Source organism: Diadema antillarum, unplaced genomic scaffold (assembly GCF_040938485.1).
Source record: "Diadema antillarum isolate AM-2024a unplaced genomic scaffold, OU_Dant_1.0 seq00001060_RagTag, whole genome shotgun sequence".
Classification (NCBI taxonomy): domain Eukaryota; kingdom Metazoa; phylum Echinodermata; class Echinoidea; order Diadematoida; family Diadematidae; genus Diadema; species Diadema antillarum.
In genome coordinates this window covers 346,551-405,892 of record NW_027271887.1, presented here as the reverse complement: position 1 = coordinate 405,892, position 59,342 = coordinate 346,551, and the positions used below count along the sequence as shown (strand labels likewise).

The window sequence follows — 59,342 nt, the reverse complement described above, 5'->3', positions numbered from 1 at the left end:
GGGGCTTCACAGCATACGTAGCAGACGACCGAATGTATAATCGCAGAAGTGACGGTCGAACCGAGTGGGCGAAAAATAAAGAAAGCATGTGGACGGATGACAGTCCACGTCAGGTCGTACATTGACGATTAGAATGAATGAAAGAGAAAAACACCTGCCACCAGCAATCACAGCTCAATCTTGATTGGGTCTGAAAGACGAAACACTCCAGCGATGTCCACGTCATAAGCCTGGGCTTTGAGAAGCGACGAGATTTCTTCACTATTGGCGCGTTTTTAGGGAACGAGAACCTACGCGCCAGAAATGGGATTAGCAGCTGCTGTACCTCGTATCATGTCAATGAGGTCGATACACCTAGATGACTGCTAAAATACCTGGATTCAACTCGACAGGCTTCCCTTCTCTCGCTGCGCAGGAAATATGTTGTCTGAAATCCTGTTCCTCAGCAAAAGTTTAACAATCTCTGACAGAATAACTATCAAGTATCATGAAAGGCGAGTGATACACCATGAGCCCCAGTCAAGTCGATCCTGGTACAGATTCGATGCGAAAGAAAGTGACCAAAAACCGCAAGAAATCGTTCGCTGATATATGCTTGTCATTTTCTTAAATCCAGTTATGATTTTCATGTTATGCAACACAGCAACCAATAAGAGGTGGCTGAAGGTGAACAGTATTCCCCTAATTGGCTACTTACCGAAAATGTAGCGATTATCACAGAGAGTGACAGGACGGTCGGCCGTCAGGCGACACGCGCTCGGTCGTCTACTGTTGGGGTAGGAGTTGACAAGCGAGCGAACAACGAATTTCTCCACATCTACTCGCGATCGCCGACTCGCCGGTGCGAATACTGTACACGATCGTAGACTGCAAGTCTTCGGGTGCATTCACCTCTTGCGCGTGCGCACAAGCGGAGCCATAAACGCGAATCTTTACTGAAATCGACGTGGTGTTTTTGTTAGCCTTTAGCAAACGGTGTACAAGCACAAAATTGACATCGCTGTGAGTTTGTTTGGTACTTACAATCAGCGTATATTGATATAATTTTCCTCTCTTTGACTGGTTTTTCCACACTGGCACACAGAAATTGTATTTGCATGTACTTAACTATGAACAAATAACTCTAGAAGGCATAATACAGTCTGAAAATAGACGAGACTTAAAACCAACTAAAACGATGTTTTCATGTAGATCTTACTGTGGACTATATATACGTGTATATCTAAATCAAAATTCGCATTGTGATATGTTGAATATCAAACACGTTGAATTATCATCGAAATATCAAAACGGCATATATAAATCGACGAAATATGAAAACTTACATCAGAACAATCAAAGGATGTTATACTTATCAGATCTCGTGCAGAATAAAAATCTCATCAAAAGCCTATTGAGTAAAGGTTCGAAGCAATACAGAAGGAAAATAGTGTAATGACAAAAACAAAGATAATTGATATCTGAAATAAAATCCAGAATAGATAAATACGTAGTCGTTTTATCATAGACACTGAAGGAAATCCTACAATTTACTTTCTTCAGATTGGATGTTGATGAGAGCCAGTGGAGTGTGCATGTATCGGGTTTCCGTTCGTTTGGATGTAGCTTTATCTGTTTAGGCCTACAATGTATATTGACTTGTTGATGCAAGATAAAAGTATGTTATGGGATTCAGCAGAATTTTTACAAACACCATTTTGTCAACCCTAATCAATTTGCATACGGACATGTGACAGTAACTGGCTGGTATAAGTGTTTCATCAACCTATATCACGGCTGCACGCAAATCCTGCATGTGTAAAACGGTATCAAGGACACACACACACAAAAAAAAAATTAAAGTGAGAGAGAAAAAACCGTTCGACTTTGATATAGAAAAACATAAGATAGATGTGATTGAGTTCTTTTAGAAGCTATGACTTTTTATTCTATGACATATACTATATGTATATATATATATATATATATATATATAGAGAGAGAGAGAGAGAGAGAGAGAGATTTGATATTATTTATTTATTCATTAATTCATTTATTTATTTATTTATTTATTCCAATATATCAGGGCAGTGTAATAACTCAGAAATAGATGGACGTGTATTTTTGGTTGCAATCATGTGCAATTGAATTTGTACATGCCATTATTACCATAATACTATAAGAATAACTATCTTCCTAAATTAAGATGTAAAATCATTTTTCGATGTCAATGGCCGTCAGTCTTGTAAACACAGAAACAAGCAGGATGTGACGTCATGAAATGCGTCAGCAGCAGTGATGGCTTCATAATTGAGGTTAATTGACGTGCTCAACGCACAGAGTTCTGTGGCTCAACGCAAAAAAACAGTGATCACGTGACTGCACGTGCGTCGATATAGATTTCGCGTAGTAGTGTAAGCCATGCAGCTGACTACTGCCCTACCTTATTAGAGCCACGCAAATTTTCGATTGTTATTGAATCAAGGGTGTGCCAATCATGGAAATTGTTTATACATTTCTTCATCAAAAAAATCTGATGTATAGGCAATATCTGAACATTAAACAATAATCATACCAAGGACCATGAACACTGGTTCCGCATTTGATAATAGCGAGCTTTAAATCTGCAAACGCGAATGCTGAGACGACGTTAATTAGGCTTAAAAAAAAAAAGAAGGTATTTTGCACATACGCATGACGGCAGTTTCCATTGTCTAACCCAGGAGGCTGCGTCGTGTCAGCGTTCGCGTCGCATATCTAAACCTCGCTGATATATCTCTAGATGCTCGAAATTTCGTGCAAAAAAAAAGATAAAGCAATTCTTTTCTTTTCATCTGAGACCTGGTCCTTGTATCAAAACGTATATAACCATAAAATTGATTGAAACAAAAAGCATACTGAACATGAGTCTTTACTCCTTCGCTAAAATTTCATGAGCAAGTAAAATTTTTCGATTGAGTCTATAGTACATCCAGATGCACAGAGCGGATGATTCATTCCCAAAATACACGCAAGATGCATTCATAAACGCGGAAATGCATCTGTTGCGACTCTTCAAGCATTGATTCGTGGATAATATCACAAAGAGCTTTGCCATTTTTAGACAGTGCCTTCTCTGATGGCATGGTCTCGACTTTGTAACGTTTACTTTTTTCGCTTTCTTTCACTTTGTTGGATTCAATTTTAGAACATTTTTTTTCTTTTTTTCTTTTTTGCGGGGGGGGGGGGGGGATCTTCGCGAGCCTCGTTCCTCAGTAAAATGTCATCGAAGCAACAGCTCATAAAGTTCACTGCGGTTGTTTTGTATTCTATACCCTAACTGCGGCTTGCGAGAATATAATTATATAGCTCCATGGTAGATAGGGCTGCGATGGCACAGACAAAGAAAGATAAGTATAAAAAAGGGCCTGTGGCCTTTATAGACATAAAAGAAATGTACTAGACAGATGTAATAAGTTTATAGGATTTTGATCTATGACAAATTTCTGGTAATGTTTAAACACAAGACGCATGTAAAGTTCTGTACCTGTCAGTATATAGAATTCAATTATTTCTTTCCAATCTTCACTTGCATGACGAGTTGTCGTCTATTCATTTTGAAGAGATGAAAGCAACAAATAAGTTCGTTTTCAAATACTTTTCTGAAGTTGACTATCAAGTAATATGTAGAAGAAAGTGATATCTCGAAGTATGAGAAAGAAGAATTATGGCGGGGGAAATACGAAGTTGACACAACAAATGCGGATGCCTGTTCGTGAGTTTTACAATATCGCTTTAAGTAGAAACGCAAAGCAATGCTACCGACACTTTGTATAACAGAACGTATTGATAACTATTATGAATTAGGCCTATACTGTGCCAACATCTACAGAAGAACGGTAAATTCTTGAATTCCCAAAATAGTGGCCTGCAAATCACAATTCCTTGGGCAATTGCCTACACCATATTTGGTCAGTGGTATCTTTATAACTATAATATCGTAATAGTAATGTAAGATTAGTCATTGTTCGCTCGTTTCACAGCATTTCCTGTTTTTGTCATTACCATGATTATCATCCAATGTCAGATGTCAGAATACGAGCATGACTGTATGTTCATTTTCTGCAATTAATTTGTGTGTGGTGAAGACACACATACACACATACACACACACACACACACACACACTGAGTGTCGTAATAACAGCTGTGGTGTGGGTTGTCTAATCAGGTCATCTCGTCATGATAAAAAGAAAAAGAGAATTCTTTCAAAGACCTGGTAACGTAGCTCAGTAACTCAATTCCAATTCATTTTATGTTTTTGATATTGCTTGTTTTGTTACTTTATTGTTGTCAGTATCAGTTTTTGTTTTGTTTTGGTGTTGGTTTTTGTGTGTGTGTGTGTGTGTGTGTTTAGGGGAAGGGGGCAACTCTACCATATTTTGGAAAAAACCTGGAGTGCGCAAAAGTCTATACCATAAACAAAGTACATGTGACTTCTGAAATAATTTTTCAAGACTCAGAGAATAATATGAATGCAAGCAGTACAGTAACTATCTCTTAGCTTTCAGAATGTTGAGACGGTGATTTGGATCTCTTATCTGCATAAAAATTATTTCTTCGTTGAATAGCTATCTACTAACCGACATACAGCCATACTAGCCGTGTGTCTTTAACACCCCATGCCCTAAAAATAATAACAGTTCTCCAAGTAGGGCCTACATTACATCAAAATTAAAACCCCAAAAGCTCTCTGCAGATCTTACAAATGATGAAACACCACACAATGCACATACTGAATTCGTACAATATAGACTTTAATTAAGCACAGTATTATACAGAAGCATCCTCATTCATACATAGTCATACCATGCCATGTCACATGGAATGCTTCATAAATAAGTTATGTACAAACTGAACTTTCGTCGCATTGAATTGCATGGAAAAGATCTCTTTACAAAGGGGGAAAAACACTTGAAGACCATAAAATTCATCAATATAATTGTCTTTACAGAAACTGGAGAAAAAGGCTTCAAATATATGAGACTTTTGTTCAGTATTCCTAGGTCTCTTTTAGGATACAATGTACCTAAATATCGAATAGAATCGGGGATGACTTTTGACTTTCAAAACAAATTATTCAGTGATGTCAAGCATTAAAACTTGCAATCATGAATAAAATCATACATTTAATAATACCTTATAAAATAAGGCTTTGAGAAAAATCACACAAAGGATGTTTATTTATATGCCATTTCATTACTCCAAACAATATTTCCCATTTCGTTATGTGGTGAAAATGCTAACTAACCTGCAAAGTTACATTAGATTTGTTTATCATCCAAAGAGAAAATGTTATATAGACCGATTGTGTAGATTTTACAAGATCAAGTATAGATCACAAGGTCAGACATTCTACCACACTGTGGACTCCATGAACCTTCTCTATCCATGCTTGTGGATCCATACTTTGTGTGATTTACACCAAACAGCAATTGAGAATGTTAATAATCAGCATTTGGTAACTAATAGCTGGTGTATAATCCTGAAATGACTCCTATTTTAACTTGATTTAATTTGATTTCTGCATTTTCATCAAACAAACATCAAAAAACATTTTCAACACACAATGAATAAGGAAAGCATTTTTAGGCGTAAAGCATTTTGAGGCATCAACACAAACATTTTAGACACACACACTTACTTCCATGCACACACACACACACACACACACACACACACACTTGACACACACACACACACACACACACTTCCACCCTCTGGTTCCAAGTCAACCAGACCTAAGCCAGAGAAAGGCTAACATATTATGCCAGTACAGAAAACACATCTCGAATGAGTTCCTTAGTGCTGGTAAACAGATAAGGTGATTTTGAAGTCTCTCTAACATTTGGGTAGGTATAAATCTGTTTACATAGTCAACTCTTCTCCCTGTATGTACAAGTCCTTCTTTGCAAACACGACAGATAGAAATAAGGCATGACATGGTATACCTGCAATCTATCAATGAACTCCAAAGAAAGCAGTTATACATTATATTGACCTTTTTAATCACACTTTCTGCTTTCTATCATAGAAGCGACAAGGAAAACGAAGCAGAGATTGTATAGTCAGATCTAAATGAATGTCCGATTCTGCAACACTACAAAATGATTGAAGAGCAATAGGAATAAATACATTCAAATTTGACCAGTCAACAAAAACATGAATTGTTTCACCAATTATGGATGATGAAATGCAAGCAGATTTTTACAAGGGGAAATTGTGCCCTTATAATAGCAGATCAAATTGAAATTCATCACAGTATGATTTACCCTCCCTCCCACCACTTAAATTCATGAATATTCTCCTTTTACTTCCCTCTGGCATGTTACAGTGGAACCTTGTCAGAAAGAGGTTGGATATAACAAAACCCTTTAATAACAAAGTGACTTTGCAGGTCCCAGCTCTTTATATTTCCTTATTTTTGTACCCTGATGTAGTGAGAAACCTGATATAACAAGATAATTGTTATGGTTTTTAGATCTCCGTCATAACCCGGATTCCCTTGCACTAGATAGAACTTCTAGAACAACTATATTGATGCTGAGTGCAACAATGCAAAAGCAGAGACACTTCAACATACAACTTGTACCTTTGCCCCTTCCCCCGACAGAAAGACTTCAATATGGAACATTCAATGAGATAGTAAGGCAGTTTTATCAATTTGTTGTCTAACATCACAAACATGGTGGACTTTAGAGAACAAATGGAAGTAGCATCAATACACTGTGATCAATCACTTGGGTACAACAAACTATTTCTGACAAGTGTTCAGATATGAATACATGCATCAGCAAAGAGGTCCCTGAAAGAAACCAATCTCTTCCAACAAGACTGTTCATGTTGTGCAGCGACATGGTCCACGCTGCAGTGATTGTCCCTGTATTGCTCATGGCTCAATTGATGGGAAAGTTCTTTGTTGGCAGTGGCCACACAAGCTCTGAAATAGAAAACATAGAAAGCAAAAATGAATGCACTTATGACTTTTATGTTCAATTCTAAATGGGGAAAATTCACAACAGCACATACGAGAAAGGTGTTACAATAGTTTGTTACTAATACAATCAGGATGGTAACATAAAATAGAAGATTCTTTCACTGGCACACTTGAAATGCTTAACTCCAAAAGATTCTTGACTAGACCATAAACTGGTCTGAGATTTGCCTGATGTGAAGCAACATCTACCACAGGATAACTGGAAGCTAAGTATTGACACATAAATGTATTATACGTAGAAACCAGAATAGCTCATTCCTGGGTCCTCAGGAGTAGAGCATCCACTATGTCACACACATCAGTAAATTGATTTATTGTTGCCATCATAAAATCCTGTGTATTCAAATGATGACGCCAAAATAGCTTCTAATCAATGTCATGCAAATCACAAAGACCAAGTTGTCATTTTCGAAGCCACATTGCAAACTGTAGTGTACAATAACTCATTGCATACATAAAACTTGCAATGATTTCCAATCATTTTCATCATAATTATCATATTGGATGAAGCTTTAAGCATTACTAACTTTTCTAAGTGTTCATTCTACCCCAACCCCCATTTTCTGTTCTTGCTCACTGAAAATCCCTACCAAAATGATAGGTAACATCCATACATTAAGAAAGAAAGGGTCACATTGAGTTTAGCATAAAAATTAACTGATGCATCAAAAAGTTCGTATCTGACAGCACTTGAATAGAGCTCGTATTGGGTTTTATATTTCTGTTGTTTTTCTGACACAGAGGATAAAAAATCTTTAGCACAAACAAGAGACAGTGATTGGTGGAAAGAAAGAGCCATCTATTTGTAGAAGGAAAAAAAACCTTCACACAAGGATTCAGCACACACAAATGGATACACACTCTAGTGACTCAAGAATACAGCTGCTACGTATTGCATTTCTCTTCAACTTTTACTTTTGTTCAGTACTAAAGGATCTATGTAATGCAAATTTATGTTGGCTTGTATCGATATATTATATGCCGATCATCACTTATGTGGCCAAAAGAATATCTAAATATGTGCCATATATTTTTTTGAAATAATTTTTCTACTTTTTGTCTTCAGATTATCTGGATTATAGATATGCCCACAAAAACCTTCCAAACCAAGATTCTGTTGATAACATCATTTGTCAATCACCACTAAAGTACTGATATGATTAATAAAAGGCAATGGAATAAATCTTCCCAATAGCCTATGTTTCTCAATCTTTTCCAGCTTGAGGTCCACTTTGGCTCCTACAAATTCTTTTGAGGACCGGTGAGATCACATCTAATCTTTTTTATTTCATTTTTCAGGCCGACATCACAACACACCTGCGAGAGCTTTGTGGCCCACTGGTTGAAAAGCATGGTCCTAGACTGAGCATAAATTGCATGCTTCCATGCAATGTCTTTCGTTAATTACATTAGTTCTGTAGCAGTGCCTGACAGATGATGTCATCAACAAAACCCTGGTTGGGAAGTTTTTAAGTTTTTAAGTTTTTTAAATTTTTTTTATGGCCATTTCTAAGTGGCCTGAAGAAACACAATTGACAAATTATTGTAAATATATGGTACATATTTTATTCCTTTTAATAGACATACAAGTGATGTTCAGGGCATCATAAATCAACACAAGTCGACATGTATCTGTATTGCATAAGTCCTTTAATACACAGGTGTGTATGTAAGCTGATCATTCTCAGAAAATTTCTTAAAGGACTAAAACCTTATACACTGTTCGGCCCAAATGTGAAATAACAACTTCAAAACAAGCATCACAAAGAGAGCATGCCATCCGGACGTTGTCATGGCAACAATTGCACTGTCGAATAAAGAGAGACTGCCCCGTGATGACACACAAGACGGGAATTTCAAATGTTGCCGTCTCGGAGGGTGCTTACGGAGACAGAACGTGTACAGGAAGCAAACTGTCCACACTCGAGCTGGCATCACATGACAGTTGCCTAGCAACGTGGTACATATGAGACGGATGATGAGGCCTCCAAGAAAACACTCCAAGAAGTCCATTATCTATGTCACGTTTCCCTCCCTCAAGTGGCAAATTAGGCAGGGACCGCATGTCATTACCAGGGTGTCACAAGGGGACAAGTTAACTGTACACCCAGGCTTGTCTCAAACCAACTTCAGTTTCAGGCTGACATGGAAGATATGCCATTACAAAGTCTGTACATCAATGTTTCTTGCTTGCAGTTTGCAGATATTTTACAAGACCTTGATTTAAGATAAAAATTGCCTCAACAGAAGCCATGACATACATCAGCATCTCTTATTGCATTACAATTTTCCCTAATAATTGGTACTTGGGTCTTCTTGTTTCCTTTCACAGATGACTCAATTTAATTCGCAAATGTAATTTCATTTTCTAATTCACAAGTGTACTTTCATTTAGTCAAAACCCCCTAATTCATCTATGATGAGATGCAACAATGCCAATGGCAATCTACCAATGACTTGTCTTCAGTAGATATGAACTCTAGAGCCAAATCTTAACATTCACAGAGAATCTTTCACATCCTGCATTTCATAGAAAACAATGTTTCTGCATGATTGCATTGCAGGCACAGCATGTCAGAACAAAGAATAACATACACCCTGGGTAAGCCACAGCTGTAAATACTTCAGACAAGAGTACTTTCCAGCTACATACAGCAGTAGGTAAAACAATACATCCGCACTCGAATATGTTACAGGCATCTCCAAACTTGAGCATCAATACTTACTAACCACAGGCTACATCAAGTTTCCGACTACAGAGCAAAGCTCGGGTACACTTATGAAATACACTGTATGTGAAGATGCCCTAATTGTAAAATCATAAAATCAAATTTCCTGCCTTGAATTAATTTTCCTTGGCTTTCACAAGGCACCACAGCCTTGAGAACATCACAGGCATTTAAAACTCAGTTGTTGTTGTTGTTGTTTTATTACTGAGATATGCCAGAAATAATCAAAGTAGTAAAAACAATTTCACCCAAAAGAAACTCGCAAAAATGTACAAAGCCTGCAATCTGCAAAGTACACATTTATGAATAGAAAAATGTGTGCCTGATTTGCATAGCTATGCATATAACCATTTTTTTTTGTCCATGCAAGGGTCAGTACTAGCCATGCAGCACAACACTACTGTAGTAAATGATATTCCAGTCACTGTAGTGTAACATTTGTTTTTATCACCCATATAAAAAAAACCCAAACATTTAAGGAGAAATGCACACAAGTTTAAGCTTTGGACAGTCATTACTATTACACATTAAAAGATAAATGAACTTACAAATCTATGCTGATATCATATGTGGTAAAAAAGAAAACAATCAAAACTGTGTGCAGAAAATGTCTAAGTTCTCAATTAAATAAAAAAATTCTTGGTGCCATGATGATTTCTACTGAAAGACTTCTGGTCTACAAGTCTTCGTAATCACATTAATGGCAAAGAATATGTACGTGAATTGTCAAACTTTAGCCACAAGTGCTGCTAATAATCATAATAGCCAATAAGAATTATATTTCATTCTCTGAATAACAATGGCATTGTAATGTTGAAGCGATAGTTCTTGAACTCCAATTGGTAGCAACTGGAAAATCTGTTTCTGCTTTACTTTTCTGTCTATTTGAATTTTGATCAGACTGGCAATGCTAGAAATAAAAAAAAAGAGGCTGCAAAAGAATATATTGTTATCATGTCAAACAACAACACCCAGCAAATCTTATCCCCTCCCCATACCATCTCCATAAGTTTTATTGCTTGCACACTGGTTTGCATTGCAACACATCAAAGATGGACATCTTTAAGGGGAGAAGGGGAGTTGAGGGGAGGGGTGAGGTAGGTGGGTGGGATATGAGACCCACTGCAATGCACTGCTGGCCGAGTGAAAGGAAAAAACAAATAGAGAGACATGGACTTTGGGATGCAGCAACAGTAACATGCAGGCTGAAATATTCAGCTGTCATCCGAAAGTGGCAGGTATGTTTACAGGAGGAGAGAGATGGAGAGATAGAGCTTTAATGGCTGGCTTGAAATGATGCACATGTCAAACAGTGGGCTGTAATCTATCTATCACAGGGCCCTACCCCAGTCCATTCTATGCCAAGATGAGGGGGATATACTAAGCATGCACTTTTTTTATGGAGACCTAAAGTAAATGTTGTGGCAAGATTCCATAAATGCTATGGTCATTCACTCAGTCACTCACAGCTGAAGCGCGACCAGCTGGTGCAATTTTTAAACATCAAAAATCTACTCAACTTGTGCAAGGTGAGGTTAAGGTTCACTAGCGATCATCATGGACATATACAGTGGACCCTCATTATAATGAAGTCCTCTGGACTTGCAGTTTTCTTTCGTTATATCAAAATTTTGTTATGACCGAACAAATAAACAATACAAAACATAGCGGATAATGTTGCGGCCTGAACTTTTACTTCGTTGTAACTGGAATTTTGTTATAACCGTGTTTGTTATAACGGGAGTGCACTGTAGAAAAAAAAAATTCAGAGAAGCATTAAAAGGATGAAATTTTCCATGTTTGTCAAGTGACTAATATGCATAAATCCCCATAGAGTGTAGACACTACGAAAAGGAAATTTCATATGAAGACAGCTTGACTGAAATCTACAAGTAATGGCATTGTTCAGAGATGTTGCTCTCTTTTTCATGCTAACATGGCACATATTTTTGCCAAGCAGTACATCCTGTTCACCTTCACAGATCCAGCACATTGGCATTCAGATTGTGAGATGGAGGATGGAGGAATGCTCCAACTCACAGCTTACAGGGACCTTGGTACACCAAGTACTTAACCTGAGAAGAATTACAGTGACTCGGTACTAGCAGCATGTGAATATTATGAGCACCCACGTGCTTTGCTCTTATACTTGCAAAACCATTTTTTGTGGAACACATTTTGATTTCCTATTTACTTGGCCACAGTGAAATTCAGAAATCCACCATGCAGAAACAGAATGGGACAGTTTCAAGACAAGGGTTAATAAGATATAGAATTAGGTAATATCCCCACTTATTGAGAGTCACAATCACGACAGCCGGTGCTGGTTGGCAAAACCAAAACTAAACAAACCAACACAAACCATGCCAAACCAAACCACAATGAACCAAAACAAAAATGACAAACATGCAGCAGACATTCCCATTGGCGAGCAAGCCAAGGTAAGGGGTTTCCCTACATTGCATTATTACGTTACGTTATTTTCAATCCACAATCACAAATGTCAATGCTATTTGTGCTAATGAGCGTCTTTATTCTCTGTTCATTATTGCCGTAATCTGGGATTGATTCAGTTTCCTCAGGCCGTTTTTTGTGTAAATATTCACACACACACCTGTCTGTAAAAGCTGTTATTTTTGTATACAGATATTTTTGCAAATGAGGAGGTCACAAACATTTTCACGAGATGTCATTTTCAAAATTTGACTTTGAGGCTATTGTAAATTCACTAATGCCTGTCTGTAAACAGGTAGCAATATTTTTGCATGTTGTTACATTCCCTGCCCAAGAGTAATTCATGAAATTTGTGGAAATTAAACTCTCATGAAAATAACAGCTTTCACAGTAATCCCTGCTCATGGAGAGCAACAAGTAGGGAGCAAAGTCAAAAATCCAACATAAAAAAGAAAGAAACAGAAAACAACAACAAGAAGGGAGCTATTTCCACATGATCAAAACTACTTTGTATACTGACAATGAGACTATAAAGCACTGGCAGTTAAATATATTACACCATGCATTTGCAGTTATAGAGTACTCCAAAAAAAAAAACTTTTCCCCTAGAGATAAAGGTGTAAGACTCACCATTATCCAGGACGACATCCATTGGACTATCGTACCTCTGGAGGAATTCTGCGGGTGTGCACAGGTCAGGGGTGAACAGTAGGTAACCAATCAGATCTGTGGTGGGGAAGGGTGTTAAAAAAGGAAACCAAAGTTCAACTATAAATGTGAACTGCTGTCTGCTAAAGCAGAAACCTGTTGCAAGTATTGCTTGAAGGCATTTTTCATGCCCGAGCTGTCAATGAAGTTTAGCATACAAATCAACGGGTTACCGGTATCTTGCAACGATACTGTACCCACTTCTTTAATGCTTGCAATAATTTGTACAAACTGTACACATTTTCCTTTTATCATACACTAAAAAAATATACATGTATGCATAATATAAACACTAGTGATGTATGTATATATATATATATATATATATATATATATATATATATACACGCTTGTGTATATGATAAATACAAATATACATGTATACATATATATGATATATATGGAGAAAAAAGAGACAGACAGACAGACACAGACAGAAATAGATACAGACAAAAATTAATGTACACAGATGATCAGAGGAACAGACTTGGACATAACAAAGTACATGAGTTAAAAAAAAAAAAAAAGCCATGGGAAATTAAGAAATGACACCCCAGCTTGAAAATCTCTGGCATGTTCAATTGCGAACAGCTGGTGTATACAATACTGCATAAATCTGTGAATCTTTTCCTGTAGAATACCATGTTATGGCAATGTGAAAGATTTAGGGAGGAACATTTATTGGAGGTCTTTGGTGTTGCCTAGTGATGGCTGTGTGTTTACTTCTCGACTTTGAAGCATCAAAATGCTGAGCAGCTGATGTACATTTGAGAGCAGGGTCATTAAATTCATTTCCTTCGAATTTGAATGTCTTCGTGATCTCCTAGCAACGGTCCAAGTTGCATTTGTCAGTCTTTGAAAAGTTACTTGGATATGGTTCTGAGCGAGGATGTTTAATGTACACATATTTGACCCCTTTCAACACATATTGTAATGCATTTGATGTCCATGACCAAGCGTGAGTTTCAAATATAATCAAGATACATTTATGCTTACTTTTATTGACACATATTTATGAATCTAGAGAAATACAAATATGTAAGAACAAGTGTATAGTTGAATGGAACAGAGACTACTGTCATGGTGAAAGTGAGCTCTCGTTAAAAGATGAAATTTGCAAACAAAGTAATGACTGTGATCTAAAATTGAAGATCAGCACTTGACTACACTAAGCATAAATTACAATCCCAATTCTTAATGAGAGGCATTTACTTCAGTGTCTCTGAAACATATAAAGGGAACACCAAAAAGCAAACCCAAAACAAAAGAAAAATGTAGGAAGTTTGATTTGATTTCAAGAGACCTAAAAAAGAAATGTCACAATTAAAAAAAAAACACACCTAACACAAACAAAATGAAATAAAACATAAGAAACAACAACAATTTATGGCTTTTACTTCTAAATCTGACAAACATATGAAAGAAAGCCAAAATTGTATTGGCATCTATTATTCTTCCCCCCCCCCCCCCCCATGATATTGTCAACTTCAGAAAACTTGGCAATTTGTGGTATCACATACATGATGAAAGAAGAATACACCCTATATATTCAAAGCAACAAGCCATGGATATGATACTATGGAATGTGCTAAACTCTCTCACACAACTCTCTGTACATACTTAGTCTTACCTGGGACTCGCGTGTAAGCGCTTACAATGTTCCCCTTGTGTCGTGAATTTGTTGAATTATGCATGAATGCTTCTACATTGGCAGTCACTTGTTAAATTGTTGCCCCTTTTTTTACATGCAACTGCACAGAGCAACTCTTCCTTGAATTAAATCAAATCATAAGATACGCAAAAATACACGCAGCCCAATAGTATTTCTAGTCTAGTGGATAATATTCCAAGAAAAATAGTGAAGACAGAATTACATCTAGCATGATGCAAACGTGTGTGTGTGTATGCATATTTTCTTTGTTGTTGCTTATAGTCAGTCAGTAATGATTATGATTGTTTCTGGTATGGTGTATAAGGATTTACATTTTTGTCTTCTCAGAATTATGAAGTTTAGAATATTGAAAAAATACTGGTATCAAAGAAAGATAATCATTTCAGTGAAATACAATGCTTTTTCTTATAAAGATATTAAATAATGATCTTTAAAGGTGTGTTCTGATCAAGACACATGATAGATTGTATGTCTGTTAAAGATTAAATCATGCCAAAAAAACATTGATACTTAGACTTTATTATCATTCAAGTAAGAGATACTCCCAGTAAACATACATCAATGAATATGTCATTTACAAATGCCAAATCATAATCATAAAGACTGAAGGGTCAATAAGTCTTATAAATGATGTTTTTTAATTTTGTTTTTTGTTTTTGTTTGTTTGTTTGTTGTTGTTTTTCTGCTCTTTACGTCAAAAGGATGAAAAGTATATTTTATCAGTCTTTACTATAGTATCCATCAAGTATTCACCTGCCATAACTCACTGCTCTGGTTTTGTTTTGTTTTGTTTTATGTTTTTGCTCACCTTGTGGTATCAGTAGCTCCGGGACTTTTTCATGAAGCTGGTCCATCACAGTCTTGAGGGTAATCTGGAATTGAGTTAGGAAGGAAGAAAAAGAAAAGATAACAATTCTTGGTGCATTTTCTAAAAAAACAACCCATTTCCAAGCATTATCATGGCTGATTTGTCTGGGCTTCTTTCCTTTTCATTACACTTTGTAATGCTTTCCGAGAGTACAGCAAAACATGTCATAGAGGGGTATCAATTTCCTATTCTGTTTTGAAAAGAAAGCAAGTCATAGAGAGAATCAATTTCTTACTGTTTCAAAAAACAGGGCAATTGCCCAGGTTTGTCAACTCCCTCAATCTTTCTCTACTGTCTGTTTTTCTTTCGTTCTCTCTCTCAATCTCTCTCTCTCTCTCTCAATCTCTCTCTCTATTTCAAAATGCAACAAGCTTTGAAAGTGGATAGGAAGATACAATCAAAGCTTTGGCTCTTTGAGCAATACAGACGCTTGCACACGTAGATATCTGTCCATAGTGCAATTACTAGATTCTCTTTTTTCTTCGAGTAACTGCACCACCTGAGACGATTTCCTTACATGGTCTTTGGAAGGTTGCATGTTAGTGTTGTACAATATTGTGGCATCCCTAACTGGGCCAGGTAAGTGCTGAACAGGTATCATCTTACTCTCCAGACTGTCGGATCTCTTTGTTGTTTGTTTTCCCCGTTGCCACGTCTAATCACAGTAGTCTAGAGTTTTCACAATTAACACACTGCTCAGTGCTTTGAGATGCAAGCAGAGTACCAAAACAGCCAGCCAACCAGGGCAAACCAGGGTATCAATAGCACTAGCTGTAGTACTTGTGCCAGTAGCTGATCTTATTGTTTATATTTAGTGCATTTACATGTGTGTTCACTTGTGTATTGCATGTGTGTGAATTATTATTTTTTTTAACAGGAAAACATGCAAATTTATGAATATTGTGCAGAAATTGAGTGGAGAGCTGCTCAACACCAAGATAACACACAGTAGCCAATTTGCTTTAATCTCTACATTTTTAATTCATTCTATTTATTTATTCACCCTCTACTCATGGAAGGATTGCCCTTCCAGTCATAGTTAGGGCTGACTTTCACAGGGGTTCTTACTATTAGTAACAAAAAAATGTGTCCTATTTTTTCTATAATCAACACAAACACTGATCTTCTTCCATGATTTTTTCTGTTTTCCTGCAAACCCCATACCATCAGGATAGAGTTTCCCTTTAAGTATTTCAGAACGGACGGTAGAATCAGCCATGTTGAGGAGGCTACTGTGTGAATGGAAAGTGATTTATGGGTCTATTTCGAGTTTGCTACGCCTCGGCTGATTAGAGAGAACTGCTATGTTTACAATCAGGGACCCCTCAGTATACCACGACAGGGGCCGTATTTGCCATCCAGGGGCTGTGCAGCTCTCGTGCCGACAACAGAGATACAAATTTGTGATCATCACATTGTCCTCCTCCTCCTCCTCCTTTCCTTTTTATCTCCTTTTCTGGCACTTTGATATCCCCTACGCTCCAGCGTCCTCCTTTTCCGACATGTATATCCACAATCTACTTATTCTTCTTGGTTTTGTCGTGTGTGTTGGTTTTGTGTGTGTGTGTGTGTGTGTGTGTGTGTGTGTGTCATTTAACAGTATATTTGCCTTGGTTTTGCTCTTCTTACAATATCTAACAAACCTGCACAATTGCTTTCCATTTTCTTTGTAGGACCTACTGTTTCACTTTCAGTTCGACATGATAGTTACCTTTTGTCTTGTTGATTAATCAACCAATGCCTTTCTTAGAACTTATCTTTCCTATCTATTTGCATGCCCCATCTTTGATGAATTGGCTATTAAACCCTTCTGATCTCTGAAAGAATATGAAACTGTTAGAAAATTATTGGCTACCACAATTTATTCCCTTTATTTTTTTCCCCCATATTTCAACTGTTTCATGAAAGTTGTCAGCCCTAACAAGTTGTCAGTCTTTGACAATTTCAGTAAAATCCTTGGTTTATGATTGGCTGAGAAGCTCTGGTCACTGACTGTTCCTTGGGTAATTGTCAAAGACTGACAACTTGTTAGGGCTGTCAACTTTAATGAAACAGTGCCCAGGAGCAATGATGGCTCACACAATAATCTAAATGTCATTACAATCAAATTCAATACTTGGCAAAAAACAGAAGTCTAAGTTGTATTATCATGTCTGGAGTTTGATATCTTGAAGTGACATGGTCGGTTTTAAAAGGTGTGAAGCTCACAAGGATTGTACTTTTTGATACTATAGTACCATAACTATCATTGTGATTTGTAAACTTTTAGAATTGTGCAATGCAAGGCATTATTGGCAGGTGATGACTATATAATTTGAGTGTTTTGTCCTTTATTTCATTTTTTGACTGACAGGCAAAGCTAGTGTAAAAGACGCAAATACCATGTTACCAAAGACAATGTGCCAATTATGCGGTCATTATAGAAAGAAAAAAAATGCACAATCACCTCCGAGGTGATAGACGGGCAAGGCATGGTTGTCAATTAGTAACGGTCGTGTCTTCCATAACATGTTATAATTCCATCTGTCAGAAATTTAGACAAGAACAGGAAACAGGTCTGTAACCTCGAAAGTGCTGCAACAGATTTCCTAGCACAGTTTGAAGAATGCACAGAGTAAACAATAACATAATTTTTATTTTTCCTCACTATCTCTCTATGAGCTCTCTCTTAATAAGTTTCATAACTTGAACTTTTGAAGGAAAAAGTGATACCTAACAGTTTGAAGAAAGTACAGAGCAAACAATGACACAATTCTTATTTTTTCCTATTTCTCTCTCTCATTCTTGTAAGTTTCATAACTTTAACTTTTGAGGAAATTGTTACTAACCAGCCTCACTAACTTAAACAGCGACAGTACCCCCGAATACTGAAGATTTGAATTTCCACAGAATGCTAATCTCATTTACAACAGTCCCACATATCTAAAGCTATGCTGGCAGCATATAAAGAGCTTTCTAAAGAGGCAGCTAGGTATTGTCAAGAGAACAGATGTGCTTTAATCCGCTCTAGGGAGTCTCAGCCATCCTTTGCAGAGTCCACCTTTGAATGGGAACTGACGTTCACTGCACAATTAATCATTTGGTTTCATGGCAATTGCTCCTGCGACAATTGCTCCCATGAAATATCTGCACACTGAGCCAAACATAAATTCTACCTACAAACATAACCCTAACCCTAATCCTAACCTCACATCAAACTATTTACTTAAAATCCTTTCACAACCCTAACCCTAGCCAGAAGTTCCCAAAGAAAATAGGACTGGAGCAATTGTCGCAGGAGCAACTGTTATGTCACCTAATCACTCACAAGGTTTAGAAACTTTCTCTTGAGGCTCATCTCTTAACTTTTTCATTTTTTCTTAATTCATAACAAATACTTTGCTGCAGCTTCAAACAATCGTCAAACTTGCAGACATCTATGTCATCAAGAAGAGGAGCTACGACAACAGAGAAGAGACACACAGGTGGCAAACAGTGCACAGGGTCACTACCATTCTCTAAATTGGTGACAGGAACAAAGAAGTGACATTAATTATCCATATGACGAGACCAAAACAGAGGACCATTGTGCTGAGCAGACATGTGACCAGACAAAGCAAAGAATAGGTGACATTTCCTAATGGCTGGTACAGACAAAGACATCACATCCAACTCCTCTTTCAAAACAACACAAAGACATTAAAAAATCTACAGGTATTATTCACTTCAAAAGTAATAGGATGACAAGTTGCAAAATACATAAAAGCTGTGTAACCATACATTGTCAAACTATCATTTCTGCAGACCCTCTAGAGGCTGAAGGTTTCAGAGGCTGAAGGTTTCATTCTATCTTTCTTGGAAAGAGAGGTAGATGAGAAGCTCGTTATCGTAAAGTGACACTGAGGTACATGTACAGCGTACGGATAGTTGGAAGTGTTAGTGCAAATTATGTGGTATTTTGCTCATGTGGATGTCATCAAGTCACAAACACGTCCTCGCTTCTGTTGTCAACTCTCAGTATATTCTTCCAATTAGGTGAACGATGGATACATTACAGGAATAAGTCTCTTTCCACAGTAAACAAATAGGCAAGTAAGATTCATAAACAAATTTAGGGAAATATGTACCAAATCTGTCTACTACACTTGTAAGGTACATTTACCATGCACAACAATCAGGGAAGAACCTATCCAAGCCATTATTTGGCCATTTACTGCTATACCACAGGGGAGCAAGCTATGGAAACCAGGGTTTTCTTCTTTCTTTCTTTAACTTAAGGAGTATATCGGGCTTAATTGCTGCATACAAATTAAATTCCTTCACCCCCCCCCCCATTACCATAGCAACGGCTAACATCATTACTGGCTCCATCTTGGTCGCAATTACCGGTACTAAGCATAACTCAGATTCATTACGGGGAGAACACATTTGCACCTGATTTACATGAGTATTGTACTGTTTGGAACTGAATGAACAGATGTGCATACAAGCACCTCACTTGAGAAATGGTGAATGTCAATTATGCAGCACAGGCAAACTTAGCGTAACAGCAACTTGTCTTCAATCTTCATTATAAAGTCTTAGGCATGGCTACTGATGGTGTTTCTCTTCAATGCAGCCATGCACAAAAATTGCTTTTGAGCTTACTTTTGTAAACAATTGTGAAAATCAAACACATATGTGCTTTACGGCTCTAGAAAGGTAAAATTGCAGAGAGATTTCTGTTAACCCATTCCTTCTGAAATTCTCCAAGCGCTTTCAATGCTCCCAAACGAGATTCTTTTTGCAGGCAAACAGAGAACGGACAGGTTGGTAATCTACCTGTGCGAAAGCAGTCAAGCGGTACATTGTACATGTACCCCCTTTGTACGGTCAACTACATGTACCATCAAACAATAAAATATCGATCAGGCACGAGGTATGAATAAACAAGCTGATGGGCTCACAAACTCTTTTTTGTGTACACAAAATGAGGTACCTGAATGGGATCAGCAAAACTCAAAATCCACTGAGCTCAGCCTTGATTGCGATGTACATAATCATACAAGTTTTATAGCAAAACATGTGCGCACTACATTGGGAAAAGGTAAATAATACTGGGATACACCAGTTTTCCTACAGAAAGGCAACAAACATTCATAGAAGAAACTCTAATCTTTCTATCAAAGCCATTTTTCTGGGCAGTATAACCCAAATAAACATGACTTTAGGCCACGCATGCAGCCACTCCTGTCTACATTTTGGGAACCAATATACCAGGTTCCTACATGCCAGTTCACGTCATAGGAACCTGGTATACCAGGTTCCTGTATGGAACGGGTTAAACTGCTTCAAATGACAGCCCAAATGCAGTACAGTTGAAAGGGATACTGAATGTCTGAGCTAACTCTCTCTCTGTCACAAGTCAGCCAAAGGGATGCTGATATCCAAAACAAAATGAAAGAAGACAGGAAAGGACAAGAGAAAGGTACAAATATACTCTTTTGTTCAAAAATTGCAATTGTAGTTTTATCATTTCATTTCATTTGAAACTCAAAGTACTACTACTAGCAAACTATCAAAATGCTACAGCATATATTGGTAATACATGATTTGAAATTCTACTGTTGGAGGCTGGTAAGATGACACTTTGTATCACTTGGTCATGTTAAAGTCATCCACACTGATTCAAATCAGTGGAATCCATATCTTACAATTTTTTTGCCATGTACACAAAAAATGTAAATTGAATGATAAATATGCAATCCAAATTACGAGAAATCCTGATTATTTCATAAATACTGTGGTTATTTGAAAAAAAAAGCAAGATTATTTGCACCATGGATTGATCAAATAATAGTCCCTATCACATCAAGCACTGTAATAGTACAATTTTCCTAAATAATGCTGTGATAAAAAACTACAGAGAACATGTACTATTCTTGCCCCCCCCCCACCCACCTTCCTTCTCATGAGATACACTATGTGTCTGAACTTTGCGTCAGTTTAAGATACACTTTTACCAACTACAGAAGTTGTGACAAAACTAATTTTCCATGCCATGTTTTTATTCATAATTTGGAAAAATTGAGAAATGAAATGACCTGAACTAAAAAAAATCACTGTACAAATGCAGGAATGCTCTGTTTTGAAAATTATGAGACTCGATTTATTCCCATTGTTTCTGAGATACATACACGACAGCAGAGTCTAGGGACAAATACTTCACTTGAGCATTTATGGTAGCTACACAAGTCCTCCCCAAAAATCTAAATTGACTGTCTTCACACAACCTTGTTTCAAAACAACGACACGCACTTCCTTTTAAGTGGCAAACTACCTTTAATGGCACAGGCGCAGAGGGAATATAATTTGGGCACCCATAAATCAGCACATCGCGGCCAGCAAATCACGGCCGTAAGCATTTCCTGGGTGCATTAAACTTGTTTGGAGCGATCATTACCGCCCAGCACAGTTGGCTGTTTCCATAAACACGCCAGCAGCACTAAACACCCCTGGATGCCATGGCGTATTGCATTTTCTGCCCGTCGACACGGGGGCCCCCTCTGATGACGTCTTCGGGGCTCGGGAGAATGACTGAAAAGTGGATGATGAGGGATTCTAAATTGATTAAATGCGAGTTCTCGGGTAAAATTATACCCACATTATTCTTACTGATGGAAGGTGGTGTGGGATTAAGGACATGGTAATCAGTGCACAGTAAAACTCTGCCCATCTCTCCAATATAACTGCCGTTCACAACGTGCTCTAACGTAGATAAAACATTGCAAAGACGGAACTTGGGGTCTCCAATTGCCTCTTTACACCAGACTGGTCTCCTTTAGGTTTTTTCCTTTGGCTGTTGTTGTTGATTCAAAAGAACCACAGTCATATGTACAACAAACACAAAACAACAGCATCAAATGTTTGCCTCATTGATAACATATTACACAAATTAGTCCATGGGCCAGGCCAGATATTGGTACCATCTGAGGTGGCAAAACCTTTTTGGTGTCATTTTGTTTGTCGGGCATAGATATGCTTATCAAACTATGATAGCATTTCCAAATGAGTAGCTTAGTCATAGTAAATGAATTTTTAACCAATTTGGTCTCGCTGTTATATCCCTATACTTCTGAATCGAAACTAACCGCCATACAAAGAAGAGCACTGTCTTCTGTATGTTCCATAGAGCTGTAAAATGCAGCTCTATGGTATGTTCACAGGTGTTCTGTTGTAAACGCGGTGCGCTTAGTCTTTATTCAAAGCAGCGAAGGGAATATCCAAAGGTTATGATGTCCACAGCACTTAGTCTTTATTCTAGACGGCGAAGGGAATGTCCAAAGCGTATGATACAGTGTATATCCTTTTATCTAAAAACAACAACGACAACAAAAGCAATTCCTCGTGAATTTTACCGTATCTTTCAATTATTTATCATTTTCCGGCGAAAACGCTACGGTGAAAACGCTGATACCACGCCAATGTCGCCTTATTTCCCTCCAACAATGAAAGATAATGCAAAAACAATGTACCGGTACACTACAATACATTATAATAAATAACATTGTAAATGAACAGAGTGATTTTTGTTTAAAACTGATGTATTTGTTGATAGGGTGGTATAAAAACAGTATAGATAATCCCTTTTATGAGGAACTTTAGATATGATAACGGTACATTGGTCTAGATAAAGAACTAAGCGCACCGCGTGACAGCTGTGGACATCATAACCCTTTGGATATTCCCTTCGCTGCCTTGAATAAAGACTAAGCGCACCGCGTTTACAACAGAACACCTGTGGACATACAGAAGGCAGTGCTCTTCTTTGTATAGCGGTTTAGTTTTGATTCAGAAGTATAGGGATATAAATACGAGACCAAATTGGTTAAAAATTCATTTATCATGACTAAGCTACTCATTTGGAAATGCTATCATAGCTTGACAAGCATATCTATGCCCGACAAACAAAATGACACCAAAAAGGTTGTGCCACCTCAGATGGTACCAACAACCCATTTTTCGGATCTTGGCCCATGGACTAAATAGTGAATGGTCACGAGTGCGATGGTACAAGATTTCGCACGAGGTGAAAGATAGAGGCGCTCTATTCAACGAGGTGAAGCCGAGTTGAATAGCGCGCCTCATCTTTCACTGAGTGCGAAATCTTGTTCCATTGCACGAGTAAAGACCATACACTATTTGTTTTATACAACACCTTGAACGTCAACAGATTTGGTCCACACAGATTCTTGAATTAAGCACAGAAATGGCAACCATTTTCCGTGAAAGACGAATGAGCAGACGCAAAGTCGCAGTCACCGTGTACGTACGTACGCGAAACAAAGTTGTTTACAAAAATGAGTGACAAAAGTACTCGTTGTAAGCGCGCTTGTGATTGTTGAGTGTGCGCGGCAAATGTTTGTATATTGTGACATCAGAGCCATGCGATGGAACAAAAACTTCGAGTCAATCTTGAGTTTAACATGGGAGTCAATGGAAATGGGTGACGTCAGCCATGTGCTATCCACTTTTGCTCAAACAAAATTGCACGGCTGACAACCAGAGCGTGCGATGGAACTTTTCACCAAATGTCATGTGATGGGCAATCGACCAATCGGATAGCTACATTCTGAATAGGTGTTGTATAATAATGAATGTCCAATCATTCACAAGACATATTTTATGCTATAAAATGGCTGTTTAATCTTATTTGCAGACAGAAACTGACACAGAAACGTAGACCACACAATTGATCGAGGAGTAAATGCTTCTTGCAATAACACATACAATTTGATAATATGCATCTAATATTATTTTCTTTAAATTAAAGAAACAAAAAAAGAATCAAATAAAAATGCTAAATTAATGTTATGACTCATTTCTGTCATGTATGCATATTTTCAATTTGCTATAACGTAAATCTACAGATTCAGACATGTAATATATCCATGTATCATTTGAATCGAAGCAGAGAGTTTTTTACCTTATGATTTTGATAAGGGGGGGGGGGGGTAGGGGCAAAAACCAAATATTTTCTTGGAACAAAGTCACAAGGCTGTCACTGAATGTGTTCATTAAATTAATAATATTTTACTCATCCTTACACTGGTCTTGTCAGGTCTGCATATCAATCTGCATTCGATTCCATGTCAAATTAACAACAACACAATATAGTACCAACTGGTACAAAGAATGCCGGCAAGTAAACTTACAAGCAGTGCTTCATTCACACAATGTCATAATATATGGCAAGCTATCTTTTTTTTATCAAAGGGGAATGAAACCCAATATATGTGGACTACTGTAAAACTGGAAATTTTCGCGGTGTTCAAATTTTTGCGCATTTCGCGCAACCAGAAACAAGCGCGAAAATAAAAGCACGCGAATATTTTTGCTTGCCATATGTGCCTGTGCGTGATGTCTTGATTCCGCGGAATTAAAAACACGCGAAACTCTTCCAACCCGGCCAAGCGCGAAAAATTAGTCACGCGAAAATATCCACTTTTACAGTATATGACTGCAGCATTATCAGTAGAATATGTTAAGCAAAGTCTGAGGAAGATCAGACAATCCATTTAAAAGTTATGAACCTCAAAAAAGTTTCTGTGCAGCATCAGCTGGATGAGAAGACTTCTACAGTTTGTGATGTCACATATGAAAAATGATATGAAATTTCCACAAAATTTCATCTTTTCTGAAAAATACATGTTACCCTGATTTCCTACTGACATATGTTGAAGGTACTATTATTCCCCCTGCACTCTGAAAGAGGGAAGTCAAGTGTTTTTCATTATGCCATAAAAAATGAAAATATGTTGATTTTTAAAAGATATTTTCTTCATATCGTTTTCCACAGTAAACATCAAGAAGTATTGTAGTCTTTAAAATCTTGTAAAAACTCTGAAAATTCATAACTTTTGAACAGATTGTCCAATTTTCCTCAAACTTGGCCGAAGTGTTCTTCTAACATTGCTGCATTCCATCAAATGTTTTGGTTTTATTCCCTTTTCATAGGAATGTTGTGTACATGTGATGTGGGTTGTATAATGTTCTTCTAGAAAGCTACAGGTGCTGCACTAAGCAGTGGCTCTTCTTTTGCCAAAAGATAAATTAAAGGTACTGTTATCAATTGGGAGTGGTGATTTTAAAAATGTTCGCGTTATCACATTTCATGCATATATGTAGGTCAGTTGTATCACAAAACATCCTACCATATAAAAATGTTGCAATAAAGCCTAGATAAGGAGATATCACCATTTTCTCACTAAACCATAACTGTAGATGGTTTAGTCTAGACGCAATTTCATTACAACTATTGTTCACATTTTGTATATTTGACAGTACTTAACATTGCTGATACTGATAAACTTTTTTTTAAAAATCTGGTAGTTTCTATCCCTAACTCACATTTTAGAACTATTTTGAAGTACTAACGCTGGGTTTTTGTTTCATCTGCAAATGGTAAACAATGCCTTTACACAAGAAAACATAGGAAGTCTCAAACGGATGAGTCATATTAGCAGCTGACAATGCCCTATCTAATTGACATGGCAGCATACTAGCTAACAAGCACTTAATGGAGCAAGAACTCTCTGTATTTTTTCCTTCTTTTTTTTTACCAGCTTGACGACAAAAAGAAGCAATGCTGATGCCTGCTTCCTTTGTCTCACTGCCATTTGAACTAGGCCAGAGTATGACTTTAACAACAATTTGACACTTGATATTCTGGTGCCTGTTTACCAATTACGCCATGCCCTTTCTCGCAGTCCTAAATGACACATCTATTGCTAAATTATTCCTGCCGCTGCCTCTGGTGATTTTGCATTTGACATTCTCTCACTGTAATTAGCATGATTTATGACATCAGTCTGCCCACTTCTCATTTACTGCCATCACATCATATGCCAAGAAACTTTGCTGGAATACTCAGTGGGGTAATGAACGGAAGCTCAACTCTCAGCTAGCACAAGACGTCCACTTTCTAACGACATATGAAGCTTCTTACATAGACTGAATCAACACTGGATTATTATGCTATTGCTTCCAATTTAGCAGTGGCTAGATAGCTACGTAACCAAATAAGGGACACTGCAGTGATCCTGGCATCTAATGCATAAAATGATATAAAAAATCCCAGTCTGTCCATCTGCAACCCTACCCCGCCTTTAATACTTCAAACAAGGGCGGTTTGCTGTGGCACAAGTAAGAGCTCGCAACTTTTTCATGGTTGGCAATTTGTGTAAGTTTTATGTCATGGAAAAGGCCAACAGCTCTAATTAGCGAAAGTTTATATCGTGACTGTTTCTGGTTTTACAGAATACTATTTCATCTACATATCGTCGCTGGGGTGACAAGACCTCGTATCTACAAAATGTCAAATGTTCAGGAGATCAGTGACAAAAATCAAATTTGCTCTCAGCCAATCAGATGCAGCAGTAGCAAAGCACTGTATCAAGTTTTATGAAACAGGAGAGCAAAAATCGTGGCAGCCAAAGCACTGTATCCAATGGGATAGACATTCCTTTGACATGCTGTGGGGGGCTTCATTTTTGGGGTAAGACATCTAGGTTTTTGAGAGGACATCACTTAACTGATTAACTGACCATTAATCCAAAAAACTCATTTTCACCAAAATTGCAGATACAAGGTCTTGTCACCCCAGCGGCGATATATGATGGGGATAATACTTTGTGTGGATTTTAGGGTCACAGGGTCAAAGGTCAATACCTGACTTCTGCATGCATTAAAGTAAAGATCACCAGACATTTCTTGCCATATGCATCCATATAAATATCTACCCTGTTTTCAGTGTTCAGCGTAGACTGTGATCAGAGAGAAGAATATTTCATACATGCCATTTCTCAAGCAACATGTAAAAATGTTTGTAACATACAGTGCTCACTGATACTGTGTAACAAATGCATAGATACATATTACAGATCTTTAAGTGTACAGGTGGAGGAGACCGTTATCAATAAGCAAAGCGCTTGACTTGGACAACAGCCTCTGAACATAATATGTCTTGTAACAAATTTTTATTTAAATGAAGAAAGGAATGGAACACACACACGTAGAACTAATAACGTAAATCTTTAAAGTATCATTTGACATGCCTGGGAGAGATAAAAACACTCCAACCCCAGAGTGTTGTTTGTTCCAATCTGAAGTGAATGAAGTGCTATTGTGCAAATATGTAAGTCAAATAAAAAAGAGAGTTCCCTTGTGTAAAGTCTGAACGATATGAGCCCAGGGTGCTGATGTACAAGTGTGTGTGTGTGTGTGCGTGTGTGTATGCGTGTGTGAGTGTGTGGGTGGGTAGGTGAGTGTGCATGTTTGTGTGTTTGTATCTATGGTAGTACACATAGCCATGTCATTCAAATGGTTTGTGTTTTGTGAACATAATTAAACTATTCCTTGTAGTCTGTATGCATTTGCAAATTTATGAGTAGTGAATTGTAGATTGGTGTCTAGAATATATCTGCTATAGATGTGAATGTATCAGAACAATGTGTGCCGGTACACTCTATGTGCATATTATTATGTATAGTGTACCACAGCATTTTTTATAAAATGGGTTCAAGAATGTAGCCAATAGGAAGCGCTGAAATGAGACACACCTCCTTCCTTTACTTCAGTACAATTGCACTGCCTGTAATCCTATGGTAGATTGCCGATCGTCTGTGCGCGCGGCGGCTCCTTTGATGAATTGCATGCATACGCGTACGCGCTGTCAATCCTGTAAACAACTTCTAGTTCGGGCTGCCGGCCGGCCGGCCTGTCTTCCCTTGTGCATAACATATGTGGCGTACGTACGTATACTGTACTATACGTACACTTTGTACAGTACAGTAGACCAAGCGTTATGGGACCGGACGCGTACATGGAGTCACTTTGAAGAGCAAATCCAACGATTTAGCAGGTTAATTCTCACGCCGTTTTCAGAGTATGTTGTCTAGTAGGCCTATATGAGGAGTCTATATCAAGTCTTTAAGGTAAAGGGTGCATATTCTATGTAAAATAAGTAAGTTTTCATGCGGGTGTCCGGAAACCCAACCCCCCATTATACTTATACTGTATGTGCGGGACTTCCGCGAGTGCGACGTGCGTAAAAGTTTGGGACGAACATCTTCGGACGTCTTGACCCACAAAGGTACGTGAAAAACGCTGAAAAATGATGTTAGTTTTCGAATTTTCGACTCATTTTATAAAACAAATGATGCACAGGATTATTTCGTGGCGTTAGTGTAGGCGTATCTCACTCTCGGGTATTTACAATGTAGTGCAACATGCACTCGGCTTCGCCTCGTGCATGTTTCACAATTGTAAATACCCTCGAGTGCACTACGCCTACACTAACGCACTCTATCCTGTGCATCATTTGTATACTATCTATTTCCTGTATATGTATACACAAAACATACATGAACACATTGCTGGTGCTCTATTGATATCTTAGAATTATTAGAGGCATGTAGCACAACATCATTAAAGAGACAAGTATTTACATTACTGTACACCATGCTGACAGCAAGTTTAAATTGAAGTTGAAAAGAGAAATTCTGTGTATAACACAAAGTACACTGTACAGACTGTAATACAAAAAAAGTGTAAACAGTTTACTCTCTCTGGTTCAAACTACAGCCTGCCGATGTACACGCTGTATATAAAAACATCTCACATTGTAAAAGCCCATATGTCTCTCTATTGCCATGTTCGAGTGCTCAAAAGCAAACTGAACCGTACTATACCATGCCAGAATAGCAGCGTTTGAGCACTCTGTGGAGATAGCGTACCTCATGAGTCATTTTTGGACTCAAGTCAGAGATAACATATTTTGTAACAATGGGGTCATTCACCTCGTCCCCAACAAAGAGAATCACATCTTTGTATTATGATGAAGGTTACCCGCACTCTGCTCAGAATGTTAACAACTTCTGACATGGTACACTTTTGGAATAGTTTCTGTCTAATTTAAAGCACTCTCTGGCAGGGCATGGTACTGTAAGCTTTTGAAGCACATCAAAAAGTGGTCCACTTTGGTACGGGAGCATTTAAGTGCTCCTTTGGCAAGGGTACGGTGCGCTCTAAGAGAGCGCTCGAATACCAGATGACCTAAACATTCGTTCTAGACGTGCTCTCTCTTTCCCTATACATGGCATATATCACATTCATGTACCTAAAATATGCCCAATCAAGAACATGACTTCTCAAGCTATAATCCTGGTTCATCAGCCTATCCCAGCTCTTGTTTAGGAGACACACACACACACATACATACAAAAATCATATACAGACGGTGAAATGTATATTCATTGGAAATGATGTGGAATCTCCAGTAAAACTGTAAAAGAATGTTGTTTTGCTTCTGATGCAAACTAAATGAGCTGACTTTATTGTGTTCTGTATTTGTTTTATAATAGGGAGCTTTAGATTTTGACGCGCGGACGTTTGAGCCGACGCTTGCGCTGGACGTTCTCCTCTCCCTTGCGTCGTGTGGAAAAGTAGCTTTGGATTACGCTGGGACGCAACGTATAAAAAATAAAATCGCGCCCCCATATGATCAGTGCATGAAGTAGTTCTCTGCGTTGCAAACTGTGCGGACGTAAAAATAGCCCAGTACGCGTAGTGAAAAACTCAGGCAACTCAAGCTAAAAATAGATTGACTTTACGCGCGCTACTGCGCACGCTCAGAACATGTTTTTTTCCTTTGAACGTCTGCGCGCCTAAAATCTAAAGCTCCCTAATGTAACAAAAGAGATGGGGTATGCTTCTGAAATCAACATTCCGCCACAATATCACAGCCATTATGACACATTCATTTCCACAGATGCAAATCAAATACTTTTACAATGACCCATTCACAAAACTTTGCCATGAAAGGGATACCTGCAATGCTAACTCCCGTGGAGGCACAGCCAGGGAATTGTGAACTTTGACCGGGCAAGGAATTTTGGCTGGAACATGATGCTGCTACGGGTTCATAAACCATTTGACGCAGGTCTGGCACTAGCCTGGTGCCAATAACAGCAGCGCCAAAATAGCCTGCTCATATACTCAAAATTTTACAACTTAGTGCGGGCCTGGCCCTCACTGGCGAGTTACTGACAGGGGTGTCAAGTCTTTTACTATGTCAATGAAACATCCACCTGTAAGTTTCAAATGGGGAAGCATTACCTCCCTATCACTGTATGACCAACATTTGGATTAGCTTTTGCTGTACAAGTTCCATGCATTTATCAACATCCCACGTCTATATCAAATATCGCTTAAGAAGTATGAATGACACTTACCTTTGGCTGCTTTGCAAGATATGATCCTAACTTCAGCATCAATGCCAAACACTCAGGTGCCTGTGGTATAGCAAAAAAACAATGCTTTTCTTTTATATCATATTATTTAGCAAATTTAGATGCCATCACACAAGAAATTGCTACGTAGCAGTACTTAGCTAGGAGCACAAGAAATATTTGTGCATGCTACCGATGTGCACATTTTATGAATACAGCTGGGCAGTATCAGTCATGTGGCATTCATTCATTCATTCATGTTTTATTTTCCAAACAATATACATGGGTAATACAAACATCTCAAAATGATGGTATACTCTTGTAACATATAATGTGGCATGATGAGTATATACATCTTGTTTCATTAAGGACTTGATGGAAATGAAAATTGAGGGGCATGATCACTCTCTCCTCCAATTTTGTCTGGGACCCAACAAGCCTCACTGGGACACCAGGAGAAGTCCTAGTGAGCATCCACATTATGGTTTTGGAGGGGAAAGTCCTGCGGCATGGATCTTTCCCCGCTATGCAGGACCTACTGTGAACACAGGGATAGATTCGTTTGTGAGGTACAGGGAACAAAAGGGAACAACATACTTGAACCCCTTTACTCTGTCATGCTTGCGGAGTAATAGATATGAACAATGCAGTATTCTACAAATCAATGTGTGTAAGTATGTATGCATGTGTGGTTAGTATTGTTGATGCTATCTTTGCTCAAGTAGAGCAAAATGCAATGAGAACATTGTCTTGATGAAGCCAGTAACACACTGGTAATATATCTGCGGAAAAGATTTCAGATTACTGTATACGCTGAATATTTCGCGAGGTTTTTATTTTCGCGAATTTCGCAAGTCAGGTGCCATTCGCGAAATTAAAGACACACCAAAATATTGACTCTGATCCCAATGTGAATGTGACGTACGCGAGTACTCTTCTCCATTCTGGTACAGGACTCCACAATCGCGAATTTAACCACTTGCGAAATCGTCGGGAATTCCTGATTCGCTCTGAAACTTTGTCGTCTACAACTAGGCCGATTGGCATTACTACAGACTGCGCAATGCGCAGAGAAGACAACGAAGGCAACGTTACTCAGCAACACTTATGCACTTTACTCTTGATGATAGCTCAACTTCGGTAATCTTCATATCAATGCTAACGGTGATTGGCAGTATCATCAACAGCACCCTCTAGACTACTGGGACTATGCACCTTTAAAGGACTGGCCTCGACTAGCCTGCACACTATTGCCGGTTCTTTTTTGCCAAAACTGTACGTTAACTATTGACTGTTTTGACTATGTTGACGATGTTTGTTTGGTAAATAAATTTCATTTCATTTCATATTCAACCACTACTTTTTTCTTTCACTTATCCCTTCCCCCTTGAAATCTGACAGGGGGAATGTTCCATTACCCTCCATACTCACCAGCTTCTCAATGGGCTCAGTGGTCTCATACTCCTGAAGCCTGGAGGCTGGAAGGTTGAGGACTCGGAAGCTCCACTGGGAAAAGAGTCGGGTGGGCACATTGCTGGAGATGACCAGAATCTTGCTCTGCTCCACCAGGCCACCTCCCTCGATCATGTCACGGAGATCTCGGATGAGAGCCATTAGCATCTCGCTGGATGACTAGGGTGTAAAGGCAATGAGACAAAGGCGAAGGGAAAGATAGTAATGGAAAGACAATATGTGATCCTGCATCACAAAGCCAACAAAAAGTCGCCAGACATGGATGTTAGTTAAAGGCAGATTATGAAAGGGCAGACTCAAAGCTTTAAAATGATATATGACTCCATACAAGTAAGGCCCATGAGTCCGACACTAGGCAAACAAGGCCAATGAGTCCAACACTAAGCAAACAAGACCCATGAGTTTGAAACTAAGCCAAAAAGGCCCATGAGTTCTACACAGTAAGCCTCATGTGAGCCTTATTTGCTTAGTGTAGGACTCTTGGGCCTTGTTTACCTATTGTCGGACTCACAAGCCTTATTCGTCTAGTGTCGAGCTCATGGGCTATATGACTCGTGGGCTGTATAACTTGAGGGCTGTATGACTCATGGACCTTTTTTCAATGTCAATCTCGTCGGCCTCACTTGTGGGTGTTGGTCTCATGGGATGACTAACTTTTTCCCCTTTCAGCAAACACTCCCTTCACTTTATGGATCCCTATCATATTACTGCTAAATGAAGAAACAAGCAAAGCTCTCACCTCTACTAAGTGCACGAAATGGTTGGGATAGACCAGCAGCATCCCTGTGGCTCCTTCACCCTGGAAGTGGTTCTGCCAGTTCTTGAACTGTCTCTCATAGTGAGCTGGACACAAACAAAATATTCAAGGTCAGGATATCAATATGGTATTTACTGAATCAAGGCTACAATATTCCTAGGCTTTATTCTTTACTTCATCATCCTCCGAAAGAATATCACATATTCCTGCTTGATAGAAACAATCATCACTGTTACGTTACCGGTATCAACATTTTAACATGCTTGAACCATGGCATCTGAGCTTATTGACTTTCTTCTCATACAATGTTTTAGCTTTTGTTATTGACATGAACATAGTAGAACCGTTAGCAGGATACAATGAGGTCATTGAAAAATCACACGCTAATCTATGTTTAACTTTGTTTTTCTGATGCTGGTTGTATGTGTTTCTTATGAAAACTTGAGCCCCTTTACTTAGGTCCTAGCTTCAAAAACAAAAGAAAACAAAAGAATCCCATACAGTCCATCTGTTTTTCATGGCGACTTGATTTCAGAACAACATGTGTACTACTCATACTAATAACTACAGAAATGTAGCTGTGAGAAATGAAAACAGCACTTGAATACCCAACAATGCCTTTGGAAAAACTACAGCATTTTCTCATTGCCAAAATACAAATAATCTTAGTGGCGATATATCAACTAATAAAAACACCAACTGAGTATACTGAAATAATTCCAAATGTCATCTACAGCTGCTACAAGCTTACAGTTATATTTCTGTCTGACACCCTGTTCATTTAAAGCATAACATTTAGCAGGGAAGGCCCACCAACCCTTTAAAGGGATGGAATAGTTTTGGTTGAGATGGGACGTTGAACAGGTTCCAACATTTTGTGAGATAATGAGAAACCCCATATGAAATATTAAAGAGCACACAATACAATGCTAAGAGGCATTCAAAGTTTACTAGTATTTGATGAAAATTGGTTTTGAAATGGCTGAGATATCCAAAAACAAAGTAAAACATATGGTCTTAATAAAAGGTGGGACCCACCTTTTATTAAGACCACTTCGTTTTACTCTGTTTGTTTGTTTGTTTGTTTGTTTGTTTTTTTTGTATCTCAGCCATTCTGATATCGATTTTGATCGATTTTGATCGAATGAACTTTGAATGCCTCTGGAATTGTAAGCTCTATAATATTTCACAAGAGGTTTCTCATTACCGGTATCTCACAAAAAGTTAAAGCTGAATCCCCAATCTCAACCAAAACTATCCCACCCCTTTAAAAGTCCTAGAAGTCAGAGATTCTCCCGGAGCAGAAAGACGATCCATTCACTCACCTCCAAGGTCTCTCTTATCACTGAGACTGTCATGAAGTTTGGCCACATATACCAGTCTGTGAAGAAGGGATTTCTGTACAGAGCAAGATATTGAAATATGGAAAGACATTTAATACAATGAATAAGAAATAATGAACTGCAAACTGTCAATAAAGACACACATATACAGGGGAGGCAGTGGTCTAGGGCTATATAAGGGGCTATACAAAGGGGCTATATAAGGGGAGGGGGGCTAGCAAGGGCTGCAGCTCCCACCTTTTGGCTTGTCAAAACAAAAATACAATTAAAAAAAAAAAAAAACTGGGGGGAAAAAAATCACAGCACCCAGGATGCTCCACCCTTAGATTCTTCCTGTCTAATGGGATGGTGGTACCAATGACCTTGATATCCCTCTTCCCTCTCCCACCCTAAAAATGCTAATGTAATGATAATGATAATAAGAAGAACAACAAAAAGAAGAAGAATGATGATGATGATGATGATGATAATAGTAATGATAATAATAATAATGATAATAATAAAAAATTGGGGCCCCTGATATACAAAGTTCTACAGCCTATATAATTTATATTAATACAAAAACCGTACATTATTAGACATCATTTACAATGATTAATAGCACAAAATACGATGCAATGATGGGAAGGGGGGGGGGGTCAAAAAGGAAAAAATAAATGTTTGCTTACTACTATCAAGAATCCAGATGTTCAAGTTGTATTTGACAGTGAATGCTATGACCATGATTGCCTGATCGAGGTATGTACTCAGCTTCACGCAATTCCAGAGGTTTATGCACGAATAATAACACTGGTAACCAACCTAGCTGTAACATTTTTACATGGTCACATGCAACAGTGAACAGATCAGTTATGATTACCAGGGGAATTGTGGCACTGTCTTTAAAACAGATTCCCTCGTATATCAAGTTGTGGGCAAACATGCGATACTATATATATGCAAAGTGCACAGGTGATAGTAGCAGTGGTAGTAGTAGAAGTAGTAGCAACTGTAGGTGCAACAGTAGGCCTATAAAGTAACAGTAGTCATGGTGGTTGTGGTTGTAGAAGCAGTATACAGCAGAGTAGCAGAGGCAGTGGCAGTCTTAGTCTTTCAGAATTAGTACTCTTGTCTCTTCTACTGTGTGTGACAACACAATACAATATTATACAATACCCGGTCTGGATCTGTTTTGCGAATCTTGCTAAGAATTGCATCCAGGACACTATGACGGGGTCTTGTCAGCACTTCAGTGGGATCCACCCACCAGTACTGGGGTTGCTGTGATTGCTTAGGGCTACTCCTGTTAGTTGCCATTCTGGTATGCTGAACACCCCTTTCTACAGCAAAACTTGGCTTACGCGTGCAGATCTATCGTCAGCAATCACAAACTTTTAAATGAATCTAAAACAACAAGTCACATCTGAAGTTGTTGGCTGGCTGAAAAATCTCAAAAATGTTTTCTATCACAAACACTGGCTCCAATAAATCATACAAAGTACCCTAAGGCTGTACAGAAGATACTGGATCCTTATGGAAGTTTTCAGCGACCTGTCCACAATGCACGCATTTTCGCTCTAGTCTCGGAAAACAGTTTTACAAATAATCAGCTATCTTTTCCACTTAGCACTCTAAATCACAATCACTGCAGAAGCAGCAAGAGTAAGAGTGCATCATTTACTCTTGCGGCGATAAAGATGGTCTTCAGTTAATGATGTGCAGCACACACAAAACATATGGTGCCAAGCCTTGGGCCTAAATTCCAGGTTATTGACGGCAGAGCATGCATCAAATATACTGGTTAGTCACTTCCTGATCTCAGCTCGTGAGAAATTCCCCGACCTTCAGAGTTGTCACATGTATCATAACACAGCTTTTGGTCACAGTCCTTCAATGCACTGCTTTATCCTACATTTTCAGCTGAATGAAGACATGCTGCTAAAGATCATGTTGTATTCCAATAGCATTTGAGTACATGAAATAAGCGAAAATCCAGAAAGAAACCACATCTACACACTACTGTACAGCTAGACCCACAAGTTCATTTCAGAAATACACAGACTGAAGGTAAAGAGCCATACTTCACTGCAGCATGTAGTCATTAACTTGGCTGTCCTCAAAATTCACCAACATTGGACACCCGACTGGAAAGCCAGGTGATACTGTGTGGTTACCATGGCAACAAGCAACACACTGAGATCCATTCAACAATTCACTACAGCTGTCAAACAGCATTCATCATCATTGTGTAAACACCTATTCATGGCTTATATCAAATATTGATATTCCCATCCTTCATCCCTATACCACCTGCATCTTGTCTACTACAGAGCCAAAATAAAGCAACGCAGAACAAAGTCAATATTGCCTGAGACCACTGGACGGTTGAAAACACGGTACTTTCTCAGGGTCATTTCAGTTGCACTATTCGGAAACAAGAAGTGTCTATCTTATCTATTCGACTACACAACAAAGAGATATAAATCCCCTTATGCATACAGCCATCAATTAAATTTTTGCTTTCTCTTTTCTTCTTTTGTTCATCATGGCAAATTTCAGCCTTTGCCTTTTGTGGTCCTGACAGTGACCCAGGAATGTGTAATCAAGCATTACATTGCTACCACAAAATCAATACTAGATCTAGATTTAAATCTATTATGAGTAACCTACATGAAGGGGGAGCTTTTTCAAGACCTGTCAACCTCTTATCAGATTTACATCTGATACTGCTTGAACTTCCATTGATCAAGATTTCAGTTTTGTACTACATATTTACCCAGCATGAAGGAATTTCTCCTGTATGATCTCTTGAAGTCATTGTAAATACCGTTTGAGATTGTGTCAATGTTCTTTCTATTCTCTGTCTTCCAATATTATCTTTTATGATCTCTTTTTCCTTTCTCATCTTCTTTGTTGACACCCCCCCCCCCCCCCCACCCCACTCTCTCTTTCTGTTTCACTTTGTTTTGTGTATTGCCGGAATTGATTACCGGTATCTAAATAGATGATGACACCCAGTAAGTCAAAAACTTGTAGAGAGCCATTCAAAGGATTCAATCCAGAGCCTTACGAGTTTCCATGTTAGGTATCCACAGGATGGTCAGTTTATGCAATCTGGATTACATTTGTCATGCTTTTGTTTCCAGTGATCATTGAGCTTAGACTTGAAAACGTCAACAGATGTTGCCTCGACAGCTTCTACACAAAGGCTATTCCAAGAATTTACAACTCTCACGCTGAAAGAGTTTAACCTCATACTAGTTTTGACACCTTCCTTTATACATCTTAAACTTTATATGACCCTGTGTAACTTGATCATTGATAAAAATGAGAACAGCTGGATCAAAATCTTCCATATGATCAAGCAAAATCTTGAACACTAGAATCATATCTGTACATTCGCATTGATACTCTAGGGATAAAATCCCCAAAGACTTCAGTCTCTCAGAATATGACAATGATTTAAATTCAGACACCAACTTGGTCGCTCTCCTCTGAACCGATTCAAGTTTTATTTGCATCACTCTTTGGTAAATCATTCCATGTACACAAGAGCAATATTCCAAGAGCTCATCAATTGTATATATGGAATATATATCTCTGTACAATAACAGCAACATCACAGTATCACAAGCCAGCTAGCACAAGCAATGAACTGTGCAATGTTGATCAGCACACATATTATAGCTAGTCTTATCACAACTACTTCCATTTCTGTTTTCGGTCAGAATTGACTTCTCCTCCGCCCCATCCCCCCCCCCCCCCCCAAAAAAAAGAGAAGAAAATATGTGTAATCTTAGAACTTGATTAGAATCAGATTTCTGAATTAAATGCGGGGTTGCATGTTACCAAAGGGGTGGATTAAAATGACCTCTTGCTGGATTGCTGTTCAAAATTGGATTCTACAGGCCAACGTTTCTAAGAAAAAAGTGGAAAAAAATGAAAAAGTAAAAGTACAGAGCTATGATCTATAATCACTATATTGTATATGGTACAGTAGAAACATCATAACTTGGCTGAATTGCCATTGGGATCATTATCGCGGACTGCTTAAATTTGGCCACAATAATGGCAGAGTATGTGTGTAACTGTAGTCTGTACATCTTATGAACACAAGATGGTGCTACACAATGGCTAAATGCCCTAATCCGGCATGAACAGGGAGGTTCCCATGACCTCCCTGGCATGATGGTACCCCAGGCAGGATGTGGCATAACCCTGGGGCGCTCCCTTAGAAATCTAGTTGTCAGGCTTGTCGCAGTTAGAATGAGATGTGGCAGTGCATCAAATAGGGAACACTGTACCCGTCGATATGAATCTAGACATGTACCACTACCACTACAGACAACAGTCCAGATATCTGTGTGCCTTCTTCTTCCTGTTCAGTAGTCCACCTTTGGCTTTGGTGTATCGTTACAATTCTCCTGCCTTTTTAAGCTTAGTTTGTTAGACACTTCTAGTTACACAAGTCAAGTCAAGTTTTCTGCAATCTCTACCATTGTTTCATTTCATGATATAGAAAGGTCTCTATTCACTATTGTTAGTCTATTTTTTCTTGAAACACATACTTTCATCCCAAACAAAGTTATAATCTGTTGATCTGCCTTGGGCTTAGGCTCAACAGAACATAAGTTAAATCATGTATTTTATGCCATGATAACCATAAAGTAGAGAGGTAGCAACTTAACTTGTGATTTCATGTCAGTCATGATTGGTTCTCTTTGCTAAGCGGGGGAAAGAAAGCAAGCAAAACTGTGACGACCAGGGTAAGCCGGAGCCGAATGCATAATCGGCTTCAGATCACCCGCAACCCGGCCCGGCGGAGCTGCGAGAGGCGGGTGGTGAGTCCGAGGATCGAGGTACATGTACTGTAATTATTACTTAGTATTTACGTAGACCGGTCGTAGTAGTGGAACGTGATAGTCATTTAAAAAACTACTTTCATATGTTAGAAATTTGGTTAATATCACAAATTTAGATACCAGGCATACTCCCTCACCTTATTCAGTGCCCTATTTCTCTCCTCTATGACTTCAAGGAGATTTAATCTCGCATTTTCGTACATCGACTCAGCTCGTTCCGTTGCCATTTTCAGCTCGCTTTCGGTTGTCACAGCAACTTCAGCAACCGAGCCGCGCGTCGGGTACGCCGCGCCGCCCCCGCCGGCGGGTCTCGGGACGGCCGAACGTGCGTAGCATAGCTAGGTGCGTGCGGATGATGACTGTGTACTAGCTGACTACACACACATTACAAGCGACAGGCTTACTCATCACGTCGGGAAAACGTTGCGACTACATTTCTACGACTACGAAAATGCTAGTGACTGCTTCAAAGAAGATGACGTGAGAAGTTTGTGAGTATAATTGATTAATTCCTTTCATTGTAACCGTAGCTACACCGCATTTGTCATAACATTTTGCGCAGCGCATGACTGAAAGTCTAATTACTGATCTTCTGACTGTCTTCAACTCAAGTTCTTGTGTGATGTGCACGTTCCCACCTATTGCTTTTTGTGTTGTCAATCTTCCTCTCTCTTAGCTGATCCCGCCACTATTTTGGAGATTCCTGGAATCCAGATATGCAAATCCAGCAAGATAAGATAATGGTATTAAACATAAGTAGAACGGCAAGTATGGATTTTATGAAGAAAGAAGAGGGATAGAAGAAGCAGGTTATTTTGGATTACAGATGGCAGGCAAGGTTGAAAGGTTATATAAGGTACAGTACAGTTCGGGAAACCCACTCACAAGGGGGGCCCCTCCTTATAAGTAACCCGTCCCCCTTATAAGTAACCCCGTCCCCCTTATAAGTAACCCCCGGGGCACCCCTTATAAGGAGTCTCCACGCTTTTTTGCAATGCAACGCGAAAATGAAAGGACTGCGGCAATTCGCTTGATTATGTCCATAAAGCTTCACAAGTTTCCTAGTTACTCACGAAATTTGAGCAAAATCGGATTGAGGCATCATATCTAAAATCATGGATTTAAATGCGATGTCCAACGACCCATGCGAATGCTGAAATGCGAGCGATTACTGGCGTGAGTGTCGCCAGGCGCGGCGGCGCGGCAATGCTTGAGTGCAGACGTGGCGACTGAGTACGGAGACTCTCTCTTGTGTCAAGTATGTGAATGACAGAAGTTTGGCTCTAATTATTAAAGCATGACGGATGATAGGAGACGGGGGGTTCTTTGGATATAGGAGATTAGCAGAGGGTGGAACGTTATCTATCCAGAACTTGAGAGACGACTTGGAGCGGATTCCTTGTATGGTAAGATGTCTTACAGCCTGATAGACTCTGTATTTAGTCAACCTCTTCCAAGTTGAGTACGGGAGTGGTGTAGAGACAATGCTATGTAGATCTGGAAGATTATATTTCAACACAGTCTCTTGTAGGACTTGAACCGTAGGTGTACAAGCTTTGAGAGCTGCTAAAAATGTTCTGAACTCATAACGGCTATGGTCAAGGCTGGCGAGTTGGCCTAGAAGCAACAATCTGTCAAGATCTATCTGGGCAGAGAGAGGCAAGAGGTTGGTGAGCAGATAGACTATCTCGTCAGCAGCTGATTTTGGCACTCTAAGTACTTGCTTGAAGAGATGGGACTGTGCCCCATCCAACTTCTGCAGCATCAATTTTGTGAATTTAGTGGTCGATGAGCCATGCAACATTCTCGGGATACAAAAAATCCTCCATAACTGGGATACAAGTGTAGGAATAAGCCCTCCTGTATAAGCTCCAGAGCCAGTCAAGGCATAAAAAGTACGGAGACCAGTTCCAATGATGTTGTCTGTAGGATCATACCGTGAGCCTGATTTAATGACCCCAAGATGAGGATGACTCAATTTCTCCTCAACAATGAATCCATTGATACACCAAGATGATCTCGTAGGTTGCTAAGCATTGTTGATAGCAATCACTGTACTTTTGGAGGGATTAATTTTGTAATGCCAATACTCCGCGTAGTTGAAGGTGACCTCTAACATCTGTTGCAGCTGATCTGGAGAGTTAGCGATGAGTGCTACATCATCAGCAAGAACTACCACACCCGAGAAACGGCCGTCTATTGAGCATCCAAGATTCTTCTCTCTTAGCTCCTTTATCAAGTCATCAACGAATGTAGTGTAGAGTAATGGAGACAAGACCCCGCCTTGTCTTACACCTTGGGTGACAGGGATCGGGTTGCTGACCTTACCCTTCCAGAATACTTTGCTTTCTAAGCCGTTGTACATTGATTGCAACATATCCAGAATACACGGTTCTAGCTTCGAAGAATTCAGCTTACAAGAAAGACCACTGTGCCAGACAGTGTCGAAAGCCTTTTCCGCATCGAGAAGAGCTAAGTATGTTGGTTGTTTACGAATGGTATTCAATTCAATAACAAGCTCGAGTGAAATGGATGTGAGAGAGCAAGAGAATCCTTTCCTAAATCCAAACTGAAGTCCATCTGGGATGTTGGTAATATAGAGCTGACGTTCAATATGAGGCTTAAGAGACAGCTCAAGGAGCTTACATAGGACAGATGTCAAAGTTATGCCTCTATAGTTCCGTGGATCGTGTGGGTCTTTCCCTTTCCCTTTATGTAGAGGGAGTATGAGCCCTTCCTTGAATGTTTTGGGGCAGTGTGCATGACGCAAGATGGCATTGTACAGGGCAAGAATGAGTCGACGAGAAGTCTCACCCAGATCGTATTCACCTGTATTCACCTGTCTTGTCGGGCTTCTCTGGAAAGACAGTAGTCTTGTAGTTGTAATGCCCTCCCACTTTCAGCAAGTTTCCACTGTATATCAAACTTAAGTGCCTCATCTTTTTATTGCACTAATGACTGCTACTATTTCAGATGATTGCTCTGCGGAATATGTGAACTTGTTGTATTTCTTTGACAGGAATGCATCTACTTCTGACTTGAATCTAAATTTATATCTGTTATCACTGTTAACTGTAACTTGTAAGTTAAGTGTAACGTTAGTTGCTTCCACGGCTGACTTTGGTAGCAGGTTCCAGTGAGATACTACCCTGTGAGTGAAGTTGTTCTTCCTGATGTTCTGACGTGCATGTTGTTTCTGGATCTTGAAGTTGTGGCCCCGAAGATAAACTTTCTCATCTTTTGCTCTGAAAAGCTTGGAACAGTTGGTATCAGTGAAGCCATTCATGATTTTGAAGACTTGGATCATGTCACCTCTGAGTCTTCTGTAGGCAAGAGTAGGCAGTTTCAATTTCTCTAATCTTTCAGCATATGGCAGATTATGTAGATTAGGTATTATTTTTGTTGCTCTTCTTTGAACTTTTTCTATGGTGCTTCTGTCGCGCTTGAGTTGTGGGCTCCAAACACAATTGCCATATTCAAGGTGTGGTCTCACTAATGCTTTGAGGAGGGAGAACATATCTTCATCAATGTGGTCAAAAGTCCTTCTGATAAGCTAGGTCCACTATCCTATTTGCTTTATTTGCAACTCTTCCTACATGTCTACTGAACTTGAGTGTGGGGTCAAATGTTACTCCCAGATCCTTCTCTTCCTCCCTTGTCTCGATTTGGGTTCGTTTTACTCCATCTCTCATATCGTACTGTATGTGTTAGGGGAATGTTGTTTCCTATAGTGCATGATACTGCATTTACCAACATTGAATTTCAACTGCCATTTCTCTGCCCAGTCACTCAAGCTGTTCAAATCCTCTTGTAAAGTAAAGTAAAATTGAATTCAAACTTTCCCTCCATTGTTGCAATAATGATAAATTTTATGTGTGCATTGATATTAGCTCTTTTGATCATCACTGTAAACCATTGTCTTTACAGGTATACCACAATTGGCATTGTCGTCAGTGATCAACATGGCCTTTGGCTTGGAGCCAGTGTTGTTTGTCAGAGCGAAGGATTGCAATGACCATGTGTCAGGCAATGGAGAACATCTCCAGCCCCTCCAGACTCAGGATGATGAGGAGAGAGGAAGGCAAGCCAAGGAATTTTATGAGAGTATCATAGCATCTGAACCATCACAGCCAACACCAGAGTTACGAAATAGTGAACAACATCAACAATCGAGGAAAATGGGCAACAAACAGCATGGTTCATTTCACAATTCAAGCCAGAAAGGCGAAGCAGGCTGTTCAAGTTCAAGTGCAGGCTCTCGTCGAGGAGATACGTCAAAGAGACTTCATGAATTATTGCGTCACTGCCAGGAGGGGAGTTTACGTGGAGTGAAGGGCCTGCTGTCTAAAGGAGATGTATCTCTTAAACACAGTGATCAGTATGGCTGGAATGCCCTCATGTGTGCGGCATACAGTGGCCACTTTCGTCTTGTCAAGTACCTCACAAAGAAGGACCCTTTTCTGTGTCATCACCATAACAAACAAGGGCAGTCTGCTTCAGATCTTGCTAACTTGGCTGGACACCACTCAATCGCTAGGTTCCTGCAGCAGTGTGAAGAGGGCAGTCCGGCTACAACTGAAGTAGTCACGGGAGCGACATGCTCTTCTCCTTCCAGAACTAACCAGCCATACTGGTGTGATGCGTGCCAAGTTGAGATCCGCAACAGTGCTTCTGACATGCATCAGCGTTCCACTGCACATCTGTTCAGCTGCAAGCATGCTCCAAAGTCAACCCTCTACCATATACCGGAGTCCAACAGGGGATACCAGATGCTCCTCCAGGACGGATGGGACCAAGAGATGGGCCTGGGGAAGGCAGGGGAGGGCAACAAGTTCCCAGTGAAGACCATCCTCAAGAGAGACAGGCGTGGCCTTGGTGCAGCGGACACAGACAGTAAACCGAGAATTACTCACTTTAAGCCATACGATACTGACGCTGTTAGGAGGCAGCCCAAGAAAGAAAGGAAGAACCAGGTGAAGACAAATCCTGTGAATAAAAAGACACAAGTTAGAGACAGGGACAGGCAGAAAGTCATGGAAATAGACTTTAGAAGGTCTTTCCATTTGCCTTAATGCTCAAATGTTATAATGTCAAGTTCTGTGTGTTTCATTTGCCAAATATGCTTTACATGTCTCATTTATCCTCCATTATCACTACAGTAACTTGGCTTTAAAGGTGAACTCCGATTTCATTATTGTCATTGCAATACTGCATCTGCGTTTATTTTTTATGAATTTAGTGACATCCATGTGCTTGCTGTGCTATGTCCGTTCAGGACAGGAGTCACAAATGTGAGTGCAACCTAAATGTAGGGAACCTTTGTCTTCTATACACATTGATTGGTCGATTGATGCCTTTTTTACGGTTTTGTAAAAGTGTCCACACATGTGAGTTCATATCATAGTATCAAAGATACTATCAGTGATAGACCACATTTAGCACTAAGTGTACCAGTATTACAATTCTAAACCACTACACACTTCATAATAGATGAAATACTGTCAGTTGCATGCATATACAGTTGAACCTCTCTTATCTGGCCTCCCTTTATCCGGATCTCTCTATCATACGGACGCAATCTCGCCGTGATTTTTTAATGGGAGGAAAGGGGGATTCCCAACTCCTTGAGAACCCCTACACAAACACACATGAATTACATATTGCTTCCAACATGATTAACATACATTACATCAAATTTCCTTCCAAATTGTTGCCTTCAGACATTTTAAGATCCCCAAACATCCCCAAATGTAACAATGAAAAGGTTGCAGTATACACATTACTACATGTGGTACTACAATGGGCTACATCATGTGTATACATGTACATGTATAAAGCATTGAGTCTCCTGTATCTGGCCAAATCCCTTATCCGGATGAGCCCCGGTCCCGACTTGTCCGGATACGAGAGGTTCAACTGTACCATTAGTCATTTTGCATGATAACTTTTAGCCTGAAAAAGAAAATCCATGATGATTGACCAGCATGCCTCCTATTAATACCCAAACGTGCTTGTAGACTGTCCATTTAAAGTTTGTAGCAATTGATAATTTATTATCATTTTTGTCCTGTTCATGTAACATCCTTCAATGGAGTGATGAAGAATCAGCTTACATGTATGTAAGATCTGAGCATACTTCAATTTGAAAGCAAGACCAGATTATCTAGATGCAGGTAACAAGGATACACTGCAGGTACAAATACAAAATATGTATCAAAGCTTGGAAGAAAGTTATATAAACGTGTCATTAACTTTTCCACATGACAGTTTGAGCATGTAATGCATTTCGTGCAACCAGAAACTAGCGTGAAACTGAAAATAAGAGTATGCAAATATTTTTGCATGCCATATGTTCCAGTAGTTAACATCATTACGTGGAATGAAAAACATGCGAAATGCATATTACTGTATAAGTGGTTTCTTTCGCGGTGGTTTAATTTTCGCGCTTTTCGCGCTTGGAGGTTGAACCGCGAATTTAACCACACGTGAAAATGTTTTGAACTCGTTGCTTGTACAACGCTGTCATTACCGACCGCGAATTTAACCACACGCGAAAAAGTCGGCACCGATGGAAATCGCGAAAGTTTCTGTACGCGAAAGAAACCACTTATACAGTATCCGGTCGACCGCGAAAAATTACTCGCGCAAAAATATCCACTGTTACAGTAAACTAAAGATTCTGTCATGTTGTAAATGGTACTCAAGCCGGAAGGTTCATGTTCAGCTCATGCATCATTTTGTAACAGATTTACTACCGGTACATGCTTTTGTGAGACATTGCAAACCACTCTGAGTTTGAGGAAGTACCATTTACAACAGCCTAGCATGGTTGTTCCTCATAATGGTCAAAACAAAAAAAGGATAACAATTACCCCGTTGAGGACGAGTACCGAGTATACTCGGGCAAGTGTCTATGAGACATGCGTGTTGTATCAAAATCAACCCGTCCTCAACAGGTTAACATTAGTGACTGAATGTACTTAATCTATGTTCATAATATTTTCCTTATGATATGCCAAAATCTTAAAAGATACTTGTCCCTTTTAAGTGCTTGATAATGCATGTTGTAACACCCCTAAAAGGGTATAGGGGCTAGATTGATGAAAGAATGAGGAGAAACAAGTCGTTGGTTGTGGTAGCAGCATCTATGCATGGAATGGCACAAAGGCTGCTGTCACTTCCTGCCACTGCCTCTCCTCACCCAAACTCCTTAGACTCTTCCATTCTCCAGTAGGGAGGGGTTATGTAATCTGGGAGGGATGCCTCTTATCAAAGTGTGTACAGCAAGCATGTGTTATAACCCTTTAAGGTAAGTAATGAAAAAATGGAGGGGGGGAGCAATTTCCATCCCATTCCCAGGATCACACTCTTCCCGACCAGAAAAAAATGTCGTCCTCGACATTTAATCACTTAAGCAATCTATTTACAAAACAGCAGTGTAAAGAACAATGTTCCATCTTGGCATACACCAACTACCCATTTTTATATTTCACGTGATCAGCTTTATCCATTATTGCTCCCATAATTTTAGTGAAAACAAACATCAATGGTGTGCACTTTCCATTAATGTTGCCATCTGCAGTCAACTGACTTTAACTTGTGACAGTGAGCATTCTTTGATGTTAAAGATAATCTACTGGCATTTTCTTACGAGTGATGTCCGTCAAAAGAATGTCAGCAAAATATATAATGCATTTACTCCATCGTGAGTATCTTTGCATTCTTATAGAGTATCTGCACTCTCTTATTCCCCCACTTTCCTGTCACACAGCGCTGTGATTTCTTTTCCGACTATCACTCCAACATCAAAACCTATGCCAATATATTTAACATTGACCTTAAATGAAATTAAACTCAGATACCAATCTTGTCACTGTAGACTTTCAATCTAACTTAGGTTTTACAGTTCATGAGACCTTTGCATCAGTTCTGCTGAGGGACTTGCTGCTGCACTGTGCTGGTCGGCGGCCACGCCCAACGTCCATCGTTGCTCGGCGGCCACAGGGGTTGTCCTACTGGATACGGTGGTCCCATCATGAATGGCCAAGAATGCACTGGCTGAGTCTGTCTATCAGCATTATCACCTGGTGGCTGGAACACTTGGTAGTGAGAGTGAAACGGATTGTGGGATGGAGTGGTTAAAGGAGCAGGTCCTGGGGTAGGATGGAAAGGCATGGGGAAAAGCATTGGAGGTACTGATTGAAAAGGTGAGAAATTAAATGGGGCAGGATGGTTGATGTCAGGGGTGTGGTGGACTGACATCACATTTCCATACTGGGGCACAAGGGATGGATGCCCAAGTTGGTCGTATGTGCGGCGAGACTGAGGGCGTTTTGTTCATGGGCGAGGCATTTCAGTCGCCACCTCGGTCCTGTCGGTTTCCGGAGTTGCTGTGCCTTCGAGTAAAGGGTTCACTGGCCTCTTCTTCTCTCGGAACAGTCATGGGCATGTCGTTGGGAAGATCTGCTGGTTCAGGAGCAATACTGGTATCTGGAGCTGTATCATTTTCCTGAGCAGCGTCTTCAACATCGTTTGTCTGAGAACTTACGTTGCCTTCAGGAATTTCAAAAATAGAGTCCATCTTTTCGTCGCTCTCATCACTGTTCTGAACCTGTTCAGAGAAATTTTCAACTTGTTCACCCTTCGTTTTGTTATGCACAACCTTACCAACGTAGTCACTCCAGCTGCTCTTCTGTTCCTCTCCTAGAGTACGCAGCATTGCTAGCAGTGTACGGTTAAATCTCTCGACTTGACCATTACCTTGTGGGTGGTATGGTGTAGTGCGGGAGTGAGAGATTCCAGAAAGTTCTTGCAGATGATCGAACAGGTGAGTTTTGAACTCCCTGCCCTGGTCATGATGAAGTCTTTTTGGAAATCCGTACTTGAGACAGTAGTTATTGAAGATGATGTTGGCTGCCGTCTTTCCACTTTTGTTTCTTGTCGGGTAGGCTTGGGTAAAGCGGGTGAAGTGATCAAACACCACCAATATGTACTCATATCCCCTTTACTACGTTCTAGATGGACAAAGTCGATTGAAACCAATTCAAAAGGCTGTGTAGTTTCAATGGGAACAAGAGTTGCTCTGATTTGTCTCTGGGGTTTCTTCTGTTTCAGACATGAGCATTGCTGTGTGATGTACTTGGTCAAGTCACCCTCTATGTTTGGCCAGTAGAATCTCTCTCGCGCAAGATGAAGGACTTTCTCTGGGCCGAGATGTCCCATGTTGTCATGCAGTTCCTTATACACCAGCTGTCTATACTTTGCAGGAAGCACAACTTGATAGTAGGAACTAGTCTTGCGTCGGAGGATTCCTTCCCCATCTATCTCTAACTTCTTCCATTCACGTAGTAGTTGCGACGTTTTCCTCGGCAGCTGTCATCTCTCCGGCCGGTCAGGGAGTTTTCCATCGCGGACAACCTTCAGTACATATGAGATGGACGGTTCCTCCTCCTGTGCTCTCGTGATGTCTTCCTTGCTAAACTGGCAGGATGAGGACACCTCAGTATCTATACCGTCATCACTGTCAGATGCCATCACAGCATTTATCCAGCTGGTAACATGGAACTGGTCTGCTTCTACAGCTTGGCACACAGCACTGATGGTGGATGGGGAGTTTTCTTCAGTGAACTCATCAATGTCACCAGCTTCTAACAGCATTCTGGACAGCGTATCTGCATCTGCATTGGCTCGGCCTGGTCTGTACTTGATGTTGAATGAGAAATCTGCCAACTCTCCAACCCAACGATGACCTGTGGCATTCAACTTTGCTGAAGTGAGGACATAGGTTAGGGGGTTGTTGTCAGTGAAGACTGTGAATGGAGGGGAGTAGTACAGGTAATCCCTAAAACGGTCACAGATGGCCCATTTCAGAGCTTAAAACTCTAGCTTACCAGAGTGGAGATGATATTGTTTCTCGGCAGGGGTGAGGGTTCTTGAAGCATAAGCAGTCACTCTCAACTTTCCCTCTTGCCTCTGGTAGAATACCGCACCCAGTCCATCATTTGAAGCATCGGTGTGTAGTACAAATGGCTTCTTGAAATCAGGAAGTGCCATGACAGGAGCCTCCAGTAGACTATCTATCAGATGGTTCAAGATGTCCTGGTGGTTCTGTTTCCATTCAATGGGATGTTTTGAAGGCAGGATGTGTTCATTTTTCTTTGTGGTCTGCTTTGGGGATGTCTTGTGGTCTGAAGTTGGTGATAGTAGGCTGTAGAGGGGCCCAGCTTTCTTCGAGAAATTTGGGATGTACTTTCGATAGTAACCTATCAGCCCAAGCACCCGTCTCAACTCACCAACTGTCTTGGGTGTTTTCTCTCGGAGTGCCTCAACTGCTTCCACATCGCCGGGTCTGATCGGTGTCCGTCTGCTGAAACTATCCGTCCGAGATACTTGACCTCTCTCTCAAAGAATCTGCATTTTGAGGGTTTCAGGTTGATCCCCTTTTCCAGGACACATTTCAGTACTTGTTTTAGGTGGTGGACATGGTCTTCGAATGTATCACTGTACACCAGCACATCATCGAGATAGACATGGCAAATGTCTCCACTCAGACCCTCCAAGCAATCCTCCATGCAGCGTTGGAACACGGCTGGGGCATTCGTGAGCCCAAATGGAATCCTGTTCCACTCATACAGGCCCCAGGGTGTCACAAATACTGTCATGTGCTTACAATCTTCACTGACGAAACCCTGGTGGTAAGCCTTCCCTTGGTCCAGTGTCGAGAACCACTTGTTCCCACCAAGACTGTCTAGCACATCTTGGATTCTTGGAATCGGCTGTCTGTCAGGAATCGTTTTGGCATTAAGCGCCCGATAATCGATGCACAAACGTAGTGACCCATCACGCTTCCTGACACAGACGACTGGAGAGGAGTAGGGAGTGGTAGACTTTCGGATCCAGTCCTTTCTCAGCAAATCGTTGATGTACTCTTTCACTTCTTGCAGGAGGGGACGTGGGATTGCCATGTAATTCTTCTGCACTGGTACATCAGCGGACAAATTTATCTTCATATGGAGGTCTCCTATCTGGCCAATATCTTCATCTCCCATGGAAAATGCAGCCTTTTCTTCTCGAAGCATATCTAATACCATCGACCTTTGAGATGGATGGAGGTGATCGAGCTTGAAGTTGGAGAGCCAGTTATTGGTGGAGACAGATGCCTTGACTTCACTAGTGGTCACATGATCATTCTGAGGGATCCACTGGATATCTCCAATGGGTTCTAGTGAAGCAACCACTGTTTGTTTTGGGAAGAAAAATCTTTGATGAGGCTTCATTCGTCACCACAACCTCTATTTTGCAGTGCTTGCCTTTTCCAATGTCCACAATGGCTGGTTGGATTTCCAAGGCATCCAGTAGCGATGGAGGAAGGGCTGGTTCAAGCAGGGCGGTGGTACCTCGCAAACCCCTGGCATGTATCTTGCAAGTGATGACTGATGTGCCTGGAGGTATGCATTGCACTTTCCTTCCTGATTTGACTGGTCTGGCAGGAGTGACATCTGGCGTGGTTATCAAGTCAATGACAGCTGTTATTGTAGGCTTGGGATAATTAGGGAGGATTTCAGCCATGAAGACGCCAACATCTTGAGTCGAGTCTGCGACTACTTCAGCAATCACATTGTACCCTAGAATGATGTGGTCTTCCCTCGAATTCGTGACTAAAAATGGTACCAGAATTTCAGTCTTCTCTGCTCTATCCAGGCAGACGGGGAGTTCCACATATCCCAGGTATGGTATTGCTGTGTTGTTTGCTGCCGTCAAGCGTAGCGATCTGTTAGGAAATAAGTCAGAGATCGGTCGTATCCCTTCCTGTGGATGATGCCGCTGAAGCCATCTCTTCGGGAGGACAGAGACTTGCGCTCCCGTGTCCCACAACACCTCTGTCTTAACTCCTTTGATATGACACGATAAGGTACACTTCTCCCCCACCAAACTGGCTACTTTCTGTCGGTTTCCTGAAATTGGGGGCAGCTTCATTGACGTTCGGGACGAGATTGATTTGGGCGCTCCATGTCCCTTTGGGGCGCCCTGCTGCCGTTTCCCTGGTTGTGGCAGCCCCTTGCAAAATGGTCACTGCTGACACATTTGAAACAGTGGGAGCAGCTATCTCCACGGCCAGCTTCATGGCATATGTTGCAACCCCGTCTACTTTTGCGTCTATTAGAAGGAGGCTGGTGGGTTGCAAAGGTCTGGATCTCATTCTGGACAATGGAACGGATGGCTGCCTGCATCTGGTCCCAGTCAGGCAGGTTTGGTTTTTCAGGCTTTCCCTTGGGCTGATGACTCTCTTTTTTGTCAAGTTTCTCGTGATGCAGAAACCTCATTGATGGAGCTGGTCCGATGGGGCTTCCCTGCCATCAGCTTCTGCCGCCTCTCTGTCTCATGTCCTGCTGCCACAGTCAAGGCTTCCAGAAGTTCCTCATCCGAGCCATTATTAATCAGGAATGGCTTCAACTCCTGATGGATGACATCACTCTGTAGGCCAGTGGAGATTGCATGGAGAAACATCTGCTGGACCTGCTCCTCCCCATACAGTACTCCCGATCCTGCTTCCTTACAAGCAAACAAAATCTTTTGTTTCAAGTCCATGGCTCTGAGGATAAAATCATGTTCCGCTTCCTTTGGGCTCTGAGCAGCAGTAGACAACTCTTGGAACAGAGCTGTTGCGTCTTTCTCACGGTAGTGGGCACGAAGGATTTTCCTCAAGGTTGGCAGATCTAGTCCCGACCGTCCTTCCAGGTAGCTCCGAATCCTTAGCCCTGGACAAATCGCTCTGATCACCTGCTCCGTTACCTCTTCCTCTGAAAATCCTTTCCTAAGCCCACTGTCAATTTGCCGAGCCAGACTTGAGAATGACAGACGATCTTTCTGCTGGGGCTCACCAATCTGTCCCATGATGCGAAAATCCCGGCGAAGGGACAGGCTGCTAACCTGAAGGGGGCATTGAGAGTCCTCCACTTTGGGCTGCTGTGGTGCCATGTTCTCCCCTGGTTAGCTAGCAAGGCTGCTCAGCGGCAGACTTTACCTGCGAATGCATCATCTGGGCAGTGCCTCCAGAAAATGTAACACCCCTAAAAGGGTATAGGGGCTAGAATGATGAAAGAATGAGGAGAAACAAGTCGTTGGTTATGGTAGCAGCATCTATGCATGGAATGGCACAAAGGCTGCTGTCACTTCCTGCCACTGCCTCTCCTCACCCAAACTCCTTAGACTCTTCCATTCTCCAATAGGGAGGGGTTATGTAATCTGGGAGGGGTGCCTCTTATCAAAGTGTGTACAGCAAGCATGTGTTATAACCCTTTAAGATAAGTAATGAAAAAATGGGGGGGGGGGGGGGGGGCAATTTCCATCTCATTCCCAGGATCACAATGTGTTTGTAATCAAAAGCTGTGAATTCATGCAACTGCTATTTCATGTGAAGCAGCAGGCGAGCTACCTCTGTGCTAACTTATTTTCCACTGCAATTTTCTTGCAAATGTTACATTATATTACATATTTACTTTTCTGTAGACACATGTAAGTACAAGATAGTAAAAGATAGTGAGTGTTATTGAGTCCAAAGAATACAATTTTCAAACATGACCTACATGATGATATTATGTGGGAATGTATCACAATCCCCAATTTTGTTTGGAACAATTTTATCTCAGTGGTTGCCTTGGGTACTTGATCTGTCTTCTAAATGAAAAGAAAAGTATTAATCATTAGCCCATGAAATAATGAGATGTTCCTTACATCTCAGTATGATTTTTTACACAGTGGAAATTTTACATGTTTAATTGAAACACATGCACATTAGGTTGTCCTCTGAACTGGAAAGGTTGCCTATTTTCAGTAGGAATGTAGATATTTTTCCAGAACACTTTCAACAAAGTTAAAAAATTAGCACCAAAGCCAGAAGTAATGACATTTCCTGCCTATAGTAAATATGATATGTGATGCATTCACAGCTCCATTACTTGCATGATTGTCAAACAAACGAGAAGATTTTAGCAGAGTGCAAAAGCTCGCTATAGTAGTACGAATGGTGTTCTCTTTAAATTTCAGTGTGCTTGTGGACAGTCATTGTACAGTGTATATTTTACTGAATGTGTCATTTCATATTTGACCCTTGAGCGAGCTAGCTCATCCTCAGAAATAAGACATACCCGAGAGATACTGAATACAGAAGCATTACACATCTATGATATCTGAAAAGGGATTGGATTTTCTATATAAAATGTCCCACCAAATGAACATTTTTGAAATCATTTTGCTGTAAATCAGATGGAAGCTTTACATAGTAGAATATTACCCAGTGTATAAAAATGTGCAATCTACCTCTCTATCTATTTTCAATTGAGAATAAACCACTATCTCTAGAAAAAAAGTAAGCAAGCAAATGAATAAATAAATTTGAAATAATTTTCTCTCTTTAAAGAAAGTCCTTTCAAACCTACAGTGCAACTTAAAAATCCACAGGAAATGACTGCTAACGGAAAAGCATAAAATGTATACCTTTCAAATACAGAGTATCTCTCTCTCTCTCTCTCTCTATGTGTGTATATATATATATATATATATATATATATATATATATATATATGTATATATATAGTGAGTGTGAAAGATGTGTTTTCAGTTGTTAAACCCCTGGGCTGTCGCATCTTAGTAGTGTGAGAGAAAGGATGAGACGATTGACGTAGCTTGAATCCTCACAGTTTGATTTTTATTCTCAAGCTTTTGGGCTCTGCCCTTTATCAAGACTGAGGATCAAAGAAATGGGACAAAATTATGATGGATACAGAACATGATATAGATAGATATATCAATAATAATGATCAAGACAATAGTGAGAATATGTGTGGAGATATGTATTTGTATATGTGCGTGCATATTTGTATCTATGTGCATGTGTGTGCGCATGTGTTTGGTTATACATGTGTATATGTATGCTTGTTTGTGATTGTATGTATGTATGTTATGTATGATTGACGCATATATACACTCCTATTTTGTTATTTTCTGCTGTTTTTGCCTCTATCATTATCGTCATTATTCTCACTATTGTCTTGATCATTATTACTTTTTGTATACAATATCTATATCATGTTCTGTATCCATCATCATTATTTTGTCCGATTTCTTTGATCCTCAGTCTTGATAAAGGGCAGGGCCCGAAAGCTTGAGAATAAAAATCAAACTGTGAGGATTCAAGCTACGTCTATCGTCTCATCCTTTCTCTCACCTATATATATGAGTATCTGAATATAAGAACGACCCAAGTCCATGGAAGACCATTTCGAGTAAACTTAAAAAAAACTTCATATCTTTTTACCTCCGCCAAGGGAGGAGGTTATGTTTTCGTTACCGTTGGTTTGTGTGTTTGTTTGTTAGTTAGTTTGTCTGTGTGCAAAATAGCTCAAAAAGTAGTTAACGGATTGGGATGAAACTTGCAGGAAAGGTTGAGAATGACACAAGTACCAAACGATTAAATTTTGGTAGTGATCCGAGAATTTTGGGGGAATTTATGAAGGATTTTTGACATTTTGGCAGGTAGGGTCAATGAACTTGGGAGTTCAGGCTGCGCGTATTTGAGGTTTGCCTGCGTGCATTTGAGGTTTGCCTGCGCGCACTAAAGTGCATGCTCTAGTTTCTATTAAATGATATTTATAAACAAGAGTGGCATAGTAATGTAGACAAAAATTCTCAATGTTTAAATTATCAAATTTTTAAGCAGGATCTTCATTTTGAGAAGTATTTTCGACACCTTAATGATTCACAGGCAAAAATTTTATGTAAATTCCATTGCGCTAATCATAAACTGCCAATTGTTTCTGGAAGATACAATCAGATTCCAAGAAACGAAAGATTTTGTACCCTTTGTAATGAAGAGAAAATTGGTGACGAATTTCACTACCTTTTTCAGTGTAGACTCTTTAATGAACAACGAAAGAAATACTTAAAAAGATACTACTGGAAATACCCAAACACTATGAAGATGGATCAATTATTTAATTTTCAAAAGAAAACAGTCCTTTCCAATTTAACCAAGTTTTGTAATTATATAATGACACATGTTTAGATTATTAGTATTTTTATCCTTTTTGCAAATACTACATGCCTTTTTTACAGGCTGTGCCTGTGCCTTGTTTACAATTGATATATAACTTATTTGTCTTTTCACTCTCTCCTCCTTTTTTCTTCCATCTCTCTACTTCTTCTTCTCGTTCCCGTCTCCGTATTTCCTTCATTCTTGTTCACTTAACGTATGAATTCATTTCCGTATGTCTTTTTTTTCTGTTTCTATTTTTCTTTTCCTTTTTTCCTGAACCAAAAGTCACTCGTATATCTTTTGTTAATTCACCAGTCTTATGTCCTTCTCACTCTCCCTCTTCACCTCCATATCCCTTCTCTCTCTCTCCTCTCTCTCTATCTCTCTCTCTCTCGTCATATTTCTCTTTCTTTGTTTTGTTTTGGTGGGGTTTTTTTTTCACCATATATCTTGTATATATTGTATATTTCTGTACATTTTTTTTTCTTTTCATCAATCGCATTTCATTCTTTTTTTTTTATAGTTGTTGTGTACACTTTTCAGAGTTATTTGCAATTATTATTTATTGATATTATAATGTGCTATATGTTTTTCATTGGACTCCGATACCCAGAGTTTGGGTTGTGAGTAAATAAACTTTCAAACTTTCAAACTTTTGCTGGGGTGAGGCGCGCCGTGCAGCTGAGTGTTTATGACGTAACAAAGGCTTCTATATTGGGAAATCTGGCAACTTTCAGCACACAATGCTATAAGGTATGGGTGGAAATCACTGATATCATCTCTATGGAAGAACAAGATCAGTGGTGAAAATGATTTGCATGCTTGGTGGAGGTCTGCGCTCTCAGAGTGCTTTTCTAGTTTATTTGTGCAATAATATTCTATTTAACTGTGATGGGAAGGCAACATTGTATATACAAATTAGAACATATATTATTATGACAATTAACATTTACATTAATTGTGGAGAGGCCATTTTGTGTGATGGACTTGGGTCGTTCTTTGAATCATATGGACTTGGGTCATTCTTTGAGTCATATACATGATATTCTGCTATAGAGATGAGAGATGGATGAGAGAGGGTGCTACAATATAAATGTAAGAATGACCCAAGTCCTTCATTCTTACATTAATATAAGATTTAACTCATTCATTCCAGGCACTTCCGGGGGTAATTAGGATATATCATTTATACACATGAGTCCATGCACAAGCTACAATTTCCCATGTCAAACTGAATTTGGCCAAAAATTGGACTTGGGTCGTTCTTATATTCAGGTCTTCATATATATATATATATATATATATATATATATATATATATATATATATATATATACATATACAAATACATGTACGTATATATACATGTATATATGTACATGCATTTATTTTGTTGAAGATATTACTATATGTTTATTTATCTGTTTGTATCTAGGGAGTCATGCTCCAAAGATATAAATGAATTTAAAATAAACATGCCCCAAATTGGGTGAGATGGTGAGAAAGTGTAAGAGCGGTTCCTTTTAGAGTGCGTTAGATCCAGCCACCCCGTGATTAGGGACAGACCTGGATCAAACTTGATGAGATACAATTGTATCTCCATACACATACTTATATTCATGTTTCCGTGCTACCATATGATTTTAAAAAAAATCATTCTAGTAGTGCCCTGATATGTGACAATTCTGTGCATTGTTATTTGTGTGTGCGTTTGTAGGTATGAAGAGTTTGTTCGCAAAAACCGATAAGTCCATTTTCGAAGATTTTGAAGTACTGTGTCTGTCAAAGTACAAAATAATACCTTTTAAATGATATATTGGTCACTACATATAAAGGTGCATTTTTTAAGTCATGGTCAAAAGAAGCAAAAATTTTCTTATTATTCTCTTTATTTTTCTTGACCTTTAATCGCAAATATCTCCATTTGGCAAATATGGACTTATCGGTTTTTGCGAACAAACTTTGTATGTTGTTTTGGTGCAGTAATGATACAGGTCTTCTTTAACAGTACTCCTATAAGTTTTAGCCCCGTGTTGTCTCCTGATAATAATGATAATGATAATGATAATGATAATGATAATGATAATGATAATGATAATGATAATGATAATGATAATGATAATGATAATGATAATGATAATGATAATGATAATGATAATGATAATGATAATGATAATGATAATGATGATGATGATGATGATGATGATGATAATAATGATAATGATAATGGCCACAATAATACATAACAATAAATGGAACTTGCAATAGACAAAATGTAAAGGAACAGAAACACATACGCAGGCACAAGACGCTCACTGTAAACAAAGGCAGAACAAACAACGGGAGACAATGGGAAGGGGCAGGTTAGAGGGAGAAGGGGGATTATACACCCCCCTCCCCCCCCCCCCCCCCCAAAAAAAAAAAAAAAATCACAGATTATAAATCAACAATTTCAATGCATTTGATATGACCACTAGTAGGCAAGTCGTACAATGATAAGTAAATTTATACATAACAATGTTGATCTCACTGAGGAACTAATTGTGGAATAAAATAAAGGATATACATGAAAAGTTGAAGAGTTTGTTTGCAAAAACCGATCAGTCCATATTTGCCAAATTTAAAGGTCAAGAAAAATAAAGAGAATGATAAGAAAATTTGTGCTTCTTTTGAACATAACTTCAAAAATATACCTTTATATGTAGTGACCAATATATCATTTAAAAGGTATTATTTTCTACTTTATGACAGAGATCGTACTTCAAAATCTTCAAAAATGGACTTATCGGTTTTTGCAAACAAACCCTTCAGTTTGTTTGCAAAAACCGATAAGTCCATATTTGCCAAATGGAGATATTTGCGATTAAAGGTCAAGAAAAATAAAGAGAATAATAAGAAAATTTTTGATTCTTTTGACCATAACTTCAAAAATGTACCTTCATATGTAGTGACCAATATATCACTTAAAAGGTATTATTTTGTACTTTATGATAGAGACTGTACTTCAAAATCTTCAAAATAAGGACTTATCGCTTTTTGCAAACAAACTCTTCACATAATGAACCACACAGCCCAAAAAACACACAAAAAATTGAAATAAAGAAAAAATGTTTCTATAATTATAACAATGTATACATCATTACTGGAGTGTTATATCTTCATTGATTGGCACATAATAATGTCTCAAAAGTAACTGTCAAGGAACTGAAATTACTGCTGCATCCACTCCAATGGAAGGAGACCGGTGTGATGTGGTGCATTCTAATTATAACATTTTGGCTTATTCCGTTTACAAAAAAGAAAAAATAGTTGCCTGACAATGTTTCCCTTCGTGTGGTTGCAAATCCATTGAAATCTCTCTTTTTTTTTCTTTCTTTTTTTGGCTGGTTTGTGGTTTTCTTCACGAGGTGTAAGAAAATTAAAGCTTGTCAGTCGTATATGACTATATGAGTGTGAGAAAGACATGAGTATATCGATGTAGATTTTGGTCTTTGATTTCGATTTTTGACATGAGGTCTCACGCTTAATTAAGGGATAGTACAGTATTGGTGGAGATGAGAATTGGGCTTTTAAATTTTTGTGAGATACCAAGAAAACACTTATGAAATACTGAGTAGAGCATACCATTTTAAGAGGAATTCAAAGTTTATTTGATGAAAATCGGGTTTGGAATGACTGAAACATCCAAAGACAAAGTAAAATAAAGCAATCGTAATAAAATGTGGGTCCCACACTTTATTGAATCGCTCTGTTTTGAATATCTCAGCCATTTCAAAACCAATTTTCATCAAATAAACGTAGAATTCCTCATGGATTACATGCTCTTTCATATTTCATAAGAGGTTTCTCATTATCTCGCCAAAAATGTTAGGGGGAAATTACAGAATACAGAAACCTGAAATTAGGTCTTAACCAAAAATATACGATCCCTTTAAAACAGAAGACTAGGTACTGTAGGTATGATTCTTTGTCATCTAGTCTCTTTTGATTTATAATCATTACGTAATGTTGTCCCTGTTAGTTGTGGGAGATCAACAAAGATATTTCTTTTTCACTACAAATAATGTCGAGTACTCTCTTTTTGGAGATCCAATGTCGCTTCTGCTTCAAATCCTTCTAGCTTCAGTGCCGTTCATGGGATCATGGACCTAGCTAGGTCCATGATGGGATTAACGCCATCTACGTTTGGCTGGTACTTCGCT

The 59,342-nt window shown here is 39.3% G+C and overlaps 3 protein-coding genes across 3 annotated transcripts; 1 reads left to right on the top strand and 2 right to left on the bottom strand.

Annotated features, from left to right (window-relative positions):
* Positions 1-6,424: 6,424 nt before the first annotated feature.
* On the bottom strand, positions 6,425-35,562 carry LOC139743247 (testis-expressed protein 47-like). The gene is made up of 8 exons (XM_071653744.1): positions 35,422-35,562; positions 34,249-34,321; positions 32,906-33,009; positions 32,125-32,325; positions 30,697-30,756; positions 15,386-15,449; positions 12,828-12,923; positions 6,425-6,957 (listed from the first exon to the last, which is right to left on the bottom strand). The coding sequence occupies exons 1-8, from the start codon at positions 35,560-35,562 to the stop codon at positions 6,914-6,916; spliced, it is 783 nt and encodes a 260-aa protein (XP_071509845.1). The 3' UTR covers positions 6,425-6,913.
* Positions 35,563-41,136: 5,574 nt separating this feature from the next.
* On the bottom strand, positions 41,137-42,799 carry LOC139743229 (uncharacterized). Its single transcript, XM_071653723.1, is given in 3 exon segments — positions 41,137-41,536; positions 42,227-42,663; positions 42,665-42,799. Coding segments are annotated over 3 exon segments (972 nt in total).
* A 270-nt stretch (positions 42,800-43,069) lies between these two features.
* Positions 43,070-44,317, top strand: LOC139743228 (G patch domain and ankyrin repeat-containing protein 1-like). Its single transcript, XM_071653722.1, has one exon. It carries the CDS (start codon positions 43,070-43,072, stop codon positions 44,177-44,179), a length of 1,110 nt encoding a protein of 369 aa, XP_071509823.1. The 3' UTR covers positions 44,180-44,317.
* The last annotated feature ends 15,025 nt before the right edge of the window (positions 44,318-59,342 follow it).

What these genes read in the sequence shown, in the direction of transcription:
- LOC139743228 (XM_071653722.1), top strand. Translation starts at nt 43,070, where the DNA reads ATGGCCTTTGGCTTGGAGCCAGTGTTGTTTGTCAGAGCGAAGGATTGC.
- LOC139743247 (XM_071653744.1), bottom strand. Translation starts at nt 35,562, where the DNA reads ATGGCAACTAACAGGAGTAGCCCTAAGCAATCACAGCAACCCCAGTAC. An exon ending in GCAAAACAGATCCAGACCGG is followed by an intron (nt 34,322 to 35,421) that starts GTATTGTATAAT and finishes TGCTCTGTACAG; the next exon opens with AAATCCCTTCTTCACAGACT. An exon ending in TGATAAGAGAGACCTTGGAG is followed by an intron (nt 33,010 to 34,248) that starts GTGAGTGAATGG and finishes GTTTGTGTCCAG; the next exon opens with CTCACTATGAGAGACAGTTC.